We start from the raw sequence: 72,089 nt of genomic DNA on the forward strand, positions 1-72,089 counted from the left end.
TGACTGATGGGCTTAGAGCCCCTCCCTGCGAGGAGGAACCAGACCTTCAGCTATTGCAGAAATGCGGTATAAATGCAGCACTCACTGCTATGGAGCCCGGCATTGCTTTCCGGCAGATCGCTCGCGGTGCACACATCCATTTTGGACGTTCTGTTTTTGAAGAAATGTATAAGGCACTGCCGCTCACTTAATGTCAGAACAAACCAAAGAAAAATAATACAATTAGATGGGGTAATACAGGCGAAGCCCCTGGAAGTGGAATGGTGTCATGTCAACATGGACACAGTCACAGTGTTGGTGAGACGCATGTTTTTTTTTTTGTTAGTTATTTATTTATTTTGGTATCTTAACTAAGGCCAACAATTCAAAGTAGAATGGTTTTCGGTTATTCTCACAAGAAATCACGATGTGATCAAATACCAGATATGCGCCTTCTCCGGGATAAATATTCCAGTTTAAATGGTTTTTAAATAATTTCTGTACATGGCTGTTACAACAATGGCATTTTTGTAGCTAGTCGGATGCTTGAACTAAGTCTTAATTTCTGTCATCTTTTCTCCTACTCATGTCTCTCCCTTGTCCCTTCCTTCTTTATGGAAAACAAGGCAGCGCTGGGAGGGGGGCTGGGCACGAAGGAAGGAGAAATGTGAGTCACGGCGGCCGTGAAGTGTGAAGCAGATCCCTTTGAAGCTCTCGGAGGCAGGAGCAAATGGTAAGGAGAGGAGAAATGCTGCTTGGGTGAATGCTTGAGGCCAAATCCGGATTGTAAAAGTCAGCTTTGTGGATGGACGGCATTAGGTCTCTCTCTACGAGACCTAAAAAACAAGGCAGCGCTGGGAGGGGGGCTGGGCACGAAGGAAGGAGAAATGTGAGTCACGGCGGCCATGAAGTGTGAAGCAGATCCCTCTGAAGCTCTCCGAGGCAGGAGCAAATGGTAAGGGGAGGAGAAATGCTGCTGGGGTGAATGCCTGAGGCCAAATCCGGATTGTAAAAGTCAGCTTTGTGGATGTACAGCATTAGGTCTCTCTCTACGAGACCTAAAAACCACAATATGCAGAGTTTTGCCCCGTAGAATAACTGTGTGCCATGACCTGTTAATCAATCACACAGCTGGCATTTGAAATAATAAACCAAGTTACATCTAAATAAACATATAAATATTAATAGCCCAGCAACAAAGATTCGAGTACGATTACAGAGGCCGTTGCAAATTCAAATTCAAATACAAAAGCAATCACCAATTCATCAGTCAAATTTCTGCCTGGTTTAAGAGTTATACCCCATATAATCTTCACTAAGAGTGACATCAATATATCTAAGTTAGGTTTAAAGGAGTTACCTATTATTATTACCTTGTATGTCACACCATTCCTGTAGCGGAGCCCAGATTTTCAGGCCAGCAGTGCGTTTCCTTCTACCTTTCCCTTTATAAATTGCAATTTCCAATTTAAATGCGGCTAGTATTCTAGCGAGCCATTGCTGGAATGAGGGGGCAAATTCGTCTAACCAAGCAGATGCGATACACATCCTAAAAACAGCCATTGAGATAAATATAAATTCCACCCCTTCTCCATTCCAGTTGGGGTCAGTCGCTCCTAGAAGCATCATTTCAATGATCAAAATGATGGGGTTTTTCACCACCGCTGAGACAAACCTCTCAATATCAAGTTTCAGTTGGGATAGGCCGTCGCAAGTTGCGAAGATATGTACCCAGTCTGCATTCGGAAAATGGCACCGGGCACAATATGTTCCTTTACCGGAGCCCCATTTTGCAATTTTGTCAGGAGTATAATACAGCATAAAGAGGGTTTTATAAAATTGCGTCTGTAATTTGGTGGATAGCAGATAAGTTTATGACATAGCCATTGTTCTTTCAAATTCCTCAGGAGGTATACCAATTTTGTTTTCCCATTTCAAGGCTATCTTTCCTATATCATCAGGTGCCAAATTACGTAGTAGCATATATATTTCACTAATGGTGTTAGCTTTTAAGGACGACAGTGCCTCAAATATCTCACATTTAATGCAAATGATTTCACTAAGATTTCTTTTTGTTATATAATCCCGGATTTGTAGGTATTTGAAGAAGTCTCTGTTATTAATTTGATATTTCATTCTTAGTTCCTCAAATGTGTGAAGCCCCGTAGAAAAACAGAGATTGCCGAAATGTGTGATTCCGGCTGCTTCCCAATTCTTCATACAGCTATCCCTAAAGGTTACGGGCAGATCTGGATTATCTTTAAAAAGTGTATAGTATGAGACTCGCCCAACGTCCATAATTTTTCTTATTTTTTGCACTATTTTAAATGAGTGTAGAAGCGGCTTAAATTTTACTTTTTTGTGATAGCTGTCGTGAAGATGACGCCATAAGTATCCTAAGCTTTTTTCACCTAACATTAGGTTATAGATAGTTGGTTGTACACCCCATAATACTTCACTCGCTAATTCAATTTGAAGAAGCTCTTGACTGTTAATCAGGGTTGGAGCCCAATAATACAAACGCAAATTTGGTAAGGCTAAACCCCCGTTCCTTTGGTAAAGTGAGGAATTTTAATGCGCGTCGTGGTTGGGAATATGACCATATAAAGCTTGAAAAAGTGCGTTCCATAGATTTTAAACAGGAATCAGGAATTCTAGGCAGATTGCTCTAAATAAATACAACAGTTTAGGGAAGAAAGCCATTTTTATGGCGTTAACTCTACCTATCAGGGAAAGGTGCAGATTATCAAGTCTGTGGAGATCTTTTTGCAGTGTCCTTAAAACCGGTTTTACATTGATATCGACCAGATATTCTAGTTTGGCGGTGATAGAAATCCCCAAGTAAGTTGCGTTTGGTGTTACTCTAGAATCAACAAAAACCACATTATTATTAATCACAATTTGGGTTTTACCTTGATTTAGGGCGTATCCGGAAATAGTTCCAAATTTGGTGGCCTCATCAATGATAGCAAGCATAGTTGATGCTGGATTCCTAGTGACAATTGCTATGTCATCAGCATAGGCTAAAGTTTTAGTAGAGAGATCGCGTGATATAATAGGCTCTATCTCCCTATTCTTTTCCAGTCTTTGTATAAAGGGATCTAAATAGAGGGCAAATAACAGATGCGAGCAGGGGCAACCTTGTCTCGTTCCTCTAGATATCTTGAACGGTTTAGTAAGACTGCCATTGACAGAAACCATAGCGGCCGGGTTGACATATAGTTGTTGTATGGCCTTATTGAAGCTTGGGGGAATCCCAACCCTTTTCAAAGCTGCCCAAAGGAACTTCCAGGAGACCCTATCAAATGCCTTTTCCGCATCTAAAAGTATGAGGGCCATAGGGTCTCCTGTAATTCGTGACTGGTCAAACAGTGTAATAACTCTATGGACGTGATCAGTAGTAGATCTTCCTGGGACAAAGCCATGTTGGTAATTGGCTATAACTTTATGAATGATTGGGGCCAAGCGATTTGCTAATAATTTGGAATATATTTTAGAATCCGCATTAATCAAGGTAATTGGTCTATATGAGCCTAGTTGTTCAGGAGGTTTGTTTTTTTTAGGAAATATTATGATTTTTGCACTGGACCATAATTTAGGGGTAGTCCCCCCTCCGAAAATATAACCAAATAAAGTCACCATTATATGTTGAAGTTCGGTTAGGAAAGTTAGAAAAAATTCCGACGGTAGGCTATCTAAGCCTGTCGCCTTACCCTTCGGTAAATTCTTAATTATTTGTTGAATTTCCTCCAAATTTGGATCATCCATTAGTACCGATTAATCTGATTCACAAAAACTATAAGGGTTTAGCAGATCTAGATAATCCTTTGTCATTTCTTCAATATTATCTTGACTTCCCTCAGTGTATATAATGAGCTATAAAATTGAAAGAAGGCTTCCTTAATGTCTTCGAGGTCAGTAACTACACCTTTTATTGGATCTGATATCTCCTGAATAGTATTGGTAGTCTCTAGTTGACTCATACGAACAGCAAGTTGATGCCCAACAAGTTTGTTTACCTCATATACCATCTCCCGATTAGCTGTGGCTCTTTTTACTGCTTTAGCTGTAATATCATCAATAATTGCTGCCCTGGCTATTGCAACTTGAGTTTGGTTTCTTTCGATTATTTCTGTCCCGATATGCACTTTGATAGCCTGAATTAAACCGTCTTCCACCTGTCGGAGTTCTTCTTGTTGAATCTGAGACTTAATTTGACTAAAACGGTTTGATCTTAAGGAGTATTGTAATGTTTCCCCCGAATCCCTGCCTTTAACGCATCCCAGACCACATCTATTCCTATACTACCCATGTTATCCTGTATAAAGTTAGGGATCCAATCTTGCATGTGTGAGCAATAGTTTGGGTCATGTAACAAAGTTTTTTCAAAGGTCCAAGTTCTTACCCCCTTTTCGATTGGACCTATATTCACCATACACATTAAAGGGTTGTGATCGGAAAGGATTTTTGTAAGTTTGTTAATTTTACTTATTGTTTTTAAAGAGTTGGAAAGAAAAAAAATCTATTCTGGCATATGTGTGATGTGGATATGAGTAGAATGTATAGCCAATGTTGTGGGGTGGGTTGCCATCCATCTACCAATCCATGCATAGAGCAAAGATCTTTTACTGCCTTGAAAACCTTTGGTTTGCGACCCTTATATACCCAGGCGACTTTAGACGACCAATCATAAGGCAAATGTAAATTAAAAACACCACACAATACAACAGGTAATGGCCAATGTGCAAGTTCATTGGAGATTTCATTGATACTGGAAGGATCCTCTTCGTTGCTACCATAAAGAGTACAGATCGTCATTTTCCTCCCTTCAGTATCTTTTCGCACTGTGATTGCCCACCGCCCATTTTTATCAACTTTGCTTTTCGGGAATGTATGTCCCTGGCCCTTGACCAAAATAGCCACCCCCTTTGTCCTAACACCTTGAGTGGTAGCACATACAAGCCTAAACCGGAGTGATTTTAAAAGGTGGGTTTGAGAAGCCTCAATATGGGTTTCTTGTAAGCATATTATGCTTGCCCCTGTTGATTGAAGCCAGATGGCTACATTTTGACGTTTGTTTACATCATTCAAGCCGAGAATCAACAAGAGAGAGAGGGCTAGAGTAAGCACTCCTGTACCCCAAGTAAGATTTCGCAAACAACTAAGGAGTGACTCAGTGAAGAATAATAAAGTAACAAAAACCACCTATATTTGTATGGTAATTAATAACCCCCATTAACCAAAAAGTGAAACCAATAAGGAAACACTGGCTACTGAAGGCAGCCTATGCCCAGTTGTGCCTATAAAGGAAAGAGAAAGAACTCTTACCTTATAAAAGGACCCTCACTCACCACTAGTTGGTGACATGCTTCATCATTGGGTCCCCGCTGGGGTGGCCGAATGCCTCCCCAGCGTGCTACAACGCCTGAGTTACAGCGGAGCAGGATAGTGTTGAGTGTAACAGTGCTCAAACTAAAGATGTGCAATTAAATGTGAGTGGCAATTAAAAAATACAAGGTTGAAACCTAACATTTTTTTTAATCAAGGTCAACCCGTATTGGTTAAAAACAATGTGAACGGACCAAATAGGTTCTGTATTAGGAAACCTGTGTCCTTTAGTAAAGATAAACGGTCAACATGTTTCTGCTGTTATAAATGCTATTTCGCTCAGCTTTCGTCAGGACCAAATATTGAATAAAAGACAGGCCTCCGGTGGTGTGCGCACGCTAAGGCGCACCCTATCGTGGGGCACTAAATGTGAAAAATTAAATTAACTCATGGTTACTGCCCGTGACAGCTCACTGAATATCACAGGAGCAGAAACACCTGTGGAAAATGGGAGAAAGAAAGAGAAAACACAGTAACATATAATGACATACGCATACATATAGTTGGTAATTACCAATGTTGCTATAGTCACACTTTTAATCGTAGTCAGTTAATATGTAATACTGGTCTTTTTCCAGAACTCCAATATAACATAAATGGAGAAGTAAGTATATTTGCTATATGGAAATCATTGTCTCCACCCATAGGAAAGTTGGTCCCATGATGTTTAGTCCCAAAAATTGGAATATTTTGCCTAGGCAGTATATCATACGGCAAAGCCACACTGATCACATTATGTAACTGCCTTCTTTTAAATAAAATTAAATAAGTAGCAGAAGCATTAGGTCTGTGAAATAGTTGTGCATTCCTTAAAGCGTTTAAAACACCAATGGCGTCTTATGTTCAGGAGCTATAATCATTAAGAGTAGTAGACACACTCACATTGCAAGAGGGAGATAATTTCTCCTTCGGATCTGACGATGCGGGAAACCTTCACGCGGCGTCAGGTCTAATCAGAAGGAAAGAAGGTGCTGTCAAACTCTCACCTCGTAAGATGCATCAAGAGGACAGCGCGGTCATGTGCGCAGCAGTTGTTAACTTACTCGAACACACGCGACTCCCCGCCTGGTACCTACACTCTCGGTTACCGTCAGTCCGGAAGTGTTTACCAGAGGTAGGGTCGCGTATTTCAATTGGTTGACGTGCCGGTCACGTGTTCGACTTAGACTCCGTTATTGTCAAGCTCTTAAAGAGCTTGACAAGCTTCTTCAGCCCGGCATGCTTGAATCCATCACCACCCCCTTTTGTACCACTTTTGGCCGCCATAAGTGTGGCAGGGTATGCTCAGACGTGAGTCCCTTGCTCACTTTGCCACTGGATTCAAGCAAGCCGGGCTGAAGACGGCTGGAATGCCAGAAACCGGTCCTCGGAAGCTTGTGTCAGCTCCAGGGAAGACATGGCTTGGCAGTTCGGGCTGGACTGTTCCCATGGGGCACAGGGTCAGACTGATTTGCATATAGCCATGTCTGAACTGGGGTGGCAGAGTGGGCTAAAGAACGGTGATGGATTAAACCCAGATCTTTTGACTGGGTGTGAGTGTTTGATTGATTCAGATGCTCCGTCCATCACTACCCCCTTTTGTACCGCTTTTGGCTGCCATAAGTGTGGCAGGGTATGCTCAGACGTGAGTCTCTTGCTCACTTTGCCACTGGATTCAAGCAAGCCGGGCTGAAGACGGCTGGAATGCCAGAAACCGGTCCTCGGAAGCTTGTTTCCGGTCCAGGGAAGACATGGCTTGGCAGTTCGGGCTGGACTGTTCCCATGAGGCACAGGGTCAGACTGATTTGCATATAGCCATGTTTGAACTGGGGTGGCAGAGTGAGCTAAAGAACTGTGATGGATTAAACCCAGATCTTTTGACTGGGTGTGAGTGTTTGATTGATTCAGATGCTCCGTCCATCACCACCCACTTTTGTACCACTTTGAACGAGAACATCAAAGGGGCGCTGATAAAGTGATTGCGGGCAAAAGTGATCTCGGGCGCTTAATGATTATGACGAGGTTTGCCATTTGCCACCTCTGCTCCTAAGCGCGAGCCCGTGCACATGCACTGTAGCTCTAGGCTGGCCATGGTAGCATTTTTTGAGCCCTCACTAAATGTCTCGCTGGGCAGCGCATGCGCTGGGTCAGGCGAGACCTAAAAAGAAAAACAATCTTATCATAGTCGAGAAACAGTACAGGATATGACCGCTCACACGAGGAGGGCAGTCTCACCTCAATGTTACAAAAGATAGGTAAAAACAATTGTTCAACAAGCGAACAGTGTCAAGAGAGAAGTTGACTAGACCTGATATGTTCGGAAAGAAGAGGTCCTAGAACTTAGGGCAGAAATATGTTCATAAGTAACATTTTCTCTTCTTTCTTAAAGGATGCTGTAGAGGGTTTAGTCTAGTTTCAGAAGGGAGGGAGTATCAAATCTTTAGGCAAAGGTTGACAAGGCTCCATTGTAAGTTTTCTTTTTATAGAATCTCTGGTTTCAGCAGCCAGTGCTTTAAATGGACAGGTACTGTCCGGTGCTGAGTATCTGCACTTCTTTGATTTAAAAGAAGAGTATTGGCACTTTTCAGCACAGCTGCAATACATTTAATGGGAGTGTACCAGCAATTCTGAGAAGCAAACAGGTGCTTTAAATAGTGAGTACCTGCACTTCTATATTTCGATTTAAAGCACTGCACTGATAACAGCATCCATATCTGTTTTCCCCTTGGACAAAGTACAAATGAAATGAAAGACAGGTCAAATTGTAATTCCACATTAAGCCTGCGTCCGCCCACTTGGGCTAAAAAGTTTAAACAAAGCAGGGTCATGAGCTGTGAAGTCACTTGAGACCCCTCGCAGCTCGCAAGTCTCGCGGGTGCGGGGTGAGGGGTGCGGGCGGGGGTCGTGTGGGGATTACCGAGATGGGAGGTGGGGGGTAAAATAAAATAAGACTTACCTGATCTGTTGCGCGCCGCCTCTGCTCCTGGGCCGGGTCCCACGTTTTCCTGCTCCTGAACAGGAACAGACTTGCTCCCTCCCCTCCTGTAAGCCAAGGTTCTGATTGGTGCGGAGGCCGGGCACCTGTAGAGAGGCCATTTTCTCTATGTAAGCTGCATGCAGCCTACATAGAGAAAATGTAGAATCCGCATGAATGCTTTGGTCGGCCACAGATAGCAGTGAGCCTGCCATGAAAAGGGTGGCAGAGAGGCAACTAGCAGGACCCCCTTTCGCTCCTGGGCCTGGGCAAGGGCTTGCGGGGGCACAGGTAGTTCCCCCCAGGATATGCACCCCCAGTTCCTGCACAGTGTGGCATGTATACCGTGTAGGAAAGTGCAGTCGGCGCTCTGACCGCCACGGTCTGCAAGTTTGCCTAACAGCAACCGCCCGCAAGACCAGGATTTAACTCCTAATCTGGCGGGCAGTCGCACTACTGCTTTGGGGGTCCTACAGCAGACGGCTTGTTGCCACCCTGCAAAGTTATAATCAGGCCCTACCGGCCACATGTACATAGCATTTTCTCTGTGGGAAGTGGCTAATTTCACAAAATCAGGCCATTTGCGACAGAAAAAAGCATTTTCCTATGTACAAAACCCTATTTTGCAATTCGACAACCTATTTCCGAATCATAAAATGGGTAAGTGATTCGGTATTAAGAAGGGGCTTGGTAAGTATGTCCCTTACTAATAGCGACTCGCAGTGCTATGTACGAATGTTGTGGGGCCGAAATGCGGTCACAAAACATTTGCTTTTAAACACCAATTTTAATTTAGTGCGAATGAATTTGCAAACAGGAAGGGTCCCTGTTAGAACTGGAGGTCTCTAGTTGGCAGAGGTAAGTACCTTAGACCAAGTAGGGACCCTTGCTTCTAGTCAGGGTGAAGGAATAACCCTCTGAGATAACCCTTGCTCACCCTCTAGGTAGCATGGCGCGAGCAGTCTAGGCTAAACAGAGGCAATGTGGATAACATTTGCACTTAACACAACAATAATCCCCAATCCACCACAAACTGAGACCACACAGGTAAGTATATTTTATAAAAATATATAACTTTATCTAGTTTCAGAAAGGTAAATCAAGCAGTTGCACGATAATTACTTCATTATAAAAATGTTGCACTTCTTCTTAATGGTTGCAGTTAAATTGTTAGGAAGTTCTTTATGGAAAATAATGTCTCAAGTCTCTTTAATCAGTCACAAAAAGTAATGCCACTGATTTCCACTTAAGTAGCTCTCAAAACGAGCAATGCCAAAAGGTGCCACTGATTTTCTCGCTACTAATCAGCCCCCTGAGCTATGGGCCCCAAGCGCTGCAAATGCGCTCCTTCGCGAGGCCCGGGGACTCTTTCTTCCCCCAGGTGCGAGCTTGCTCCTCCCTGGGCCTCAGGCACACCGGGCCGTGCAGATCGCACGCGTCCCCGCCCCGGCCGGTCCCCTTTCCTCTCCCGCCCGCTCTCGACAATCCAACGAGCGGCGGGGGAGGCGGTGCTGCTCACCTTGTGGGGGACGGCAGGCCAGGGGTGCGGGATGCTCCGAAATCTCTCAGCGAGGTCGGGTCGATCTTCCCCGGTCCCGGCGGTGATCCCGGCAATTCCTCTGCACCTTCCGCAGCTTCAGCGAAGGCAGCCAATCCCGTTGCGGCAAATGGGGCGAGCCTCCAGCAGCACCCGGGAGTCAGCCAATGGCAGTGCGGCTCCCGGGGCAGGCCAGCAATGACGCTCCGCTCCTTCGGCCAATCACGGCCCACCACCACTGATGACGCTGCGCCGCATGGGCCTATCCCGTCGCGGCGTTAGTGAGGGGGCTCGGCTCTCTCGACCAATGGGAGCGCGGCGGCTTCGTTCTTCGCCGCTTCAGCTCCCCAACGATCGGCAATCTTCTGGGGGTATTCCTGGCCCTGGGCCGCGATGGTGATTTGGCGGCAAAGGGTTTTTGAGGGCGCAGGTCACGAATAGACCCCCCCTCTAGGCCTCACAACCCCTTGGGAGCGTATTTCACGAGGGGAGGCACCACAAGCCTCCGACCCTCGCTGGGAATGTGCCGATGAGCACACCGATCCCTTCCTCACGCTCCCCAGTCGAGTACCACACGTCCCAGGTCACCACCGCACAATCTGGCAGCTGCTTTTGGCAAAGCTTTAGGAACCTTTAACCCTGGGTTCCCAACAGGAGGCCAGCTCTTCTCAGGCCCTTGGAGATTCAAGTTGCAGACACAGCACACAGCAAAGTCTTGGCAGTTTCAAGCAGGCAGGGTCCCAGCACACAGCGAAGTCCCTTTCTCCTCCTCAGCTTTCAGTTAGACAGCAGAACAGGTCAGCCCTTAGAGCACACAGCAAGGCAATCTTCCTTCAGTTCTCCAGCAGTCCCTTCTAGCCGAGGTTCCCTCTTGCTTGTAGGATCTTAGAATCTAAACTTCTGTAGTCAGGGGTCCTTCCCTTATACCCCAAAAAGTCTTTGAAGTCCTTTGAAGTCTTTGTGCAAGGGGGCCCTGAACCCGGTCTAAACCAGTTCTGGGGTTGCTGGAGCACTGGAGGGTTTCTGGTTTCCTTCAGCCTGTCAGTATCAGGGTCAGAGGTGGCAGTTGGTCCGCAGGAGGGGGAGCCAGCAGGGTGGTCAGGCAGGCACAGCCCGGCACTATCAGAGGCCATCTCCTCCCACTCCCCTGGCAGCAGATGCGGCCTTTCCTCCACGGGCTAACCCCTTGGAGGCTCTGCAGACCCTGTCATCCTTAACCCAGGCAGTCAATCCACAACCAGTCCCAGGCACACAGAAAGGTTAGACAAGAGAACAGCCACTTTCTAAAAGTACTATTCTCGAACACAGAATTCAAAAACAACCTTTCCTAAAAGATGTGTTATTAAATTCTGAGTTCAGGGATATCAATCACTTATATTCCATCTTGTTCCTATGGGAAGATAGGCTGGGCTCCAATGGGACCAGCCTCCCCCATGTTACTCTATGGAGCAAGACAGCCTAACAGCAGTGAGCACACAACATGGCTGCTGCTCACTACCAGAGCATGTTACCTGCACTAGTACATGCTCTACCTTATCCATACACTGCACCCTGCCCAGGGGGGAACCTTGAGCCTTCCATAGGGGTGACTGATGTGCACAGACAAGGAAGGGTTAGGCCCAGCCAGTGGGGACACTGGCCAGGCGGACATGGCAGTCCACTGACTGCACACAGGCCCTGCGCTGGCAGGCCTGAGACACCATTTTAGGGCTACTCATGTGGGTGGCGCAATCTGCGCTGCAGGTCCACTAGTAGCATCTGTCATCACCAGCCCTGGCACACACAGTGCACTTTACTAGGGACTTCATGGTGATACAAATATGCCAATCAGGTATACCCAATCAATATGACAATTTACAGAGGGAGCACTTACACTCTGACACTGATCAGCAGTGGCAGAGTGTCCCAAGCATCTAAACCAGCAAAAACGAAATCCAGCACAGCATCAAAAATACATGAGTCAGAGGCAAAAAGATGGGGGAATAACCACGCCAAGGGTGTCAGGTCTAACAGTCCCCAAGGAACCCCTCCCCCTTGTAAATGCATACAATTTTTTTTAAGAACAGGTAGTGGTCCCCCAGACCACTGCCTACTCTTAACAAGCATTTGCAATGCAATAGGTCTCGCATTAGGAAAGTTTGAGCTATTGGTATTGTAAATGACAAATTTTTTATTTATGTTTTGTTTTTGAAAATAGCGAAATTAATAGCTTTGTCATTTACAATGCCAATAGTTATAACTTTTGCAAATGTGATATCTATAGCATTTGTAATGTAATATGTGTTGTATTTACGTGACTTACATGTATTTATATTACAAATAACAAAGACTTAAAATTTTTTTCAATAATTAATACTTAAATAAAAGTTATTGTAATTTATAATGGCAATAGCATAAAGTTTTGTTAATAGCTTTTGTGAAGATTATGTTCAGTGTATTCTATTGTGACGAAAATCCAAGAACAGAAGTGAAATATTAGCATCTTTTTGTTACCTTTGTAATAAAGCTTGAAACATTGAGAGAACATATTTGAACCAGGTGTTGTTGAATGGTTGCACAAATTGTATAAGCAGTGCAACTCAAAAACTATGTCACAATAAAAAGGGGAAAATATTCTCTTTATCAATGACATAATATACAAAGTGCCAGAAGGAATGAGGGAAGGCCGTTTTTAGACTGCAGTGGACCTGGGGATTTTTTAGGAGGCTGGAGGCTGATCAAAGTGTTTTCAGGGCTGGAGAGACTGCCTGCCTCACAGCAGCCTTGTAGCAGTAGGTGTCTCTGCCTATGAACCCCTGCCAGCAACCCTACCTCTCAATGAGATGCAGTTCTCCATCCCCAAAGAGGCGTCCCCCATGGCTAAAGATCCAATGGTTTAAGAGGAACAGGTAAGAGGGACAGGAGCATAGGCAGATGGTGCGCGGCACAAGGCTGTAATAATATCTTTCCTCCCGTTTCTATTGCAATTCTCTAACGAGTGCACCTTGGACAGAGCTCTGCACAAGCTCAAATGCAGATGTTCTAAAAGATCATTCTTGCTGTACTTGTCAGTTTTTCTGTACCCATGCAGGCCAAGAGGGAAAAGGGAAAACCGGAGCGATGAGGCCCCAACAGCCCGGGAGCTAGCACCATTAGCTACGACTCGACGCTTTCAGGTCCCCCCCCATGGTAAGGTTGCGGGAATTCCCCCCCATTCCAGAGACCGAGTTCGAAAGACTGGCGCTCGGAATCACCTCGGGCTCCCCTCTTGACCCTCTACCTCCAAAAATTTGGAAAAGCTTTGGAACCGAACTCTTCGGCACTCTGCGCAGAATCTGCAACCAATCTTTGCATTGCGGATATGTTCCAACTCTATGGAAGCAGGCTCTTGTTACCCCGCTTCTGAAAAAGCCCTCCTTAAGTCCTGACTGTTTGTCAAACTATCGGCCTATCTCCCTCCTGCCATTCCCAGCAAAAGTCACCGAACGATGGGTCAGCTCCTGTCTCTCCACTCACCTGGAGCAGAACCACATCCTGGGTGACCTCCAATTCGGTTTTCGCCCAGCCCACGGCACCGAAACAGCTGTCTTGACAGCCATGGAGGATCTTCGTATGCGCACAGACAGGGGCCAGGCAGTAGCTTTGATACTGCTGGACCTGTCTGCCGCATTCGACACGGTCAACCACAGGACCCTGTTGGAGAGACTCGGTGAGGCCGGTGTGGATAGCACGGCTCTGCTATGGTTTCACTCCTACCTGCGGGACAGGAGACAGGAGGTATCCCTCCCCCCATTCCAATCCGCATTTGCATCCGTGCCCCAGGGAGTTCCCCAGGGCTCCTCCATCAGTCCCATTCTTTTTAACGTGTATCTTAAGCCCTTGATCACGTTAATAAAGTCCCACAGGATAAAAACGATCAACTATGCTGACGACACCCAGCTCATTCTTTCTTGGGAGGGAGAAGACTCTATCCCCTTAACATCCTTCCACGACTGCCTAAAAGAGACGGCTGGGTGGTTGCACAAAAATTCCTTACAATTTAACTCCTCCAAAACTGAGGTTCTGTTTTACGCTGGAAATAGAATACCTCACCCGTTCCCGAGCGATTTCTGGCCTCCGGAAACACCGGATAAACCACAGCCAGTAACCTCGGTCCGCAACCTGGGGGCCATGCTCAATAACAAGCTGAGCATGGAAACCCAGGTTGCAAAAACAGTGGGGACTTGCTCAGCCCTTTTGCGTTCCCTGCGCAAAATTATGCCACTCCTCCCCGCACAATCTCGGGCATTGATAGTCAGGTGCACTATTCTTAGTCGCCTCGACTACTGTAAAGCGTTGTTACTTGAGTCTCCAGTTGTGCTGCTGGATCGGCTTCAAAGAATTCAGTCGGCCGCTGCCAAGCTAGCTCTCGGCTGGACCAGGAGATCCTCGGCCACAGCGGCCCTAGCCGAGCTACATTGGCTACCTCTGAAGCAGCGTGTGGCATTCAAGGCCCTTTGCCTTGTCTTTAAGACTCTGCATGGAGTCGGGCCCAGACCTCTGCAAGCCTTGTTCTCTTGGTACACTCCGAACAGAACCCTGCGCTCTGCCTCAGCCTGTCTGGTAAAAGTGCCTAGATACAACAAAGTCAGAACTGGGGGCAGATCCTTCAGGGTCGCAGCGGCTAAATTATGGAACAGTCTGCCCATTGACATCCGCCAAATTTCACAACTCCTCCCCTTTAGGAAACGTATCAAGACCTGGCTATTTCCCTAACTCTATCCGCCTGCCACTCGTTCTTGTTCTCCTCAGTTAAGAGTATTCTCCAGCGCCAGGAAACCTGCAAGGTGTCAGCTGCGCTATATAAATACTTTAAATAAAATAAAATAAATAAAAAGTACAGAGTATGAAAGTGACAAAGGAGAAAGGGGTAAGAGAAAGCAATAGCAGGAAAACAAAACAGGATAAAAAAGAACGAAGAATTAAGCTAGAAATGGGGCTGGAAAATCAGGTAAAAGTAGAGGGCAGACAAAACAACAAGAAAAATAAAACAAAAAACACACAAGGTTGAAAATTGAAAGGAAATACTGCAGAGAACAGAGCACTTACATGACATGTAGAACATAAAATAAGAGTAAAAGAATGACGGGAGAAAAGAACAGAGCACTTACATGACATGTATAACATAAAATAAGAGTAAAAGAATGACGGGAGAAAAGAACAGAGCACTTACATGACATGTATAACATAAAATAAGAGTAAAAGAATGACGGGAGAAATCAGATGAACAAAAAACAGCTGAACATGAACACAGGACAGAAAAAAGAACAAGAGTTTGAAAAGAGGAACTAAGGAAAATGAAGTGGAAAAACACAAATATGAACTATAGCGAGTCACTATATGTTGTGAGCTAGAATGTGATATTACCAAACTGAAACCAAACCATTATTATAGCATAATCTTTCTCTGTCCACTCAGCACTCCCTTTCCATGACAACTAAGTTAAAGGACGTGTGTTATGGGCAAAGACGAGAGCTGATGTGGAAAGAAGATATCCGAGTCTTTAGACAGGTAGGTAATCTAGGCAGATCTACAGATAATGAAATCTTTCTTGAGACATAAGCAGTTGCTGGCAATGGCATTCAGGCTTGTTCAGGTTACATTCATGGATGGCTAAATGTTGTACATTCTGGGGTGATCTGTACATTTAACTTCTATTACAAACTGCTTTTTGTCTGTCTCTCAGAAGTTGACCATAGTACCTAACGTGCCTGAAGCACTATGTGAACACACAATTCATGTATCCATTTTGTCAAATCAAGCGCACGGATGCGCGTCGAAGTTAAAGGTTCATAAACTGGCCGGGGACAGCCAATAAACACATTCAGCCTTGAATGTGACACGGACATAAACGGCGACAGGAAAACAATATGTCTGTTTATTGTCACAAAACTGCTTCGCCGGTCCTATGGGAAATTGGGTTTTTTAGTCTGTGTTCAGAAAATCTGTATCAAACATTTCTTCCTGTGCATCGTGTCTGTAAAACTATTAGCACAAGTGTAAGCCAGATGAAAGCCAATCAATTGGCGGAGAGGATTTGGCATAACGGCTAGGGCGGTCGACCTCAAATCTGTGGAGCCGGGTTCCAGGCTCGGCAAGGACGCGCAACATCCTGTGATTCTGGGCAAATCACGTAATCTCCACGTGCCTAAAAAAAGTAATGTGTCCTCATGTAAAGCAACTGGTGCTCGTGTAAAGTGTTCTGATCCTTCGAGTCAAGTTTGCGGTATATAAAAAAACTGTAAAAAAAAAAAACTTGGAAGCAACATATTTTAACAGCTGTGATCAATGGTGCATGTTGAGGATCACAAGACAACGCTGTACGAAGTATGGTGGCTTAGCAGACTAATGTTGGACTTCATGGGAACAGGTAGATAAAATGAGCGGCATTTAGTTGGCTAACAATAAACATCGTAAATTTCACTTGCAAGAAATCCAAAGGTGAACGTACCCTGTATTAGTAAAGGTAATGTTGACATAGTATAAAATCGTTGAGTTTTCACGACAATACTAAACAAGCAAACTCACCGCCGCAGCCCGGCTTCAACATGAAGCCAGGCAACCTTTGTTGGGACGTGGGCGGGGCCGGACACGCGACCGGAGCTTCCCAGGAGGCAGGCTACAGTGGCTGGCGCAAGGCTCCGGTGCAGAGAGAGGAGAGCCCTGCGTGCAGCCGGCGTCCGCCCGGGAAGCCAAGGAGCAGAGTGCCGGTGTCCCTGTGCCCGTTGACGCCGGAGGGAGCAGCCCCGGAGCGGGACCTGACTGGGCATGTTGTCTCCCCGGAAGAGTCCTGCAGAGTAGAAGTCCCGGTGAGTGGGGCTCCGTGCTTGCGTTTCTGGGGACAGGAGGTACTCGGAGCATGTTGCAGGCTGCGGGGGCCATGGTATTTGGAGTCCCCAGTGTGGGACTCCAACGATAGTGCCGGCATCTCTCCAGAGCCAGAGGGCTGCGGCGGCGTGTGTATGCGTGCGTGTCTGTGTGTGTGCAGGGGGGTGGGGGGCGGCAGCGTGTGTATGTGTGCGCGCGCCTGTGTGTGTGTGTGTGTGTGTGCATGCATGCAGAGGGGTGGGGGCTGGCTGTGTCTGTGTGTGAGCCGGGGCTGTGAGTTACTCTGCGCAAGCGCGGCTCAGACGCGCGCTCCCGCGGTCAAAACTGAGACTGCAAAAGCGCGCGTCTGAGTCGTGTCTTCATTCCTAAATACGGGTGACAATAGGTCTAAAGCAGACACCTTCAATGCTTACACATTGAATGTAGGTCTGCTCAACCTAAAAAATGAAAAGAATACTTTTCATTTTTTTCTGAAATACATTCTGTTTTCCTTTATCATTTTTATACTATTCCACAGTGCCCGCTGAGTTAGCAAATTACCATCTTGTTATTGGTAATATCCTTCATATCTAACTCAGAAGATGATTTCAAAACCCATAGCTTTAATGAAGATTCACCTTTAGTAAATACAATTTAGGAAATCCCTCGGGCACTTTTTAATATTATCTTTGGTGGTCCGCCTACATTTTGAGCCTTTGTCCATCCTTTTGACAATAGGTACCTGGTTACATGGTACATCATCTCTGACTGGACTTAGCAACAACTTCAATTTATATTTCTGTTAATTATGTATTGGTTTTAGGATTTTGGATGCCAGTGCATGTCTCGGACACATTTATTCTGATTTTGAAAGAACTAATCTGGTTTTGCTGGGAGGATGCTAAACATGTAGCAGAGTGTGACTAGAAGATGCTCAATGAGATCTCTTTAACATGATCAAGCTCATAGGTGCCAGGACTGGACCAGCAGCATTGTGAAGGAAGTGTAGGTTAGAAATGTTTGGCTGCCCTTGTTACTGGCATTGAGTTCATCAAAGCTGCACTGCTAGATGCTTATGCAATAGTAAGTGATAGCAGTAATGAGGAGGCTGTCAGGGGAGACAAAGACGCGTCATGACATTCATGATGGTGGTAGTTGTCCTATTGTTGGCAGCACCTGTAGATATGGACCATCATAAAGGGGATTAGCATTATATAGCCATGCTTCAGAAAGATTACTGGCTTTTGTAGCAGTAATTTCTAGCTCGTATTAGGTCTATTGCTGTAGTAGTAATAGCAATGTACCAGCAGTAGTAGTCGTGGTAGGATTACCAGCTAGCCAATGGCATAATATTTGGTAGTATTGCCTCACCTTTACTAACTTCTGCGTCCTTGTTGGTTATTTTTTCAGAAAGGTTGTGGCATAGCTGGTGGGTAATGTCATGCACATCCTAGATAAGGGAGATTCCTTCTCACTTGTGATCTTGGATCTCTCACTGGCCTATGACACGTCAAACCCTGGGATGCTGTTATTCCTTCTACCCACACGCATTGTTAAGGGTGGAGGTGCCAAGATGTATTCTCTTCCTTTCGCTCTAAGCACACCTGGTTACTGAAGAACAGGCCTGTGAGTTAATTCCTTTGCCCAAAAGATGTGGAGTACCTAGGGACCATCAAGCCACCGACATTATTCACCAGTGGGGGTACCTCAAGCAATCTCTAACCCTAAGTGTCTTTCCTGCATGGACAGGTAGGACCCCAAGCCACAAGTGAGGCACCAGTGTCTTCCCATGGCATCTGCTTCTTTGCATCTAGTCTTCAAACAGAACCCCCCTTCAGTGATGCCTACACTGGTGGGTTCAGCCTTCTTGGCACCTACTCATCCCAAACCTGCTTATGCTTCTATAATCTCAAAATAAACTCTTTCTGGACCCTTCCCTCTTCTTTCCCTTCACTGCCCTTTTCAATCCAACTAACAGGCTCACATGCTCACCACTCAAATTAATTTCATATTTCCCTATACTAATTCAACACTAATCATTTTTGGGTTCCGGAGTAGCATACTGCACACAGAAAAGTGCTTCGATGCCTCATCAGGGGTAGTAAGCGCTATGTAAATGCAATTACAGTTACGATATAGAGCCACTGAAAAACATAGTGCTGTCCTTTGGCACCTCCATGAACAAACATGCTGACGCCACTCAGCACTATCTAAAACTGTCACTTCAGGCTTTGCCCCCTCCCGGCGGAGCTGTATCAGCCTTCGAAGATATTGGATGTCCAGATATTTGCTGGAATTCATTCCTGCGATTATGGAGTTTTTTTAATATATATTTTCATCCTTATGCTCTTCTGTTCAGGTTGGACTGTCCAGTCTCATCAGTTGGTATCAATCTGACGTTGGCACTTGTGGCTCACTCTTCTGGCTTTTTATTGACTCTACTTCTATATAAACTCTTATTTCAAAACTTTGAAGGCCTTGCTGAGGCCTGTGATTTTCCATTTTCCTTGTTACGAAAGATCAATCAAGCCTCTTCTATCTTCCTCTGACTCTTAGGTCCACTATCCAGACTCTCATGATTTCAAGACTGAGCGATGGCAATGCTCTTCTCATAGGTCTTCCTTTGTGTGCTTTGGTGTCCGTGAAAGCTATTTTTTCACAGCATGTTACATTTTATCGCATTACTCCTATTGTAAATAAACTTCACTGGCTAACCATATATTTTAGTAGAAGTGTACGAAGATGTGTAAATTCTGTATCACGTTGTGATGGTGTCCATGGAAGGGTGTAAACTAAACTATGTAAAATGCAAAAGGGATTTTTTTCAGGTGGAGATTAAAATCAGTAAATATTGAAGGGCTTTTCCTGTTAAAGGGGAGAAACTCTGTCACAAGACAAAAATAAACGAAGTTCAAATATCTGGATCGTCGTGAAGTTCAAATAACATGAAATTCACCCAATTCTACCAGCATTATGAAAGGTTTCCGCATCCTCTCATGCCACGTTTTATTATAAGAACTACTTCACCGCCTTCTAGGACCTTGATGTGTTGCACCGCATGTATCTGTGCAGAAGATTCAAATTTCTGGGGGTACTAGGCTCAAAAGAAGACAGGAGTTACTCTCAGTTTGCGCTCCATCTTTGTATGTGGATGTGGCGTTAAGTATAGTATATCTTACCCAAATGTACACATTTATCTCCTTGATATCTTGCCCTCTATATTTTGCCGAGGACTTTCTGGTAAATTGATATTCCCTACTCGATATTCCAGACTACAACCCAAACTCAGAATGTATAAAATTGTAACATAAAAAGCCCTGAGACTACCATGCTTTGGAGTATGCTGGCCACTCTAGCGACACCTGTGAGACCAATGTCCTTCACACCGATCACTAGCACATTTGATTAGGGATGTTTTCCATCATATATTTCATTACTAAGCACCAGCAGGTAGGTTGGGTGCCAGTAGTAGTGGTACCTTTTGTATCTGCACCATTGGTCATAGTTGCAAAGTATAATGACCAACTCTCTCCTCATAATAAAAACTATGTCTTAATGTACCTATTAAAAAGGAGGAAATTCTGAAAGTCATCCAGTCTTGAAACGAGAGAGGCCCCAGGACCTGACGGTTATTTGGGTAAATACTATAAATCTTCTGCAGATCTCGTGGTAGACCCTCTGAGCGCTATTTTTCACCATAATGCATATTCCGAGACTATCTCGGGTTCTGCCACCGAAGCCAATACAGTTATCATTCCAAAGCAGTGGAAAGATCATCTGGTTGTGAAGAACTTTAGAGCCATATCACTAATAAATCTTGACTATAAGCTGTATGAGAAAATTATGGCATTCAGATTTGAGAGGGTTACACTAAAACGAATTCCCTTCCCCCAAACAACAACAATAATGAACAGGACCTCTGGGTAAAACTCTTGCACAACATCAAGCACAACGCCAGTGATAGATTCTGGAAAACAGTAAATAAGATAACAAACCCGAACCGTGTGGGCCCGCCTCCTATATATTAGAAGAAACATGGGCAACCTATCTAAAATCACACTTCAGTGCCCAAAGTTTCACTGCCTCAACGCCGGGGAAGACCAAAACAGCGGAGCATGTAGTTGACACCATCGATTGTAGTAGGGAAAGTGCTAGCTTCCCCCCCCGCAAACCCTGTAGCAGGTTCATGTGTAAAGGCAATCAGCATACCCGCTGGAGTTAAACTACACAGCAAAAAAAGCACACCCGTCACGGAACAGCTCTTAATTAAAAAACAGATCAAGAAGGGAAAAAAGGAGGGAGCACCAGGGCCGAATGGTATTCCACCAGCAGTGTTCAAAGAAAAACCGGAGGACTGGGCAAAAATACTGCACTCACTATTTCTTGAAGTACGACATCTGGGCATAATTCCAGACTCTTGGAAAGGGTCGATAATTGTGCCAATCCATAAAACGGGCAGCAAGAAACAACCAGCCAATTATCGATTAGTAGCCCTGATCGACAATGAAGCTAAATACTTTGCGGGTACATTGCTGGAGGAATTGACAACTTGGGCGGAAAACAAAGAAATAATTCCGCTGAACCAGACAGGATTTCGAAAAAGCACCGGCACAATAACGAACATCATGGCAATGTCAATGCTAATGGACATGGCAAAAACCAAGCACATGCAGCTTCATGCTTGTTTCATTGATTATAGTGCCGCGTTTGATAATGTGGATAGGCCCAAACTATGGTCGAAGCTAGCCAGATGGGGTATTTCCAACAATCTTCTATCACTGATTATGCTCATACATTCCAACACCTGGGTTCAAGTAAAATTGGGCTCAGGAACGCATCTCTCAAGGAAAATACAAACAACGAAAGGGCTGAAACAGGGCTGCGTGCTGGCCCCCATGCTATTCAACGTATTCATGGCAGACTTAACCCTGGCACTTAACAACTGCAACTCGCACCCACCCAGGTTAGGGGGTTCCCCAATATCTAATCTACTCTATGCGGACGACGTTGTTCTACTCAGCTACACGGCAGTGGGCCTGCAACATCTCTTGAATTGTTTAGAGGTCTATGCAAAAGAAAACTGTCTCTCAATAAACTTAAATAAAACAAGGACCATGACAAAAACAAGAAACGAAAAAATCCCTACCAGTGGCGCCTGGGTAATAAACACGTCGAGTCAGCAGAGGCTTACAAATATCTGGGTATATATATAGACAAAGATGGTCCAGCCAACAGCCAGCAACAGGAGATCAAAAGGAAAGGGATGATTCTTGCACTCTCTCTGAAGGGAGTCTCAGCCAAATTACTGGGCCCTACTCTGAAACCACTTTTGATGGTAGCCCGGGCCAAAATATTACCTTCTATTACTTACGGCACTGAGGCACTGTGTGGGAGAGCCGGCAATCTGCTGGACAGAACAGTTGTTAAAGCATATAGAACATTGTTCAGCCTCCCGACCTACACTTCACCGGCACAAATTCGTCTGGAATTTGGCCTTATAAAGCAAACTTGGGCTAGCTACGGCGCTTTCATTAACTGCTGGCACAAGATTAGGTCAGCAAACCCTAACACATTAAACTACCTCCTCTGGCAAGAGATTCAACAGAGGCCGAAATCACCCGCAGGCCAATATCTTGAGGAGGCTTTGACGATCACAGGCCTCTCCCCCTTATGGGACACACACTGCCTTCATTCGGCGTTCAAAAAAACGGTGCGGAAGACGCTGAAGGCACTTTCCTTGCTAGAGGATAAGGCGACCTTCTCGCTTAGAGCGCATGCCTGGATGACCTTGGCCACATATAAGCACTTAGCCCCACAGCATTACTTTAATCTGGGATATTTAAAAATACTAAAACAAAAATTTTTAAAGTTCAGACTTGGAGTGTTACCAACTACGCAGCAGCTCCCACCTTGGAAAAGGGAGCAGGCTTTTACTCTCTGTAGTCTGTGCAACAAGGATCTGGGCGACATCATTCATACAATCTGCACCTGCACGGAGCTGTGTCAAGAAAGGAGACAGCTGCTAAAAACTCCCCTCAATCAAAGAGGTATCAGGACAAGGAGACAAGCTGTCGTGGCATGCTTTGATCCCTCATCACCACAACTGAACACTAGGTTAGTTAAATTTCTCGAAGCAGCTCGCTTAAAAATGCCAAACTGATCGTCACTTTGTAGACAATTGCGCTATGGGGGAAATTTCACTAAGTGGCTGGATAAATCTTACAGCGGACTGCACCCTTTCACAGGCAGTAAAGATAAAAACATCTGGGACATTGTTATGTTATGTTATGTTAAATGATTCTTATTAAGCGCACTAACACCCGGAGGTTTCATGGCGCTGGCTGAAGGAACATGTAAGTGAGCAGAAAAAAAGTTTATTCAGAAAGGGTAAATAAAAAAGTCTTGAGAAGTTTCCTGAACTGAAGGAGGGATTTACTGGATTTGATAATCAGAGGGAGGGAATTCCAAAATTTGGGGGCAAGGAGAGCAAAGCGACGGCCGCCAAATTTGTGGAGTTTAAACTTGGGGGTAACAACCAAGTGATGGGAGGCTGAGCGAAGAGAGCGGGCAGGTTGATACATTAAAACTGTATTGACATTGAAACGTCTTTTGCAGCTCATGTTGCGACGCTCATGAGGGAGCATGCACTTTTAAATATGGAACATTTTAATATGGTTGTATTAATTGTATGCATTGCAATGGTTTTAAGTAACTATGCAAATAAAGTTTTACCTTACCTTACCTTACCTTCCCCCAAACTGGATTCCTCAAGGTAGCTTGGCCCCCGACAACATAAGATTGTTTTGCAATGCACTTCACAAGGCTAAATCCATCTTGTCCCCAGAAGCGGCAATGGCCCTCGAAGCAAAAAAAAGGCCTTTTATAAGGTCTTTGTACATTCACCTTTACACAAATGCGACCTGGGGGTTGATTTTATACACATTGTTATTGTCTCTATTCAAACCCAATAGCGAAGGTGTGAGTAAATGGTCACTTATCCCAATTATTTCTGTTATCCCAGGGCACACATCAAGGCTGCCTTTTGTCCCTACTCATCTTTTTGTTATTCATTGAACCACTGCTTTTGGTACTCCAGAATAATCAAGATATAAACGGAATCTCTTACCACTCTGATAGACAACAAGAGGCTGCCTCTGCAGATGATTTGCTATTATTCACAGAGGAGGCTGAACATGCCATTCCGAACTTCATGCACGAGATTGAAAGATACTAGATTGTCTCAGGTGACTTTCTTATTAGAGAAAAGACAGAGGATTTCCGACTCATTGTTCATTGCACAGCACCAGGGATTGGTAATTCGGGCTTCAAAAGGCAACCCGCTGCCTTTAAATATTTTAGGTATCTGGTTTGGCAAAAACTAAAAAAGCTCCCTAGCAATTAATTAAAATAAACTGCTATCAAAAAGTAAAGAATTGCTAGCTGCTTGGCCGCCTAAATGCATCACTTGGTGGAGAAGGACTGAAAAGGTAAAAATTATGGTAGCACACTTGTTGATTTGTTAATGAGTATGTTACCAATTTCACTTTTGCCCACCTTTTTTAAATCAGTGGCAAATATATCTCTGAATACTTATGGAAAGGTAAAAGAGACAGGATTCCCATGAATACATTAAAAATTGTGTTACCCCGGAACCGATCCCAGGATGCTTGTTTCCGGTCCAGGGGAGAATTGGCTTGGCAGTTCAGGCTGGACTGTTCAATAAGGAACAGCGTCAAGACTGATATGCATATGGCTGAGTCTGAACTGGGACGGCAAAGTAAGCTAAAGAACGATGATGGATTCACCACAGATCTGTGACTGGGGGTGAGTGTCTGAAAGGTTTCAGAGATCCGTCATCATCTCTTTGTGTTTACATTAGAAATTAACAGGACTAAAGGGGGCCTTAACCTCCCAGATTTTCCAATATACGAGTGTGCATTCCTGTCTTACCAAGGCATGTGGTGGCTCGTACTCCAGGAAAAATAGGGCGCCACCAGAGCTACAGATAGAATCTTAGTTACTACACCCTTTACCCCTTAACTCTACTCTCTCGCTTTGTCATGTATCAAAATTGGCATTAGAACACTCAAGGTCCATAATTCTAGATACAGCCTGTGCCTTCCTGCAAATAGATATGGTATTGGATAAGAGAGTGTGTACTCTTCACCGACCTCTTTGTAGCATAATAATAGAATCACGATAGAGGGGGAAACAATATATTGTGAACACTGGGAAAATGAAGGTATTGAAACTGTAGGGGAACACGAAATAACCCTATTCCTTTTTCCACTTTACGCATGAAATTGACTTTGCCTGATATAGAATTCTATAATTTTCTGAATTAGAAATGTGTAAATAGGAAATTACATCCCTATACTTCTGATTTTGCAGGTTGCTCAGTAACTTCAGGAAGATGGATCACTTAGCACCACATATCTGCAAAATGCTTGATCCCCCCCGTAAAAGCTACTTAATGAAAGGTGTGAAAAAGAAATGATCCATAGACAAGCAACCTACTCATTCTAACTCATTTAAGGACACAACATGGGGAAAGATCAGGCAGTCCCTATTTCTGGTCAAAATCGCCACGGCTTAATCCAGAATATGGTCCATTCATTAAATGTGTTGGACTCCTGCAAACTTTGCAAATTAGGCATATCTAGGACAGAAACCTGCTGGTAACGCATGTAGGGTGTGGGCTCTTTGGAACACATGTTTTATTCCTGTAAACTGGTCCAACCCTTTGTGATCAGAATACAGTCTCTGATCCAAGAGGTTTTTGAAAAATATTTTAAGATAGACCTTCTTGTATTGGGCATCTCTGCAATTGCAAATTCAAATTCACTGTACCTATGGGCGCAAAACTCATCTCTTCTTGACCTACATTTAAAAACGTTAGGCACTAAAGTGGTTTTGATGGAGTAGAAATCAACTTCTGCGATTTCATCAAAAAATATGTCAGAACATGCTTTGCGCAACTAGAATTGCAGATGACATAATGTACATGAAGTTACACATAGCTCAGAACACAAGACATCTGTGGCATACCATTGACAAATAGTTACAGAAATGCAAACACTGTAGGTAATACTATAATACACACTCTGTCAGATTATGGCTGCTGCTTTATGATAGGGGCCACTCTATCATTCTCAATGACTAGCCAATGAATATATATGGGTAAATTAAAGTTGAGGTAACAGGGCTAGAAAGCGGGCGCTCTGCAAGAATTTGGCTCAAGTAAAGAATTAACAAATCACAGCAGGTGCTTAAAAGCAAGACAGGGAAGGTCACCTCACTCCCCCAAATTCCCTTGAACAAAAAGCTCTAGGTATTCAAATTCAAAATTTCTCGCTGAGCACTCAATAAAGATAATATCCTTATGTCAAAGTTGATCCATCAGTAATAATAGTTACAAGTCCATTGCAAGTCCTTTTCAAGTCAGACACCAGAGCTCTTTAGTAATCGTGATGTAGATCCACTTTATTTATGGACTTCAGACTTCACAATTCTTAACACAATCTGCAGCCAACACGTGTTTCGTTGGGCATCAATCGCATGCCTAATCAACTTCCTCAGGGCTGCAAGCCAGAAAGATAATAGGAACATAATATAATATACCTCTTTTTATAAGCTGTCCAGAGTATATACCGTTGGCAAAAGATTTTTTAGATACTTAAATATAAAATCACCACCTAAGTGAAAAAGACATAGTTCCCTCATGATTGTGACGAAATGATCCTAGTAATTATCCATAATATGACTCCCGGTGTCTCATTTTAGTTTACAAAACATTCGGATTTTAAGCCAAATTAACAATTCATATATAATCAATAAAATTTACCTATATTCAATAAATCTTCATTCCAACATTTTCTTTATAGTGAAAGTTCTAAAGGTAGAACCTGAAATGATATAAGGGTACTCTTAGTCCCGACCCAAATGCTCATGTCCGATGTTGAGAAAGATCACCAAATAATTCTACTTACTATCACTTATATCTGTTCTTAATCTCCAATGTTAATATGCAATTCTGGTTTTCTGCAAGCTCAATGTATACCTTAAAATCTGTCAATATTAAGGAAACAGCCATTAAAAATCTATTAGCTTTATTCGTTAGACTATTGCAGACTTATTCATTCTGCTAACCACTCACGGTAAATATCAAATGGTAGGCTTCTAACTCCTCAGCTTCTAGCACCAAAATATATTAGGCTTCTTTGGTAGCTGCCGCTCTCTATTTAAACTGCAATGAGAGTGTAACATTCAGTAATACAAACATAAATCTAATGTCGCTCTCTATTTAGCAATGTATTCAGTAATGCTCACCCTATTATGGGTCAGAGAACCTCTATTGGTAACAGACACGTAAATCCCTTATAGTAAATCCAAAATCCAAAATCCACTAGTTTGCATGAAGTTAACTTCGTAGCCTTTATAGCCTAATATATTTGGTGGTGTCAGAATTGCTGATGATTTGCCAATGACCATACTTGACATTCTATTTCTCTCCTGTTCAGTAGTGTGCCCACGAAGGTGGTGGTGCCACGAGGCACTCGTCCATGCGGCAAGCTGCAAGGCGACCATGGCAGGGGCGAGTGCTATGGCCGGAAGGCCTGAAGGGAACAGGTTTCCTGTGTCGGGGCAGCCGGCCCTGGGAAGAAGTCGAGAGCCTGGAATGTCTCGGTGAGGCGGCTCAAGTAGGAATTGCCCAAGTAGCGCTCAGTGTAGGGCCGCTTGGGTAACATTCCACCCGAATGGTTTCCAGTCTCCGGAGAGGTGAGGTATCACAAGGTTGGAGGTGACCAGGTGGGCTCAGTGAAGGGCTGCTGGTGTCACATTCCGCACTGGATGGTTTTTTCCGGTAAGGTGATGTATCACAATGATGGGGTGCAGTTATCGGGCATCGGTACATAGAGCCGGGTTAGAACATTAGGGTCTTTCACGCAGAGCGCAGGTGGGGAAGGTGACGGACCTGGGGGCCCTGGTCACCTTTGTGGCGGTAGAAAGACCTTGGAACAGTACAATTGACCGACGGAATGGACGGGAGTCCGCCTTGCGTACTCCCTAGGCTAGCACTGAGGGGGGAGACGGTAAGCTCCCCGCTGTGAAATAGGGCCCCGGCTGGGGAGGCTAGGGCGACAGGTTACGAGCCTCCTGGGTTCCTGGTCAGCCTGGTGGTCGGAGGGTGGGCCCCTGGAGAAGGCGGACAAGGATCAGAGGTTGGGGGCCCTCTCCTCATGAGTCGCAGGTGGGTTGCACCTCGCGTGGATGCACGGCATGGAAGAGGGGAGCCGGAAGCCCCCCCCCTTAGTGTTGGAGGATTAGAAGCTTTATCTGGCGAAAGAAGATCAGGAAGTCAAGAATAAAATTGTGTTGATAACTGCATTTAATGAATTTTTGAAATGCCTTGTCATGTTTATGAAATGTCAAAAATATTAAACATGGCCGTTTTTACACCCACACAAATCTCTGTTGTTGATTCTCATGTGGGTTGTCAAGTTATAAGTAGGGAGCGGGGAGCATGCTGGGGGATCCGGGTCCTATGCCAAGCGCGAGCTGAGTATCGGCAAGCACGCACTTAGGGCCCGGCCCCCCGGCCCCCGCCCCCTACCTGATCCAGATAGGGGCGACCGGTCTGCCCCAATGGGCGACCGGCCGCTTATCACTTCCAGGGGCAGGAGGACGCACTTCCGGTGCGACAGAGGGCGGAGCCTGGTGACCTATTTAGGGACTGGGGGCAGGGACCCCGGCCTCTGCTTCCTCTGTTGCACCGGATCGTGGCGGCCTCCCTGAAGCGTCCTCCCTCCTACAGCCCTTAGTATAATTTAAACTCCCACCCACCCGTCCCTTTAGCTCTGTGGATTGGAGGGGCGTGTTGCGGTAGAAAGACCTTGGAACAGTACAATTGACCGACGGAATGGACGGGAGTCCGCCTTGCGTACTCCCTAGGCTAGCACTGAGGGGGGAGACGGTAAGCTCCCCGCTGTGAAATAGGGCCCCGGCTGGGGAGGCTAGGGCGACAGGTTACGAGCCTCCTGGGTTCCTGGTCAGCCTGGTGGTCGGAGGGTGGGCCCCTGGAGAAGGCGGACAAGGATCAGAGGTTGGGGGCCCTCTCCTCATGAGTCGCAGGTGGGTTGCACCTTGCGTGGATGCGGCATGGAAGAGGGGAGCCGGAAGCCCCGCCCTTAGTGTTGGAGGATTAGAAGCTTTATCTGGCGAAAGAAGATCAGGAAGTCAAGAATAAAATTGTGTTGATAACTGCATTTAATGAATTTTTGAAATGCCTTGTCATGTTTATGAAATGTCAAAAATATTAAACATGGCCGTTTTTACACCCACACAGATCTCTGTTGTTGATTCTCATGTGGGTTGTCAAGTTATAAGGAGGGAGCGGGAGCATGCTGGGGGATCCGGGTCCTATGACATACTCATAGGTGTGTTTTTGTATTTGCACGCCCCTTTCTGTATCCCTGCTTAATTTGGCCTTTGCTCCTCCCATGTTACTTTAAGGGCCAAAATATTGACAAAATAGGTATAACTATATATAAAAGAATAGGTTTACTTCGTTTCCCATTTTTCAGCCACTCCTTCTTAACCCCCAATATGTACAACTAAAACATGGAACAATGTATGAAGAGTTTTCCAGTGCTTGGCTTTTAACTTACAATTCATTGCTATCAGGTGTGCTAGTCTTATTAGTTCCATGTAAGCAAACTAGGACTATAACATCCAGAATGCTTTGTTACGGAATATTTGCATTAAGCGTGCCACTCCATATGACACGTTCTACTAAACCTACCTTTTTTATAGTCAATTGCAAATTGCATTTTGGAATTTGGATTTTTTTTTCTTTTAAAATTGTATGTATGAGAACGCAACCCCCAAACTGCAAAACGAGGTTTACTAAATACAGCTTAGTGACGGGAGGTGTTTTACTTAACACGCAGCCAGCTGGCAGATAGGAACACTTCATGTGGCAGGCCGTCTCGTTACTGCCTCTCGGTGTGTGCACTGGCAGCTTTTCTAGCCGCATGGTGGATTCTAGTGAGTTGTGCCCGTGATGATACTGCTGCTGCTCCTTGCCATTAGAAAGAATCATATTGTGTTACTGTCATGTAATCTTGGATGTTACTGATTCTGCATCTGACATTTCCACTTTAAACACAGAACGTGCACAAGCAGCCCAACCCATCTGTTTTCTTCTCAGCAACACCTCGATCAGTCAAACCATTCACACTGCTGACGGGTTGCCTGTGCTTGCTTGTGCAGTAGTCGCCCTGAGCGGGTGTCCCGCCTCCCCGGCGTTGCCCTTTTAAGAACCCTCCTCCCCCCCCTCTGTCTGGCGGGCCTGGGAGGGTGTGATGGATTGAGCTGCGGCTGCATACATTGAGAGGCGGCGGGAGGCAGCGACTGGGCGCTACGGCGTGATCAGACCTCGGAGCGACCCAGGGGCCCCTCTGAAGATGCCGCCTTCCAACCCCCTCAGCCTGGAGTAGAGACACACAGTCGGGACCGCCGAGCCTGAGCCCCAGCAAGGACAGGACTGGGGAGCAGCCGGTGTCCGGCTCTGATCCGCCGCAGGTGCCACCACTGCAGTCTACTGGAAGAGACAGACACCGATCACCGGAGGACCCTGGAGACACCCAGAGGAACCGAGAGAGGCTTGGCGGCGTCTGGAGCAGTGACCTTCCAGGAAGCATAGGGGGAATATAAAGAGGCTGGCAACATTTTCAGCTGGGGTCTGGGAAGGACAACATTTTCAGCTGGGGTCTGGGAAGGACCCCCCTCCCGTGCATCTGTCTGCCTTCTTGCTGACCACTGTCTTCCTCATTCCCGGCTGAGACGGACACTGCCTGCCTCCTGGACCCCAGGACGGGCTGCGTTTTTCACACCTGTCGCGCCCGCTGCTCCGCCAGCCCTGGGTGGGCGTCAGCCGGTTGAACCGCAGGACCACAGCCCCGGGCAGCTGCACCAAGTCAGTGGTTGCACCGTGGCCAGGGCAGGAAGGGGTTAATGATTGCTGAGCGTTGCCGAACCCAGCAGCGCCTGGCGAGGGAAACCAATCGATTTTCTGGTCGCTGCATTTTTCAGATGGTGGCGGGGGAGCGGTGTCTCCGTCCCTGATGGATCATGCAGGCCCGTTCTTGCCTGGGTTTCTGACGTCGGACGGCCACCAGTAATGCCGCAGCGCTTCTGTGCCTGGGTCTGCTGCGGAGAGCCGAGGTCTCCCCCTTGGCTGCCTGCCACCCTCCCCTTACTACTGGGTGCTTTGGAGGAGCGCGGCTGCCCCCTGTGAGGAGGAAGGGACGTCCAAGGATAGCTGCAGGACCCGCTGGAAGAGCGCGCAGCGTTGACGCGCGCAAGGGGAACCCATTGGACAGCTGGATTGGCGCCCCACTGGAGCTATGGGGAACCTCTCGTCCAACATGTCAGCCTTCCAGTCCTTGCACATCGTCATGCTTGGCCTAGACTCGGCTGGGAAGACCACTGTGCTCTACAGACTCAAATTCAACGAGTTCGTCAACACTGTGCCCACCATTGGCTTCAACACCGAGAAGATCAAGTTGAGCAATGGCACCGCCAAGGGCATCAGTTGCCACTTTTGGGACGTGGGGGGACAGGAGAAGTTGCGCCCCCTCTGGAAGTCCTACAGTCGCTGCACAGATGGCATCATCTATGTGGTGGACTCTGTGGACGCAGACCGGCTGGAGGAGGCCAGGACAGAGCTGCACAAGGTGACCAAATTTGCTGAGAACCAGGGCACACCGTTGCTGGTCATTGCAAACAAGCAGGATCTGCCCCGCTCGTTGCCCGTGCCGGAGATCGAGAGGCAGCTGGCCTTGCAGGAGCTGGCAGCCTCCACTGCTTACCACGTTCAGCCAGCCTGCGCCATCATCGGCGAGGGCCTGACCGAAGGCATGGACAAACTCTACGAGATGATCCTCAAGAGAAGGAAGTCGCTAAAACAGAAGAAGAAGCGGTAGCGACTTAGGTGCTTTAAAGACCGGAGAGAACTGTGACACAAACAAGCCCACCAGCCAACCCAATTTAGGGCCCTTCTTCCATATCCTTCTTTCTGTTGGACCTGCACAAGTGGTGGTTTGAGCATGGCAGGACTGTATGCATGCCTGGGGGGTTTTACTGTGGACCTGTTACATTCCCCATATGAGGACTACAACTGAAACCACACGTCAATGGAAGTGTCTGTCCATTGGGACATCCCTCAATGGAAGGCTCTCTCTAAACATGTCTACCCTTTTACAATCCGGCTGGGAATATTATGTTGGTCACTGCTATCTTCCATAGTTTGGACTCTAGGTACAGATGAACTACTTTTGGTGAGGCTACCCAGTGGAAGTTGTTTGTTGGGGGGCAGAAGGGTTGGTAGATGTCATTATCAGCACCAGCTCCTTTTGTGGATAAACGTTCGGGAAGAGATGAACTAATTGTTGGTGGTGGGTGGTCTTTACCAGTTTTGTTAGCACCAAACCTCCATTTTGTGGGCAACTAAAACACATTGCAAATAATGAGCTTTCGGCCATAACTTTATTTAAGTGTATTGAGCTTTCGGGCCATAACTTTATTTAAGTGTATGGGTTGGAGCTCAGCGTAGGGGATTTGGGCATATCCCCAAGGATTGGACTATGTGTTGGGAGATGGTGAGAATTGGACGCTCCGAATCTACAAGTCTGTTTTGCTGGGAGTCGGCCACAGTACATGTTGTTAAACCTCATCTGTGATAGCAGATTGTCTAAAGCCCATCCATCCACATTTCTGAAGGCAACAGTGCTCTCCTCCCCTTGGGCCAAGACTGGAAGCTTGGAGCTGCTCTTGCAGGGCAGGACCCTGCAGGGCTGCTTTTGGGGAACTGGCCGGGGTAAATAACTAGCAAAGCTGGGGAGGACCAACAAAGTGAAGACTGGTAACATCATTTATTGCCTCTTTGGCGTGGGTTTAAACCCTTCTCGCTGAACCAGAGATGGGGATCCATGGATCTCTTAGAGGGACTACTACTTAAGCTTCACCATCAAACCACTCTTAATTTGGACTATTTCGTGCTGCGTGACGTAGCAGATTTTAGTACTTTTTCCCCCACCAGGAAGGAGACTGGCTTTGGGTGGGAAGTTAAAGTACTGCGTACTGTGTGTGGAAGGGGCAGTGCCCCCCATTTTTCCCAGCTTTAAAACAAACAGGGAATCCCTGTGCGGAGTAGTAATATGATTCAAACGTTGTGTACTGGCGACGAGGATAAGAAATGTGTGTATGGGGGGGATTAACATATAGATTTTATGTGTTACAAGTAGCCCAATTTGGGCGATTCCAGTGGAAAATAAAACACAAATCTGAAATGTTAGTGATGTCACTGAACTAAAAACCGGGGAATGGGAGTTTTCAAGAGGTCTATTGTTGGGGGGTGGGGGGAAAGTTGTAATTGCTTTCACACTGTTTCCTTTCTGCGGATTGGATGTAGGGAAGGGGGTAAAGCAGCAAACCCAGAAATGTCTAACCAGCGCGCTCTTAGCCTAAGCATAAGCTAATCCAGGGACATACAATTGAAGACATTTCTTAATACAAAGCTTGACGATATGGCCGTTTTGTGCATTATATTACATTAGGATACACACTTATCTTTTGTAGCATGTCTAAATAACTTTAGTGTCTTATCACACCGAGCAAGCTGGCTTGGATATGACAGTTTCTACAATTAGTAGCAGATAGTCAAACCTAAGGTTTGCTGAAGACACCATTCATTTGCCCCCTTCTTGAAAAATACCAGTGAGTATTAGGACTGTGCCCCTTAAAGCAGTCAGTGACACGACCCTTGTTTATTTCAGTTGGCCATTCTGCATCTTGTCTGTGGCAGAGCGCTGGTCGCTGGTATGTGAAAACATAGACGTTGATAATATATATCTCACAAAAACATTGACAACTAACATCTCAAACATACATAATTACCCCAGGCCAAATATCTCGCCCTGCAGTGTTCAAATTATTAATACTTGACACCACGTGTGCTAGGCAGGTGAAGTAGAATTGAATACTGTCAAACTGGATAATAGTAACATCTGTTGGAAACAATAGAAGTGATGTATTAAGCTCCATATTAAAAATGTTATATTTAAAAGCCTATAATTTTACAAAATATGTTTTTTCAGTGTTTGTTTTCACATGGAACCCTTTTGGGAACACGGGAAATCTTCTGGGCGCGATGCCAATAAGCTCTTCCTTCTGCAGCTTTTTTTGAAATCTCAAACAGCACGAGTCTCACTCACGTCTGCAGTGGTGGCCCTCATTGGAATAGCATCGCCCATTGGCATTTTACTACCTCCGCTTCGGCGAACTCGATATTATTTATATCACTTTGACCCGAATAAAATAGCTACCTCTAAGGTCCACGAGGAGTCGATAAAGTAAACCCCGAATTAGATTTCATTTTTGAAAATAAGCAATGCATTTCAGATTGATTTAAACTAACCGACGTTCATTTCCAAATTTGATATCTGATTATTGTGCTACGTAGTAGCGTCGAGTTCCGATGGAAGGCCATGTAAAAAGAAAACAGCCGCTCCTGGAGCACGTTGAAGCACGTTGCTTTGCGAGAGATAGCTGTGACATCGCAGGAAGCTGGACCGTAAACATTCTTCTGTGCAGTGTCGCAGCCATGTTGGTTGGGGTGGTGGCAGGGCTTTAATTGGATGAAAAAAATGGGGTGGTAGATGAGGGTCTCTCAAAGGGCTGTGGCCAATGTAAACAAGCATTGGCATAGCCAATAGGTCTTGCCTTTGGGACCTTATACGTGTTTAGCCATAAAACAGTTGATGTTGCACCAAGGATAGTGTGCTGGATAACTGTCTAAACACATATAAGGTCCCAAAGGGGAGACCTATTGGCTATGCCAATGCTTGTTTACATTGTGTGATACCAGGAGTGATTCCCTATTAGTCGCTGTAGAGCAAGTGGTTAGCATATTTGACCTGTTAATTGAAAGGTTGGTAATGTAAGCCTACCGAAGAAAACAGTTTTTGCTTTACCTTAACTTCTTATATAAATATGTTTCCTTTACATTGCCAAGTCACATTTAAGACTACATTTATCACTAAAGCAGAGAGGAATGTGAAAGGGAAAGGAAAATTTCACGCCATCAGGAATAAATAGAAAATTAATAATTCATGTTATTTACTATGACCGAGTGGGACTTGCACGAGGAACAATTATCCAGAAAAAATTTAAGTGGGGTGAATGGTCCTGGTTGATTATAAGGCATCAGTGACCGCAGGAGCAGTCTCCAAAAAAGGTTAAGTAGAATGTCAAATGTGTAGTTGTGTGTTTGCTAGCTGATTTTACCTGGTGGTGTCCTTTGCCTGCAGCTGGCCGAGTGGACCAGGAAATTAGATTTCAAGACACTGGATTCTTGGAATATCACTGTGACACCTCAAGGGCACTTACTAAATTTTGCACCAGCGTGACAGATTGCTAATTAAGTGCAATAGCAGAAAGCACAGTTACAAAAAGTAAGCATTCTAGTTGAAAAGTACTGCAGGGATGAGGGCAACAGAGAAGTGGGCAGGTAAGAGAAGGAAAGGGGATGGGGAGAGCAGCACATGAGGGAGAGCAAAACAGGGGACCGGCAAAAAAGCACACAAGTGAGAGAAAGCAACATTAAGCATGGCGAGGCCTATTGGCTAGGCCAATGCTTGTGATTCTGGTCATTTGAATAAAAAACAAGGTTGGCGAGACGAGTTGCCATGGAAATACAAGCAAGGAAGCCAGGGACCTCATAATGCGTCGTGAAATAAAAATTGATATTTAGGGGAGGGGGCTTCCTCAGGAGAATTCCAGTGTCCGGCTACTGCTTGCCTTTATTAATCCACTTGTTTATTGTTCTGACTGCACCTCTGCGTTAATCACACCAAAAAACATATAAAGCTGCGAGGCCTCGCGTCCTTTCACACAAAAGCTGTGAGTACAGCGAGACTGCGAATTGAGAGGCGGGTGAAGAGACACTGATATCCAATGTATGCCCCAAAGATATATAGGCAAGAGACTGCACGCGCAAGGCCCATTGAAAACCAGCATGACGCGATCTGTGGTGGGGGAGAAGCAGGTGTGCGCACGCAAAAGGGAGGAACAAAGCCCAGGAGATGTATGTGTACGCTCGTGCTAAAAGAAAATTTAAAAAAGGCACGCGAGTGGCAAAGCTGGCGGCACGTAATCTCATGCTTGAGGCCAGCAAAAGCCTTTGGCAGCACTTTTAAAACTCCACTCTTAAATGTCTCGCCAGATCAACGCATGCGCTGGCTTAGGTGAGACCTAAAAAGACGTGGCTTAGAAACACATAAACTGAAAATCTGTGCTTAGCATAGTGAGAGGCCTGACTGGTATTTTGCTGCTTCTGTCGCTGCATCCAGATATATCATAAACAAGTAGCAATACACCTACAACAAGCAAGGGCTATTGGCTTTGTCAATGGTTGTTTGTTGCATAAGATAATTAAAAAACAACTATGGCTTGGTGTGTATACTATTGAAAATGCTTCAGTTCTGAAACGATGAGGCTGAAAAAAGTATAACAAGTCTCTTTGAAGTTACATTAAAGGCAGTTAACCCGTTTGCGGCTGCTGTCGGCCAACGGCAGTCGCGAGCACTACCTCAGTAGTGCTGCGCACGTCCGTTGGCCGACGCAGCCCCGCCCGCTTAATAGAACATTTCACACTGACGCTGAACGTTCAAAGCAGTAAACGGGTTAAGGGTGGTACTGCTGTAGAGTGACGATTTTTTATTTATTTTTTCTCCCATTTTTTTTTTTCCACTGAGGGTGAAGACGAAAATGGAGAGCCTGATATGGACCCTACTGGGCACTTGCTTTTTAGAAGTGCCACTGCTCAGCACCCGCAGGACCCAGCCCACTTAAAAGCCCTGGGTTGCATGTTGTCTATGAGGTCACTTGACTGAGCCCTGGTGCTCTGCTTTGTGATGTTTCGCCTTCGTGGGAGGCGTGTTTGTGACTTTACAGATTAGCTCTGTGGAGGCCACTTTTGAAGTACCATCCCTTTTCCGTATATCTGCTTGTGAAGTCATGTGATGCCTTGAGCATTGCGCTTCCTGACATTACACCCCTTGTGCAAACTGTGTTTAAGACTACTGACTTGTTGGAACGGGTTGGCTCCATACAGTGGCTTTAAGTGGGCCAGGTCTCCCCTGTGCTGAGCACCGGCAGTTTTTTAAAGTGGGCCTTAAAACGGGTCTCTATCTGGCTCTGTTTTGTGCCCTGGCACAGGCGGTCCTGTTATTTTCTGGACTGCAGTGACAGTAGGCACATCGATGTGCGCATGCTCACACTGCTCACTTCTAACTAGTGGAGAAGTTGCGGCATAACGTCATGCAAGGTGAGTGCAGTAGGGGAAGGGAAATCCATTAAAGAGAGTAATTTTCTCTCTGTATTGCCCTCTTTTTGAAACTCCGGAGCAGCAACATTGTCGTGGTGTCAACAGGGCTTTAAGTGGAAGCTTTTTCAATATTATACACAAGCCATAGTTGCTGCTTATTTATCTTACGCAACTAACAACCATTGACAAAGCCAGTAGTCCTGACTTGTAGGTATGATGCTGCTTGTTGTATTATATATCTGGGTGCAAGGACAGAAACAGCAAACTACAAGTCGGGCAGCACACTATGCTAAGCAGATTTTCAGCTTATGTGTTTTTAAGCCACACCCTTAATTATATTGACCACGCCCCTTTGAGAGACCCCCAGTTTTTTCATCCCACTTAAAGCCCTGGCTCCATATTATTTCCTGGGAGTCCTTCTGAGATGAGCACCTGTGAGATTGAACCCAGCCCTGTCCTATGGGTTTCACTGCGTGACTTATAAACTCTTTGGAGAGGCGTCTATGACCTCACGCTTACACCCCTGTGGTTGTCTTAATACTAAGAGTTCAGCTAGTGCAAACGTTAAGCTTGCGACACGTTGCGTTCTTGTATATGAAGTGTCACTTCTCTCTTGATTATAAAATGTGGACATTGTGTGAGCTCTGGCTGGTCATGACTGTGCTTGAAGGAAGTGGGATGGTCTGTTGAAATTCTGCACTAGTTGCATTCCCCTAAGTCAGACTTCTTCAAACTGTGGGGCGCGCCCCCCTGGGGGGGGGCGCCGTCATCCCAGGGGGGGCGCGCACTTCACTTGAAACTTCACCTTTGTTTTCGAAAATACCACGTCGACTCGAACGTATGTAGGTTTACTTCCTGCATTTCTTCCCCATTTTAAATGGGGATTTTGGATTGGCTAGCTCCTGCACCGCAGCCAATCAGCACTTAGTAACGCCATCACTGATCAAGTTACACAAATGAAGAGACAGCATTTTAGAAGGCAGGAAGTGCCGCGAGACCAGGAGCATAAATCTCATGAATTCTTTAACTTTTTGGGTAGTGTGGCGTTTCTTCACTCCTCCGTTTGCTGACTTTTACTTCCTTAGGTTGCTGTATTATTTGGATGCAAACAATTTTTCGATGTTTTTTAAGTCAGGGCAGAGGTGGATGGGGGAGGAGGCTGGGGTGGGGTTGGCAGGGCCGTTTCTACCATTAGACAGGACTAGGCAGCCGCCTAGGGCGGCAAAAGGGCTAGGGCGGCAAAAGGGGGGATTTTTTTTAAATTTGAAGGCAGTGAGTGCAAGCGCACCTGCTTGTACATCCATGCTGCGCAGTGCACCCTAGCATAGTGGTGTGTGGAGCGGCCAGCGGTACCAGTGTACACACAGATTCTCACTCTGCTCTCTGCTAGTCACAACTTTCCCAATGTTCACGCATAATCTGCTGCTCACTCCTCTCACTTCTCCCCACACTTTCACACACTTGCAGCCCTCGCCCTCGCCCTCCCCCTCCACCTCCACCAGAAGCGCCTGCATCTACTATTCCGCTGGTCCCCCACTTAACACGGCGCCACCATGGCCTGCCATTCCTGTGACCCACCTGACCCGCCCTGCCTTTCTCTGCCCCGGCAGTCCATGAGGCGACAGGCCTACCGCTCCAGCCCTTCCAACCACGGAGCTCCTTTCCCCTAGGAGGCCGAGAAGGCAGAGAAAGCACAGCGTTGCAGTGACAGAGGGAGAGGGGAGGGGTGCTGAAATGGGCAGCAGAGGCCTAGCTGTTAATTGTGCAGTGGGCGCAGTGGCAACGAGACACAGAAGGGTCCAAATATAGCTTCTGTTTTTTACTCCACGGGGATGTTTTCCTTGCTCACAGTAGGGCCCTTGGCACCCTTGCTAAGGCATTGGTAGGCAGGAGGGGGTGTGTGGGGTCTAAATGAACTGAGTAGGGCAGCAGCAAGAGGTGAGCAGGAACCACTGAAGGGAGGGATGACATGCACAGAAGCAGGGAGAGGAGAAGCTAGTGGGGGATGGCAGGCAAGAAAGAAAGGGTGAGCAGGACCTGGTGAATGGAGGGCAGGGGTGCTAAAGGAAGGGACACAAGTGAGTATCCAGAAAATTAAAAGACCCCTCACTTGTAACTTATCTCTAATCACACCGAGCTCGCAAAGCCTGCTAATCCAACCCTGCTTAAAAGCGTTCCTTTCAGCTTTTCATCTTCCTTCGGAGGGTCAATCCATTCCCTCTGCCTTCTACTCATCCATCCACCCTCTTCACCTTTCCATACACTAACCTCTTGCCCATTCAACCATACTGTTGCCATCCATCCATCTGTCATTGCATGTGTGCATCCGTCCTTTCACACATCCACCTTCTTTCCACCTTCTTTCCTGATATTCCCTAACGCTGGTATTTTTACTTGCAGGAAGAAGAGGCCCCAAACGACCTTTTCACTTTTAAGTAGGTACAAGTTTGCCATGGGGTCAGTGCTGCCTCTGCTTAAGCTGCTGAAGTGGTGGGTTCCCAATGCCACCGGGGGCACAGCTGAGAGAATGGGTGAGCTCTGCAGAAAGGAGTATATTAGAGAAGCGGGGAGAGGGGTAAGTGTTGAATTAAGGCGAAAGGTGAGGACCACTGATATCAGGAAGTGATGAAAGGTGACGGGGAGGCATGGGTTAAAAAAGGGGGAATATTGGGTACTCTAAGTTCAGTGGAGATAAAAAACACCAAGAGCAGAGATGAAAGAGGCGATGAGGGAATCATTGAGGGAGAAGGTGGTATGATAAGTATCAGGAGTGCAGGGGCTGTGAACAGATGGGAGCTGGTGAAACAGGAAGGAAAGGACCTTTTGAATAGGGCCAGGGCGGGGGGGTTGCAAGGGAACAAGGAACACTGGAAAAATAGGTGATAGACTCAGGGAGAGTTAATGAACCAGTGGAGGGGTGAGGGGTGCAGAGTAGGGAGCTCTAAAGGGAGGGCTGGATATGAACTTCAGAAGAGAGAGATGCGGAGTGATGGTAGTAAATGGGGGGGGGCGGCATTTTTCAATTCTCGCCTAGGGTGGCAAAATACCTAGAAACGGCCCTGGGGGTTGGGGAAAGAGGGAACTCGAAGACACACGATGTTAGTTTTAACTATTGCGCTGGGACACGACGTGCTTATACTTTTGAAATGTAAAGAAACCTCCCTGGGGGTTTCAGCAAGGCCTATCAGCAGCAGAGGCTTACTTCTTCTCTGGGAGGCTTGCAAATGTCTTTTCTGTATCCCGTTTTTTCTAGGTATTGTGAGCAGAAACTGCAATATTTGTCTGTTTCTGTACACATGTTATTTTTTTCTCGATGGTGTAGGATGCATCAAGTAAAATTGATGTGAGGGGAGTGAAGCTTGGAGCGAATGTCTGCCCACGTTAGTAAGGTTACCAGGAAAATCTAGTGCTCCTGTCTTCAGCAGTTTTTTTTTTAATCAAATCTATTTAGGAAAGGCATGTGGCACTTCAGACCTCGTCCCTTCCTCGCTCTCACACACGTCTGCCATGGACTTTTCTTTTACAAATCAGCAATGTGTTATCTTCAGTTGGAATAACTAATCCGGGCCCAGTCTGCACTACAGCTCCCAGAATACATCATGCGGTTAATTAAAGTGAGCTGAGCAGCGCTGGTCACACCGAGTCACCTGGCAGGAAATATTGAAATGCTTCTTGTTAAGGCCTAACTATAGTAATTTGATTTATCCAACCTCAGTGTATTGTGCAGTGCCCTGGCTACCCGAGTGTGTTTGTGTTAATCAGCAAATGCCTTCTTGGCAGCGCACGATCAGGCAACTGCCTACAGTCCGTGGGTGCTAGGTGTAAAGTGTGTCACATTACAGCACATTCAGTTACTCACTGCAAAAGGGACACAGAACAGACCTCCATTGCCCCGGTGCAGGAACAGAGTGTAAATCATGATCTACTGTTACACTGACTTGCTATGCTATGAAAATATGCTTTTGCTGGCAAAGTCCTGTTGCTCAAATGGGTGCAATTCCAGATATTTATGTTCCCCTCATCTTCATTGCTTGAGTTTGCTCGTGAGAAAGTGTCAATCATAGTCATTGAAAAGTCACTCACAATTACACTGAAATTATAAAAATGTCACACATAGCAATCTGAAACCTTTACACACCCATACCTCTGTAGTGTAAAGAAACATGTTTGGGGGTTTCGGCAAGGCCTGTAGGAACTGTGTGCATAAATATAGACAACAAAAACCAGGAGCACAGCGCCTTCTCCTGTTCAAAGAGATTCTAATTTTTACATTATTACAAAAACTCATATCCAAATGGGAATCACCAATTCAACCTTGGACAGCCACTTATTACCAAACAAAAGAACAACACAAGAGAGCAAAGACATTTTATTTTTAGGAAGTAAAGCAAGAGAGCCTCATCCTCACGGAATCTGTACGCACAGCACAATTGCTATCAAAACTCTCTTGCATTTTAGCTCTTCCTATTTATGTGAGATTGGGTTATCCGTGCTTGCTATATTAAAGAATAAGTACAGTTCAAAACTGGATGTGGAACACAACCTGAGGATGGCTGTCGCGAAAATCCATCCACAGATTGACCGTCTCTGTGGCAAAAAACAGGCACACCCGTCACATTAATGTTGATGGTGTTATAATCAATCTATGTCGTGTAAAACGAAGCATCCTAGTAAAAACAATTTCCGCACATTTTATCTTGGAAAATTGTGTTTTGAGCTGTGTAATAAGCCTTTGTCATTTAACCACACTCACTAAACACTCTTATTGTATTGAACATTATTTGCCGATATGGCCAGGTTATGCGGGTGGCAGTCGAATATGTAGTGTACCACATTCCCGAAATTTCTGTCAGGTGGTGGGGGGGCCCGACATTTAAAAAAATTCAGCTGGGGGGCTCAACCTACAAAAGTTTGAAGACCTCTGCCCTAAGTGCTTCCCTGCTGACAGTTCCGCGTGGTTCCAAGGGGCCATCCAGTGAATGACATCTCACCTATACACACACATGCCCTTTAAATAGTAATGGATAATAGTGCCATTGCATGAGTCCGTTATTTTTTTCAGTCTCTGTAGTCGTGCATGAGTCTATGTCGTCAATGAAGAGTTAAGAAATACTGAACAACCAATGTGTAGCGATTTGGTTGAACATGCTACATGATCTCATTAGCAGAGCTTATGGTTGGACCTGGGAGCACAGTCATGTGTTACGGGTGCTACTTTTCTTTTTACACCAGATTCTGTAGGTAGTGGGCACTTGGCCACGATGCAGAGGAGCACAGACGTCCAACCACCTGCTTCTAATTGGTTATAAATAATAAGGGTATGTGGAAGTGATCTGGTGTTGCCCATCTGCTTCATGTGTATTCCTATGCCTTGCAGTGTGCTAGCTCCACAGCGCTTGCATTCCGAACAGCATATCTGCACTGGCACCGTACCACTCATTGTAGATGTATTCACAGCCGCCTTCGGGGTAAATCATGGAATGTGAACCGGATAGCTGTACACAGCCCCTGTCACTCATTTTAGTTTGATTGACAGCTTGTATAAGTCTTGGATTGGGAACAGAATAGCTGTACCATCACCTTCTGCCTATTTCAGGTTTATTTAGGGCTTGAATACATCTTGGATTGAGAACCAGATAGTTGCCTCAGCCTCCATCCCTCATTCTAGGTTTATCCACTGCCCCCTTCAGAGTGCTTGCATAAACCTTGGATTGGGAACAGTAGAGCTGTACCATCGCCGTTTGCTGGTGCTAACTTTATTCACAGCCCTCTCCGAGCTACTAGCATAGTTTCTGTACTGGGAACAGTAGAGCTGCCTCAAACACACAAAAGGTGATGAGAGGGATGCTAGTGATGGACCACTGGCAATCACTCAGTGTAACGTTCAAATCCATCGTTATTTTTGGCACCATGCCACCCCAATTTGGACCCAGCTATTTGCAAAACAGTCTTGACCCTGCTCTTATAGGAACAGTTCAGCCAGAACTGCGAAACCAAGTTCTCCTTGAACCAGAGTAAAAGCAACCGAAGACAGTTTTTTGCCCTGATTGAGGGCTCTTCAGTTGGGTGTAGCTTGTTGCCGGTGGCATAGTGAGCGTGGGACCCATGTCTGGGCATACCAGTATATCAAACACAAATGGTGACATGCGGAATGCTTGCTATTTTTCGAACCACTGACAATTACTCTGGGTAGCATTCCAACCCATTGTTCTTTTGCCCACCATGCTGCCGCAGTTTGACCCGTCATATGTAAACACTCTTGACCCCTGGAGCAGGACTAAGACTCATTTGCATACGACTGTTTCCAAACTGAGGTGGCATGGTGGGTAAAAGAACGATGGGTTGGAATGCTACCCGAGCGATTGCCAGTGGTCAGACTTATTGCAAGCATTGCTCCCATCACATTTTTTTGTTTTTAACAGTGCAGCTGCACTAGCACATGTCACACAACCCAATTTTGTTTGTACGCCAGGCTGGGGTGAGTGCTTAGGTCTCTGGAGGGGAGTAGCAGAGCTGTGCCCGCCAATGGGGCACCATCCTGTTTTCATTTATTCAGATGCATTCAGGTGGTGTTAAGACAGGTCTCTGATTGTCTTCAGAATCCCAACAAAAAACACAGTGCTGGCTGATCCTTCTCAAGGCGGTACCTCCCAGTGGCATACTCGTGTGATCGGGACAGAGGGTCATATGGACCCCAGGTCCAGAAGACCGTTTTGTTCCACGCCTAGGGACTAGATCTGCAACTTTTATTTTTGTCATTAACTGTAGTGCCAAGAGGCCAAATGGATATCTGCGACTTTTACACACCAAAAAATAAGATCGTAGACGTTCCAGTCACCAATTCTACTTAATACATCCATTATCGTAGGGCCGGTATCTGATTATGAAACAACCCAGCAACACCAGATATGCACCTTGTGTTAATTTTAACAGAGCTAATTAGAAATCGCACAAACGCATGTTTTCTCCCGTACGCCTTGGCGTGTTAGGGGCATGAAAGGGTAAATGAATGCTTAGAAACAGTGCAGCAGCACCCGTACCGACCCTAACTATACTTTCACAGAGCGGCAGTGGGGTGAACATGCCTTGGCTCTGCAATAATACTGCAGCACCTTTCACCGGGCCCGTGTTCGCACAGGGTCATGGCGTGCAAGCACAGTTCTCTGATGGGAAACAGTTGCATGATTGTTGCCTGCCGCGTTAGCCCCTTAACAGGATCTTAAAAAACGTAAAACACCCTTTCTCAGAAATGAAGCGAAGACGCGGAAGGATGTGGTGAACATGAAATTATCGAGTGGGTTTGAACTGCCTGCGGAGTTATTGTCAACTTCCTGGGAGTGGCGTCTGCCGCTGCTCTGAGGGGAGCCCCGGCAGAAAGCATCCACATGATGTGCTCGCCAGCTACTCCACTATGTTAATTTTAGTTAAATGTGCGTGTATATTTATTCATGCCATATTGGTGATAATAAATGTAGTGTATATTTATTCATGCCATATTGGTGATAATAAATGTATCAGAAGCTATTGACCTATGACCTCTTATGAGCTTTTGTGGACAGGGGTGGGTGGGAGACAGCCAATGGCTATGTATTTTTGAATGTTGATCCACCGACGTGGTCGCAGCATCGTCTGTTCTGGCTCGCGAGAAGGAGCTCGCTGACGTCGAAGGTCCCACCTCTTCAGAACCGTTTCTTGTCAGTCAGAGCACCTGCTGTGCGCGCGCTGGCCTTGGCTTCTCATTTCCACTAATGACGTGTATCCCTTCACAAGTTTACTCTCAAAATCACGGAGTAGGACAGTGGGATGATTTTCAGCATGGCGCTGAGATTTGGAGTGCCCCCATTACTGCACCAGGCCGCCATGCTGTCTATGGTGCTACTTGCTTACTGGCATTGACTTGACTGGATGGTTTGCTACCGTTTGTCAATACCGATTTCTTGCTGTGGTGTTCTTGTGAGTGCTGGTTGCTTGTGTTGGTGCTTCTACGGTTTACTTTCTTGGGTGCTTGTGCCACTGTGGACGTTTATGTGACAGTGCTAACCAAGTTACCTTGTTGAGGACCTGGTACCCCCACTGGTCACTTGCTGACGAGTTGGAGCCTTCCTGGTGTACTTGCTGGATTGGTGGTTTTTCCAAAGTTTATTTAGTTAAGCTAACTCGCTTCAATATAGTATGTGTGCTGAAGTGCTCGTACAAGTGGAGTTTGCTTGTGGCATGGATTGCTTGATCTGGTTTTGTGGGTGCACTTTACGCTATGGTTCTGGTGCGAGAATGTTTCCTTGCATGGTGCTTGTGCCAATTTTGTATTGGTTTTCTGTCATCTGTGCAGTTTTCTTGCTAGTATACTGCAACTACGGCGTGGTAAGCTTACTGGGATATTGAGATGCTGTTTCAACTACAGTTTACTGTCGGGGTTACTCCTACTCAATCCAAATAACTGACTAACATATCCACCACTCAGACTACTTTCATATTTGACCATACTAATTCACCACTAATCCTTTATGGGATCCGGAGTAGCATGCTACTTGCCGAAAAAGCGCTTTGACGCCTCGTCGGGAGTAGTAGCTATATAACTGCAGTTACAATACAATACCTGTATTGTTTTCTGGCTGGGATCTTTCTGTTACAGTGAATAGCTTGATTGATACCTGCGCAGATTGCTCACTGATGCTGCTGTTGACTAACGTCTGATTGTTGGATCTGGTCAGCTTGCTGGTCATGGCATGGTTTGCCTGTGTGATGTTTTCAGGGGCCTGATTGGCGTGCCTTGTTTCTGGTGTCGTGCACTAGTTGCTGTTCTGGATATGATACATCTTCCTTACTTATAAAGGGTAGCAGCACCCTTGTTAGGGCGCTGGGGTGATAATTTTTTCTTAAGGAATTGGGTCCCTTTTCTCCTGTGCCCGGCCCTACTATTGCCCAGTGATGTAGCAAGATGACGGAATCCATAATGCAAGAAGGAAATGCCCCCTGTAGACTCTCGTTCGTAAGTAAAATACAGTAATAACTGCGGTGCCGTGCGTCCCATACAACACAGGGCTTCGGTGCCTCTGCACCTGCTGCACCATGAATAGCATCGCCTTTCCATTACACATTTCTCAATGTGCTGCCAGTGTCTGGTTTGCAACTCTCTGGCACGGCCACTGGAATCATATGATTGTGCGGCCGAGGCATTTTTAGCATAATTGGGATTCTGCCGTATTTACCACATAATCCATCTGCCGATCTAAAAAAAAAGAATGTAGTCCAAACTGTTGAAAAGCTACTAAAAACGCAGCAAAAAATGTTGCCCAGAGCAGTCGAAGGCCCTTTGGAAAGGTTGACTTTTCTGTTGCTTGTTGCTACGTTTGGATGTTAAACTGGTACTAATGAGATGCAACCTTTGCCAAACAGTGTTAACAAGTGTAAAAATAAAAAAAATAAAACGAACTGTATCAGAAAATATGACGCATACTTGTGCCCTCCTCTGCCGCATAATTCCAGTGGGCCTCCTATCTGGCTTTGTGTGCCCCTGTGGCATCAGTCTTCTATACCCAGCTGTTCTGGTTCAGCTTGTTATCACCTTAGTACGTTTCTGTCTCCCGCTCTCTTTCCCTGCTTCCCAGCGCCCCTCCTCCCCCCGCCTGTAATTATTATACCCATATCTCTAGCCCAGCTTGTACTCTGTTCGCCTTAGGCTTCTCTGCCCATCTCTCTGGCCGGCTTGCCCTTGTGCCCTCTGTCCTCCCGTGCCCTGCTCCACGCCCATGCCTGTGGTTGGATGAATCTTCTCTGACGCGTTCCTCGTCGGACCCCGTTCGCTGTTGCCGGAGTAATACCGTCTCCTCTGAGCCTCATTCGGCGGAGACTTGTGAGATGATGCGCAGACGCCCAACCAGCTCCCGCCGCGGGCTAGACGAGGCAGGGCTGGTGCGGAATATTAATGCCCCCTGGCAGCAGGCGGGCACGAAGTGCTGCCGCTCTGGCTTGGGAGCAGGGACTCTCCTCCTTCAGAGAGACGAAAACCTTAAATGTTCGGGGGTAAACCCATGTAACTGCTCTCCGACTTCATGCCACCCGTTCTCCGCCCACCCAAGCCCACCTTTACCCCATCCAGAATGCAAGTCACCTGCTGTACCCCCGCCCCACTAGTCCACTAGTTAGTCACCTAATCTAATCACCAACCCCGTTTTTGTACTGCGCGTCAGTGTTTTGTAGCTTAGTTGAAGCGCAGTAAATTCTTTACATGCACACTTATAAATAAGCTCCTGGTGGTAAAGGTTGCCAGGGCTTCAATATACAGAGGGCTCTGAAAGGGTAACAGGACAAGCGCCTTTGCAGCTGAATACAGTGTCTCTACCCGCAGAGCGTGACTGTCACGGTTCGCCTTGCACATTGTTTCACGTCATCCGGACCGAATTAACCAATCGGCAGGGGTTTGCTGTTATTGATTACTACGTTCCCACGAGGCTGGATGAAGCCATCTCATAGTTGGTACCGTCGGCTAAACTATTTTGCTGGCAACCACTTCACGGGCACCTCATGGACAGCCCTGCTTTCAGTGAGTTTCTCGGTGAACATTAGGGTCACTTAAACCATACAACTCGACATTCCAGCCCTAAGAAACACGATGTTTCTCCCCTGTAGGCTTTTTAGCCTCTGTTCAGTCTTTGGTCATATATAGCCACCACTCCTCTTTATTTCCCACAGTCGTTATAAATCTGTTCCGGGTTCCACTCACAGCCCTCCTGTTGCGACAGCCGTTTTATACATATACCACCCTCCACATAAAGAACCTCCCTACAAAAACGTCATTATGATTGGCACCGTCAATTGGTACTCTCATCCCAAGTCCCGGGAGTCCTTGGGCCTAATTTGCACTACTCTGTCAGCTGTTTTATTGTGCACCAGCGGCCTACAAAAGTACCTGGCACTAGTCGGTCAGGCAAGGCGCACTCCTGGGCATTGAGTGGAGACTGTACTGGTGAACTGTGTTATGTCTGCGCGAGTTGAGGGTGAGAGTAGCGTCACAGATGAGCAGCAAGGGTTTTAACTATGGGCAATGGAAGCAACTTGTATTGGTGCACAGTCTGAGTTGAGAGTAATTTGCGTTGATGAGCAGTGTCCGCTTACGCTGAAGGTTAGTGAAAGGAGCTTGCACTGGTGAGATGCGCTCGAACATACTGGTGGGAAATGAGACAAGCTAGCGTTGGTGAGCAGTGTGAGTTCACATTGGCGGACAGTGAAAGGAGCTTGCATTAGTAAGCAGTACGATTTTACACTGATGCGTGGTGAGGAGCGCGCATCAATGAGTCACTTGAGTTTGCACTGGTGGGCATAACCACCTCTGGTCTACTGGATTGAGCGGCCGCGTTAACTTTCTTACAAGACAATCAACAGGCAATGTAGTCATCAAATTACAAATAAAATTGCAGTTGGCAAAGAAAAAAAATATCTCTTTTAAGAGGGCCTTAAAAGGATTCTCACAGTACAAATCTTTTATTCTCATGGTTTGTCAGATGCGATAACTAGTACCAAAACCCTTGCCTACTGTGGTAATTTGAGATTCCATTTAACAAAATACCTCTTTGCGGGCTTATATACAGAGTAAAACCAATCTATTCTTGAATGCCAATTAAATTTAACAAAAACTTTTCACAATAAATGCATCACTCCTACTGCCTTTATACTAATTTTTCATGATAAACTGATCAGGCCTATAGCCCTGATTTTTGCTTTACCACCATAAACCACTCAATTCGGCTGGGTTGAGCATGAGCTTTCCAACAAGCCAAAAAGTGAAATGTGAGCACACTTTTCAACAGAAGTAGACAAAATCTGGGCAGACAAATGCTGCACTCAAGAAAACCAGCATGTAGGCAGCACCTAAGCCCTTCTCAGCAGTATTTCTGAAAGTCCCTTTTCTGGTGATCACACAAGGTCCTATTACCATTGCAAGGTTAAGCAATACCTAACAAATAGCCTGTGAATCACTGATTCCACTCACCAGAGTTTCCCTGAGCACAGGCGAATAGACCAAGCTACAGATTGAAGGCAAAGCACAAATGTATAAACTAATGCTGATAATATTTGAATAGGAGCATGATTCATTCATAAAAAATCAAGCAGGCGTCTACTCTGAACTCTGCAGAACAAGTGAAAGGACCTTTTGATAGTGACAATGATATGCAAGCCTTTCAGCTGACCAAGCTGGTCTCCATTTTCTCACCGTGGGAGCCAAAAGATGGGAACAGCTAACTATCAGTGATCAGCTTACCATCAGAGATCAGAGCTTCCTATGGACAATATTAGCATGAGCGAGAAAAGATGGTTCAAATATTCTATTCTGGGAAATTTGTATAGTGCACAGCTACCCAACTGGCCTCCGAGTGCTATAAACAATACATATGCCTCAAGACTCAGTGCTCGTCCAGAAGAGAGACCAAAAGAGAAAGGTCTTCAGGTGTTTCCGGAAACTGAGTACTGACTGGTTCATTGTGAGATCCACTGGGAGGGCGTTTCAGAGATTAGGAGCTAAATAGGCAAAGGAGCGCTGCCCACTCCTTGTCTTCTGAATCCAATCTTAAACAAACAGCAGCCTTTCAACCCCACAGTGTAGTACATTTACCATAGTGCATTTTTCTGTATATTCCACAGCCAGATCACAGAGAGGGAAGATATGGTTTTGTTGATGGGCACAGTAAATTTACTCTAGTAGGTGTGAGAGGAATTTGAAATTAATTTCAAGCAACAGTGTTTTCACTCCAGAATCTTCACCATCGCCAAATTGAAACCCAACATTCCAAGCCAGGCATGCTGTTAGAATTAGGAAATGAAAGTTGTTTTTTAAGCCTACCAACAAACAATATATTGGAGGACTATTCAAGCAAAAAAAAAACAGAGCAGTAATCTGCAACATTAGAGACGCAGAACGTGAACTGAAATTTACGTGGCTGGACAGAGGAGGGACTACCACAAAAAGTCCTAGGGACCCATAAACATACTTCTGTAACTACATTAACAGGGCATCAAATCATACAATGGAGTCCTTCAGGGCATGCCAGACAAGGGAGACATTTGGGACATTCCAGCAACAGTAACCCAGAAGCCATAAATAAAACCCTGTATGATCAGGCAATACTGTGAGGACCTCTTGACTTTTTGGGGTGTAAACTTGCAATATCTTGTGTGTATGTTCTATACAAGCCTGAACCTTAGCCAAGCCCATCATCATGTGTCTCATCTACACTCACGATTCACCTCAGTCTTCTTTTTGGAATATGAGGAGATGATGAGGCTGGCTTTTCTAACCCTGCTTCCTACCTTCATGGAAAACCAGGGTTAACCTACAACATGAAGCAATTTCTTGCACATCTAAATCATTTAAAGCAGGCATGGTAAATGTTCCGTTCCAAAGGGATTGCGCTACATTTGCCTAAAACATGTCACCCACAAACGTTTCCTAAAAAAACTGTTGGTAGGTCGAAAGATACTTGCCAACTATTAGCTATATCCATCTTTTGTGTCCCACCACACACTTGTGAAGCTGGTGATACGAGAGATGGAGATCCATATTGTTTTTCTTACCTGCTCCACATCATTCATTAGCAAAGCTTCTCCGACATGAGAGGGCAGGCGTTGCACTGGCGAACTCTGGAAGGGTACTGCCCATCAACTTGGGTAATGATCAGAGAGCAACCTTGAAAGTCGTCAATTCTTCATAGCTCACAACAGTTTCAGGCTCGAGTTTTCAGTGTCTCACCCACCTCTAATGGTATGGATGGTGTATTCAGTCGAATAGGTGTTGTGGCCCCATTGTGTTTTCAAAATCAGGATATCCTTCTTGTTTTTTAGGCCTGGCCTAATAGAAGATCTGTGTATTTATGTATTCTTATAATTTCTTTAACTATACATAGAGTGGCCTTTGGATCCACCCAGACTATCACTCTTTCACCTCACGCCATTGGATATTTGCTATACCATTCTGGCTTCCAGGAGGTACATCCATTGGAATGCATGGAGGGGTTATTTTACATTTGGGAACTACGCTCAATTTTCATGCTGTTTATCATATTCACATTTTTATATTCTTAAATGCATTCTATCTAGAAAGCATCCTTTATGCTATTTTTCCCAGAACTGGCAAACCCAATAGCGCAAGCTTTAAATGTTATTAAAAGTATTTGTGGATGTAACACATGTAAACAGCTTTTGTGAATGCGATGTTTACGTGTGTTGGCAGTGCACGTTAAAGCCAGACCTATTGGCTTTACCAATGCTTGTCGATTCTTGTAGTGAGACCATGGTTCATGAACAGATACAAAATGGAAAACTCCGGTTGTTTTCTATAAAAATGCATTCTCTTTGTTGCAGCCTGCTGTATGGGCCCCCGAGATACACTCCGCGCCATCGGGTGTATTTTCTGCTTTTGAAGACGACCTGCAATAAAGTAATATAAAACGTGAAGAGATTGTATATTCTGTGAGTTGTGTGAGCCGCGCAGATCCGGCCTCAGGTGGGAGTCAGCAATCAGAGGTGTTCGAGGCAAGCGCAGAGGAAATGGAAGCTGATTTGCAAGTGAAGGGATTGCAGATGAGGCCCGGGCGCAGTCTGCAGCAGCGAGGAGTCTGGGCTTGGAAATCACAGAGAGGTGATGGGATCTGTCTGTGATGTGTATTGGGGCTGCGTTGCAACGCCTACCACCTGGGATTGTAAGCCTCCCTCATCACGGAGGCGAGGGGCGCACTGAAAGAGGGAAACAGAATCTATTCTGTTTAACATTTAGCGCGCGCAGTCTTTATTCCGATTGAGAGTGGGATGCTGTACATAACAGGCAGGCTTCAGAAAAAATAATAAGAAAGCAGACTGAAATATAATAATATATGAAATAAAGAAACAGAAAGCAATTGATTAAAGAAACGACCAGCACCGAAATAACCATTAAAGACACTACAGGGGTAGGTGCACAGGAAACACCAAAGGCGGACATGCTAGTCCTCGACCTCTGAGCAGACCACAGCTCTCTTCACTGAATGCCGGGCCCCGGGGGAAGCACAGTCGCAGACTAGTCTTCCCCCGGGGTCATTCACGCAGGATAGGCCAGGTAGGGAAAGGGGAGGAGTTAGGGGGTGGGTATATAGGCGCAGGGGAGGTAGGGAACTTCCTCTTCCTGTGCCTGGCACCATCTGGAGGGTTCAAGAAAGGGATAGTGTGATCAGGTCAGGGTCAGTGTAGAGTAGGCCGAGGGTGATTTTCGGGAGTTGCACATCGTCGCGTGGCTGTCCAACGGCAGCAGGCTTAGCTCTTCTTACGCCGGTCGCGTGAGGAAGCAGGATGTCGGGAGTTTCGGCGGAACAGGTACGGGAGGCCCTATTGTTGCTTGCGCGGGCCGGGCGGGAGGATCTCATCCAGCCAGAAGTGTTGGAGCAGGCGTGGGTGGGGGCCACCAGGGGCACACGCGCTGCCTCGGCGGGGGTGAAGGCTGCGGTCGTGGCCTGTCAGGAGGACGAACCTGACGCGCGAGGGCCTGGTAGTGAGCGGAGGGGGGGCGGAGCGCCCAAGGACCCGGCGAGGGGCGGGAAGCGCAGGCCCCCCCCTGCCCCCGCGGGCCTTCCCTCCGCTCGAGTTTTTGCCTGGGGCCTCGGGGGCTGCTGTGGGGGCCGCGCCTCCCGCGCCTCAGCTCCTAGGGCCTGAGCATGTGCCGGCCGGTGCTGTGCAGGGTGAGGGGCAGGCAGACAGCCTCACAGGGCATGCTCTGGGATCGGAGGGGGCCTCAGGTGGACCTGTGATCCCAGATTTAGATGGGCAGGCTGACCCCTCCTCCCTTGGGATTAACTTGACGGGGGACACTGGGAGGGAGGATGTGGGGCAGAATGTTGAGGCCCCCATCGACCTGTCCACCAGCTCCAGGGCAGGCACCCCTGCCCCGGCAAGACAGGCAGTGGTGGGGGACCTGGGGGGCCGGGGCGAGTCCTCCGCTCTGGTCTCCGCGGGAGGTGGGCCTGGTTGGGTCCCCGGTTTGCCACAGGTGGGTTTCTTCCCCCCGGGGGCTGAATTCTTCGGCTACTGCCCGCCCCGCCCCCTCAGATCTGGGGCGCCACTTCGTGGGAAGACAGGGGAGAGAGGATCCTGGAACAGATCCAGGAGGTCAGGTGGGCCGAGCAGACTAGGGCCAGAGTGGGTGCTGTGTGGGGCCATGAGATAGAGGGCCCGCCCACCCCGACTTCTGAGGAGGAAAGGGAAGCAGAGCTGGAGGAAGAGCTGAGGAGAGTCAGGGCCAGGAAGTCAGTGCAGGTCCACCCCCCGCAGAGGGTGATGGCAGGAGTAGGGACGGCTGGGACGGCTTTGAGGCCCGATGGTGCTGGGGCCCACTCAGGCTGGAGCGACCTGAGGGGCGGGAGGGGATCCAAGCCGGCGGCTGCCGGCAGAGCCCGGGGGTGCCTGGCGGGGCGTAAGACGGCTCCGAGACGCAGGACAGAAGCAGTAGGGCAGTCTGCGACGGCTGTCCCTCCACCGAGGGCTCGGGCTCCTGCGGCACGTGTGGAGACTGGCATGCGTGTGCGTGGGGGTGTGCAGAAGGGTGTGAAGAGAGCTGTAAAGGAGGTGGAGAGTGTGCGGGTGGATCTGGAACCGGTGCGTGAACTGGATTATGGTGCGGAGAGTGATGAGCTGGAGGACGGGGAGGTGCGGGATGACTTGGAAGGCTTAGGGGGCGCGGCGGACAACAGCGACCTTGGTGTTTTGCAGGCCCCGGCGGCGACGAGGACAAAGGCCAGGACGGCGGCGGTCCAGGTGACGGTGCCCAGAGGACGGCCCAGGGAACGGACAGAGACACTCACAGGTGAGGGAGCCTGGTGGGAAGCCTGGGATGACGGTCCCCGGGGTGGGGAGGGGCGTAAGAGGACTTGCAGGTCGGTGGGAGTGGGCGATGGTTCAGTGAGGGAGAAGGCGAAGCCATCGGGCGGTCCACCTGCGGATGGTGAGAAGGTGGACGGTAAGTCAGTGACTTTGGGGGTGCAGACGGACAAAAGTGAGGGGAAGGAGGAGAAGGGAGTGAAGGTGCCTAAAAAACTGCCATATATGGGGCTGGCTATGCCATTGGGTTCGCATCTATCGGAGAAACTCAAGGACCGGATCTGGAAGCATGAATTTGTGGATGTTTTTAAGTTGCTACACAGAGAAGTGCAGGCGAAGGAGGGGTCCAAGGAGGAGGAGTGGGAGCTGACGAGGCGCCCCAGGGTGCCGGTGACTATGGAGAACTGGACGTCAGCGCTCCTTATTTATGCTAGTGTTTACTGCCAGAAGTATTTGGACAGGGCGATAGTGCTTTTCAAACACATGGACATCATTCGTAAGGCCCAGATGCAGTTCGGGGGTTTTGCCTGGCTGAGCTATGATGAGGAGTTTAGAGCCAGGGTCAGCGCGAATCCAGAAAAGTGTTGGGGGGAGGTTGATCAGGAACTGTGGGTTCAGTGGATGGCGTCTACGCACTCCACTGCGTCCACGCACACGGCCAGTGGGCTGCTGGTTGTGTATCGGTCTTTTCTGCCGCGTCCCGCCCAAAGCAGGGCGGGGGGTGAAACAGTGCCCAACTCCATCGTCTCGGGGCAGCAGTCCAAGCCAAGGGGATATGCCACAGGGGCCTGTTGGAGCTACAACAAGGGGTATTGTTCCCGGTATCCCTGTAAGTTCAAGCACGAGTGCTCAAAATGCGGCGGAAAGCATGCCCTTACTCAGTGCCTCACCCTCACCACGCCCTCGGAGCAGTGAAGGAACGCTAGAGGGCGGGGCAACCCTGGACCGAAGGGCGCCTACACCGGTTACGGTGGAGGCGATGGCCCCGTGGCTCTCGTGCTACCCGGACCAGGAGGCGGCGGCGCGTCTTTTTTGGGGTTTCACGGAGGGCTTTCGAGTGGGCTATCAAGGTCCCAGGGAGCGCCGTTGGGCCGACAACTTGAGATCTGCGAAGGAATTGCCGAGTGTAGTGTCTGCTAAGTTGAAGAAGGAGGTTGAGGAAGGAAGGGTGACTGGCCCGTTTACTGACTGGCCTTTGGAGGATTTGATCGTCTCTCCGTTGGGGGTGGTGCCGAAGAAGGAGGAAGGGGAGTTCAGGATGATACACCATCTATCATGGCCGGAGGGCCAGTCGGTAAACGACTTTATTGCAGAAGAAGATTCTAGAGTGCTCTATGCGTCGGTGGACGATGCGATCCGTCTGGTGAGGGTGTGTGGGACGGGGGCTGAATTGGCGAAATGCGACATCAAGTCAGCCTTCCGTTTACTGCCTATCCACCCGGCGGATTTCTCGCTCTTGGGCATGCAGTTTGGGGGGGCCATCTACGTGGACAAGGTTTTGCCCATGGGGTGCGCCATCTCCTGTGCTCTTTTCGAGCTCTTCAGCACTTTCCTGCAGTGGGTCATGGTGCGAGTCAGTGGGTGCCATGAGGTTACTCACTACTTGGATGATTTCCTCTTCCTGGGGAGGGCTGGTTCCGGGGATTGCGGCAGGGCCCTGTCGCGATTCCAGGAGATGGCCCTCCAGGAGAAGACGGCTGGTCCCAGCTGTTGCCTCACGTTCCTGGGGATCGAACTGGACTCGGTGCAGTGGCTGGCACGCCTCCCTGCGGCCAAAGTGGCGGAGATACTGGCTTGTCTGGACTGGGCGGTTGGGGAGAAACTGATTCCTTTGCGCGCGGTTTCCTTAACTTTGCATGTAGGGTAGTGCGCGCAGGGCGGACGTTCTGCAGGCGGCTCGGCATGGCCATGTCGGGGGCAGTGCTTCCACATCACAGGGTCAGGATTTCCATGGGTGTGAGGGCAGACTTGAGGACATGGATTACATTCTTGCAGGACTTTAACGGTGTGTCCCTGGACTTGAGGAGGAGAGGAGAGAGCGGTCTGGCAATGCCAAATTTACTCTGATGCAGCTGGATCAGCGGGGTTTGGTGTTTTCTGGGACGGAAGGTGGTGTGCGGAGAGCTGGCCGGCTCCGTGGCTCAAGCAAGGGAGGAGCATTGCTTTCCTGGAATTCTTCCCTTTACTGGTGGCTCTGGAGGTGTTGGGGGAGGAATTTCGAAACAGGTCTGTGCTCTTCCACGTGGATAACATGTAAGAAGGGACCCCCTCAGACAGGTAAGTTGTGGCCCAGGAACAGAGGGGAACAAGCAACAATTCTAATGATTCTAAGCTCATTGAGCTTTACCCCTAATGTTGATCTAAGATAAAATATGAGAAATCTCTTCCCTGCAGTTACTTACTGGCGGCATAGGACGTCCTGTCCCCTTATATGCACTGAAGACGTTTTTGGTGATGCTATTGCTGTGTGATGCGACTGGTAAGCTCAAGGGCTATGTCCTATGGTTGAACTAAGGTGATTAATTGAGGGCAAAGTTTGAGGTTCGAGACTCTCTCTTCTTACTTTTACTGTATGATAATTTAGGACCATTGACTTACCTCCTTGATTAACATAACAATTAGTATTGTACCAAATGCTCAGTCCTAGATATACCAACACTTCTAGGACTTTAGGTAAATGTATTAGGCTTGGTCTTATTCTCTAGTAGACTCAGGTCTTGTTGAATTTAGATCCCTTCCCGCTGTGGTCATGTTGTTGAGCTCCTGTTGTTTTGCTACAAAATTAACTTGTCTAAACGTTTTGGTGGTGACAATATGGTTATTATTTTTTGTAAATATATATATATTTTTTTCAGATCCCTTGGTATCTGCACAGTCATGATGAAAAAGGTCCTGATGAAGGCGGCTTAAAGCGGCCGAAACGCGCGTAGACCTGCTGCGGGAGCCTTAAGTCACATCTTGGCCCATTTTTTAGCATTGTCATCTTGCTAAATATTAATTCAGTTCCTTTCACCATCCTAGTTTGTAGTTTGAGTGTGGTATGATTGTTAGCACGTGAGTGTGTTGAGAGATATGGGTGTTACCAAGGGGTATTACTAAATAATTCTGTATGTTGTATGTTTTATATTTTTTTGTTGCAGATATTTATGACTCAACTGTACCTGTCTTGAAATTTTTGATATGAATTGAAAAATGTTTGTCTTGTGATTTCTGATTGATAACAGAACTTATATGAACTAAAAGATAAAAAGAGAAAAAATAAATTTGTATATGTTTTGAATAATTTCAGTATTTTATCTATCTTTTGTCACCTGGTTTGGATATTTATAAACATAATTGTGTAATTGAATTAGAAGGCCACTGCAGGAACGTCTTTACATTAGAACTCTTCCACGTGGACAACATGACGGTGGTGGAGCTGGTGAATCATCAGAGGGCAAGGGACCTGAAAGTGCTGCGGCTGTTGCGGAGGTTCGTGTTGGCTTGTTTGCGGTTGAATGTGGTGTTTCGGGCGAAGCATGTCCCTGGAGCGAATAATGACATTGCGGATGCTTTGTCTCGTTCGCAGTGGCAGCGGTTCCGGCACCTGGCACCGGGAGCGGACACATGCAAGACCGAGCTGCCGGCCGGCATCTGGGCCTTGGGGGAGTGAGGATGATTGGACTGGTGGAAGGTTCACTTGCAGAGACCACAAGGAGGACATATCGTTTGGCATGGTCTGAAGTTAGTGCTTTCATGGGCTGGAATCTGGATAGCGTAGTGGGTGCTGAGTCTGATGTGGGACAAGGGCTGAGACGTTTTGTGTTGGTTTGTATTGACAAGGGTTTGACTGCGGCTACAATTTCTGATAAATTGGCAGGGATATCCTTTTACTGTGTCCTGTTTCTGGGGTTTGATCCGACCAAAGATGTGATTGTGAGCAGGATGTTGCGGGGTTGGGGCAGGGAGCGAGGGAGTGGGGGGGGGGCAGGCTGCGGGAGGCAGTGACTTTTGAGCTCTTGGTCCGGCTAGTTGGGGTGTTGCCGTAATGTTGTTACGACCTGGTTGAGGTTGGCCTTTTCCGTTTGTGTATGGTGTGGATGTTTTTCGGGGCGTTCCGGGTGTCTGAGTTGTTGGGTACAAGGAGACTGGCTGGCAGGTTGTTTGAAGAGATTCGGATGGATGGAGGTCGCCTGGGTATTTGGTTGCGGTGCTCGAAGACTGATCAGTTAGGTAGGGGTAAGTGGGTATGGCTGAATGAGACGGAGGGCGGGGCTGTATGCCCGGTGGTTGAATGGCAAACTTTCCTGGGGACGGTGAGTGTGGCGCGTGGGGAGATTTTTTGTCATGCATCTGGCGCGAGAATGACGGCAGGCCAGCTATTGGCGGTGTTGCGCAAGGCTTTGCGAAGATTGGGCCTGGATGCATCTGGTTTCGGGACTCACTCTTTCAGAATTGGGGCTGCGACAGCTGCGGCCAGGTTGGGGTGGTCCTGGGACAGGATTAGGAGGATTGGGCGGTGGAAGTCACGCTGTTGCGAGAGGTATGTGAGGAAGTGAGGTGGTCCCAGGCAGGGTGTTGGTTGATTCTGGTTGTTGTTCCCGTTTTCTAACATCTTTTTCTTCGTAGGTTGCGTGGGTGGACCGGGCAGTAAGACGGTGACATGGATTGTTGGGCACTCCTTCGTGCATTGGGCATCCAAATACGCGGAGCAACAGGTTTACGGCCGTAACCTGGGACTGAAAGGACACTTGCACGAGGTACAATGGTGGGGCAAAGGTGGCATGCGATGGGGGGCACTACTGCCCTGGCTTGCGAAGATGATCCCACAGAGGGGATGCCCTGATTTGTTGATAATACATCTGGGGGAAAATGACCTGGTGCAGCTGTCCGGATTGGCACTTTTGCAACTCATGCAACAGGACCTGGATGTGTTGAAAGGCAGGCTTGCAGGCACCTGCATTGCCTGGACAGAGTTGGTCCCCAGAAAAGTGTGGAGAGGGGCAATGAAGCATGGGGCGATCGAAAAGGCACGAAGGAAGCTCAACAGGGCTATGAGACTTTACTGTGGTGACAAGGACATTAAAGTAATTGCACATGGAGGGATTCGACTTGAGGAACCGTTAGTTTTTAGGGACGACGGGGTGCACTTGTCCCAGCTGGGCAATGCCTATTACATGATGGAGATGAGAGATGTGGTGAGCAAGCTGTGGAATGAGGCTATCTGGTGTCGCAGGGAATGAATGCTGGCGTGTGTGGTGTGGACTGGAGGCCCTTTGAGGGGGGTGGGGCAGTGAACCGCCCTACAGGAGGTTCACTGGTTGGCGGTACTTGAAGGGACAGGGGGATCAAGAGCGGGCACACCCATCCCTTGGGGGGGAGTTCGTATGGTGGATAGAAGCATGAATGGCAGGACGCAAGGAGTGGGCTGGATGACAAGTGATTGAGGGGCAGGAAGAAAGCATGGTATAGAGCTTCTAGGGCTTTGTGATGAGGTGGAACGAGTGAAACGAGTGAGAGGGGAGTGTGAGTGGGGGTTTGATTTTATTACCTGTTATGTTTACTGTTATGTACAGATTACGCAGTTCTGGTCTAATAAAATGGCCTTTTACGCTGACACTGCGTGGTCTGTTTATTGCGCGATGCCGGGCCCCGGGGGAAGCACAGTCGCAGACTAGTTTTCCCCCGGGGTCATTCGCGCAGGATAGGCCAGGTAGGGGAAGGGGAGGAGTTAGGGGGTGGGTATATAGGCGCAGGGGAGGAAGGGAACTTCCTCTTCCTGCGCCTGGCACCATCGGGAGGGTTCAAGAAAGGCCACCCACCCGGCAGTTAGAGGTGTGGTTTTGGGTCGGTCTGTAGCGTTGCCAGTTTAGGCCAGAGCTGCTTTAGGCGGTACTTGAAGGGACAATGGGGTCAAGAGCGGGCACACCCATCCCTTGGGGGGGGGGAGTTCGTATGGTGGATAGAAGCATGAATGGCAGGACGCAAGGAGTGGGCTGGATGACAAGTGATTGAGGGGCAGGAAGAAAGCATGGTATGGAGCTTCTAGGGCTTTGTGATGAGGTGGAACGAGTGAAACTAGTGAGAGGGGAGTGTGAGTGGGGGTTTGATGTTATTACCTGTTATGTTTACTGTTATGTACAGATTACGCAGTTCTGGTCTAATAAAATGGCCTTTTACGCTGACACTGCGTGGTCTGTTTATTGCGCGAATGTGGGTGGTGCCAGGAACGGCCTCGGCTGTAAACCATTGCTTCTCGCAAAAATATGCATCGGGTCTGTGAGGCCCTAGGGCAGAACTTTCCAAACTCTGTGTCGCGACACAGTACTGTGTCACCTGCAAATGGTGGGTGTGTCGCAGGATGATGCCGGTACTGTGCAGTACGTTTGTGCAGAAAGGAGAAGGAGACCGTTAGGCGAGAGTGTGCACGCACGGCACAAGCGCAATTCGGTCCGCAGAGCCATTCATGGCAGGAGTGTTAGGTCGGGGACGAGGAGGAAATGACGGGCCCGGAGAACAAGCAGGTAGCCACCAGGCTCTGCAGTCTGTAAGCCCCGCACCATGCGCATCGAGCCTCTGGCTGGCCTGACTGACCTGCTGCACACTTCCTTCTGACACAGTGTGTAGTACTTCAGCAGCAGGTTGGCGGCTGCGGGCACAAAATTCATGCCATCTTCGTGGCGTAGGGGCCCATACAGTCAAACGGCAGGGAAGATGAGGACGCCGACTCGGACTACAAGTAAGGACGCGCCGGGGCCGGGTGTGCGGACTGCGAGAGAATCCTTGCTCCCATGCAGCATGTCAGAGCCTCGCTGACACATCCGGCTCTGCCTGCACGCCTCTGTGTGCCTGTCATTACTCCTGCAAGACTGCCCCTCATCAGAATCTACTTCTCCTGCCCATCACTCCGACCCACCCCTGTCTATACATTTTATGCTAGTATTCTTTTTCTTATCCTCAACCTTTGAACTTACACTGTGGGGGAAGGGCCGTACCCGACTAGGGCTTGCATTTGCATACTTTAATATTACAATTTCTAATTACAGAGGCAGTTCCCTGGTCCCACCTCCACGTGGTTAAGAAATCATATGCAAGCAGAAAAGGAAAAAAGATTTTACAATAGGTGGGGGGCAGTCGAGGTGCAATGGCCAGAGGACGAAAGGTGGGGTGTTCAATATGCTCTATATGGCCATAGGAAACAGGATTACACATGCTTTTTTATTAATATAGAGCGTATACATCAGAATACAATATGGAACTGCATGAGCCAGTATACAAAAGTGGTAGTACACCCAAAGATTAATATAGGAAAGCCTGGAGCTGCACGAAACAGCGGCAAAGGAAGTTAAATGAATTGGCCTACAAACATGAGTGGCAGAGGCAAACTGTCTCATGGCGAGGGAAGGGAAATCATGGACTGAGGGATGGATGCCATGTGACTAAATTGCACTCTGGGAAGGCAGGGTTAAGGTCTGTACATGTGAGCACAAGGATATAGACCTCGATGGGGTTAAGAACAACAATTTTACAGGGGCTAAATTCTGCTCGCATATTAAAGAGCACAATGTTGTGTAGTAGCAAAGGGGGTTAAAAAATACGTTCATGCCGGTACAGACGTGTACACAAGAGCATAGTTTAGTAAGGGCAAAAAGCCTTTATATTGGTTGGGTAAGTAAATGTATGGGGAGAAGAACGAATGGCTAGATGGGGCAAAGTTTAAGGGTGCCGGCTGCCTCCATTAGAAGAACTAGGCCTATAGGAGGAGGTCAGTATGCCAGTTGGTGCCGGTCAGGACAGCGCCCACAGCCCATCCTTCCCATACTCACCCTCCTCCTTCGGGGTGGTGACAGGGGGCGTGGTGCCGGTCTGACGTCAGGCTCAGCGGGGGAGGAGATTCTGGGGGAGGCATTCTGACCCCCCCACCCCTCCTGTCACTGCCCCTGACAGTTCCTGTCTGCCTCTCCTGTCAGTCACATTCCTGACCCCCTCATGTCAGTCAGCCTCCTCGTGTCAGTCCCTCCTGCCTTTAAAATCCCTCACCCCCTCCTGTCATTCCTTCATGCTACATCCCTGATTCCTCCCCTTCTGTCAATGCTCCTGCCTGACAGCCTCCTCCTGTCATTGCCTCCTGTCTGCCGAATCCCTGACCCCCTCTCCTGTCAGTACTCCTGCCTGACAGACTGCCCCTATCCTTGCCTGACAGGATCTGCTTCCCTTTCATCAAGTCATGACAGGCATACTTCCTTCCGTCCCCTGCTCTCTTTCTAAAAGGGGCTCATGCTCTGCAGTTTTCCAAAATCAAACAATATTGGTTATAGTTGACTATACAGAAATTAAATAATATCTGCCCTACCTGCACCTGTGAAAGCAATGCTTGGTTATATATTTGCTGTTCTGATTAGGGCTGAACAAACGTGAAACACACACATATAATTAAATGAAATGTCTCTACTACTTTGTGCACATAATGAGCTTTGTTTGCGTCTCCAAGATAGTTTCCAGCAACTGTTGCAGATTTTCCAAAAAGAAAGAACAGTGCTTACACGAGATATCAAAGATCGTGGAATAGCATTATATAGGTCAGGAGCAGTCCGCCAGTTTTACTGTTAAGAAAATTTTGCACAGATCCATGTATCTTGAGCTACTTATATTCAGCAAGGCAGCAGGTGGACTTTGTGCAGGGTTGAAAGGGTTGGCAGTGCGTACACCCGCACTTTTTGTTCATTAAAATCACTGGGGCATGTGTCAATGTGTACATGATTATATTCTTGTTTCAGCCACAAACCTAACCTTACACTCAATAAATTGTTTTCTTTTTGCATGCATAGGATATCAGCAGAACAAGTGATAGACAGTTTTACCAGTCACTTTCTTTGTTAGAACAGATTCACAATTGCTTTATTAACCTTCCTGTTTTCTCAAATTTGCTTAAAAATGCACCATTTTCTCACTCTTTTTTCAAAATGTTCACAGGGGATACCCCCCTACGCTCGCTCACTACACTGCATTACCGTGTCGCGAAGTGCTGCATGGCTAAAAAGTGTGTCACCAACATGAAAAGTTTGGAAAGCTGTTCCCTAGGGGAAGCCACCTAACCAGCCCCTGCTGTTGAGGATCAATCATGCTGCCTTCTAGCACAGGTGCATAGCTAGAGGTATGTACCCACACTCCTGTATGCAAATATGTGTATCCACACCCATGTATCTCAACATGCGCACCCACCAGAGGCGCAACTAGAGCCAAATTTGGTGGTGGTGGTGGTGGGGGGGGGGGGGGGGCGGGGGGTAATCTAAGGCGCACCCACCAGAGGCGCAACTAGAGGCAAATTTGGTGGTGGGGGGCGGGGGTAATCTAAGAAAAAATTTCGGGGGGGGGGGGCTGAACCTTTAATCAGTAGGCAGAGTGGAGCTGCAGGGCCTCCAATAAGGGGTGAAACAACAGCAAGGCCTAATTAACATTCAAATGGTCTTTTAAAGACCTGTAAAACGTTCGGGTGTGGCTGTGTGTGTCCGGGATCTGTCTCATCCCGGGCTGCCACACACGAGGGGGGGCGGAATCTGAAGCCCGGTGATTCCAATGGGTGTTGCGCGCCTGGCACCCACACTCCTGTATGCGAATATGTGCACCCACACCCATGCATGCAAGTGTGTGCGTCCACACCCATGTATGCAAATATGTGCATCCACACTCCTGTATCTCAACGTGCGCACCCACCTCCTGTATGCAAATATGTGCATCCACACCTATGTATGCAAGTGTGTGCATCTACACCCATGTATCTAAGTGTATGCACCCACTCCCATGTATGCAAGTGTGTGCATCTACACCCACTTATCTCAAAGTGCGCACCCAAACTCCATTATGCAAATATGTGCATACACACCCATGTATCTCAACGTGCGCACCCACACTCTTGTATGCAAATATGTGCACCCACACCCATGTATGCAAGTGTGTGCGTCCACGGTAAACAACGTTAATGACAAATTTTTCTTCCTGCATGGAATTACAACGTGGTCGTTACCACGACCGCGTTGTGATTCCGCATACCATTACTCCGCAAGTCGGAACAACGACTTGCGGGGGGGGGGGGGGGGGGTTGGATTTAAAATCCAACACCTTCCCTAGTGTCCGCACAGACTGGAGTTGGAATAGTAAATTATACTATTCCAACATCCAGCGCCCCCTCCTCAAGTCGTTGTTCAGACTTGCGGAGTAATGGTATGCGGAAACGACCGCGTTGTGATTCCATGCGGTAAGAAAGACTGGGACAAAGAGGTATATTATGCATCCACACCCATGTATGCAAACATGTGCATCCACACTCCTGTGTCTCAACGTGCGCACCCACCTCTTGTATGCAAATATGTGCATCCACACCTATGTATGCAAGTGTGTGCATCTACACCCATGTATCTAGGTGTATGCACCCACTCCCATGCATGCAAGTGTGTGTATCCACACCCATGTATGTAAATGTATGCATCCACACCGATGTATGTATACGTGTTCACACCCATTTATGTAAACGTGCGCATCCACACCCATCTATGTAAATGTGCATCCACAACTATGTATGTAAATGTGTGCCCCTACACCCATGTATGCAAATGTGTGCACCCAGTCATACATTTCAACATGTGCATCCACAACCATGTATGCAAGTGTGTGCATATAAACCCATGTATCTAAGTGTATGCACCCACTCCCTTGTATGAAAATGTGTGCATTCACACCATATAAAAATGTGTGCATCCATTGCCCTTGTTTGCAGTGGTTGTCAGACTTTTGTCATGAGGAGACCTCCCCTCACGTAAAATAATTACTGGTGGCGCTCGAGGGTAGTGATTTGAAATGGATACGTGTGGTACTTAGCACACCAGAGCACCTGATTGCTGTAGAAAAGTGCTTATACTCTCCCATTAAAAGTATTGAAACTCATCTGAGAAGTGCAGGCACTCTGCCTTTCAAACCATACAAGTGCGGGTACTCAGTACTTGACAGTAAGTGCCCATTTAAATTAGTGCTTGAGGACAGCACCTGCAAAAGAAACCGCAACTAAGATATTGTGTAAGAGATATGAGGCTGGACGGGGACATTTTGAAATAAAAGTGTCAAAACTACATTCTGTGTTGTTTTACGTCCTGGCTGCAACAAATTCACTACACGCTCAAATATATTGGGAGCCAAATTGTTGAAGGAGTTTGTAGGGTTTACATATCATCGAACTGACAATTTACGCAAAGTTAATGTTTATAATCATTATTTTCAAATGTCACACATTGCAATGATGTTCCATTTTCCATTTTAAAAGAATGTTCCCCTCAGTGCCTGGGCAGAACATGCTGCTATTATGTTCTATTTCGGAAACACGTGTCAGGCGGCGGATGAAGCTGCAACGGAGATCCCTGTGCTGAGACCAGGGTTGACAGCTGCTTGACCCACTCTAACCATGGGTCAGGCACACACAATAACATGGAGACAAGAAGTACCTGAAAACAGGAAACAATAAAGACGGTACACGCTTTGTTAATTGATACAACCATTGTTGAAACTTGCCACAACCCATGTTTGGAACAATTGACGTTAGCCAGTGCACGTGATTACACCAGATCCCAAGCCTGGTGTGAGACAAAATATTAGCCTGTGGAGTTTTAGGGCCTGACTATGAGCTCAAAACCCGTGGTGGCGGTCCACCCGCCGTATTATGAATACAGCAGTGGGACCGCCACAACCCGCCTCAACTGACAGGAATCATGGATCCCGCGGCGGTGTCGGGGCAGTGAGAGGTTCTAATATGCTGGTGGTGCCACTATGGCACGCCGAGCATTTTAGGAATTTCCTCACCGCCACAGTGTTTTCATGGCAGCGAGGCTGCCACGAAAAATGTGGCAGTGAGGAAACAAAGGGTCACTACAGGCCCCCCTGTTGCCTCAGGGCCCTGGTGTGCCTACAGGAGGGTATATGTTGTGCCCCCCTGTGTGCAGTCACTCCCTGTCCTGCACAGCATTGACTTTACAGTTCATGCCGTTCAGAAACGGGCTTTGGCTGTTCCCATTGCAGTGCCTTTTTAATAGGCACTGCTTTGGGAGCGCCAAAGGACAGCCCGACAGACCACGAGATTATTCATAATGTGGCGGGCAGGCGCCGGTCGAGTTTGCCGCTCCTGGAGTAGGGCGCTGGCGTGGTGGCGCTTCAGGACTGCCAAAGTCCTAATTGGGGCCTTAGCTCCATATTAGACCCTTTGACTTGTTTGGGATTCTCTCTTCTACACCCAGGGTGACATCCTCACCCCATGTTATTACAGACAATGTTTTCAATCCTGGGCTTTCATGAGACAAGCTATTGAATTCTGGGTATTGAAGTCTTGGTTTGTGTCCTTTGACCTAATTAGACAAACCCATCTGATACCATTTATTTGCAGGTAAAGGCGCAGGAATGGAAATGAAAGTCTGTGATGGCATGGAGTGAAGTGTTCACCCTACCCGCTCCCATCCCCAAGCTCCCTTGCGACCAGCTGACTACAGATAGCCATCACCTCGACAGCTGAAGGGGGATTCCTGAACCTTAATCTTTCAATTATGCAATGTGGTCAGTCTCTCACACGAATATTGGGCTAGTTGACGCAACCAGGGGACACTCAAGAACCGCTGACTTGTTCCTCATCTTGGTTGTGATCATGTTACCTGAGAGTCCTAGCTTATCTAACCAGGTGGTGGATCAAACAGGCCATGCTGTCCGGCGTGTTCACACCATTAGGCCCCTCTTATACCATCCATAAGAATATGGATAGCGTAATGCAATGACTTCATCGTAGCTATTCCATGCGTGAAAAGAGGGTTGCTTCTCTGCTGGGGGTATTTTGCAGGGCAGAGCAGACCCAGAAACTTTTTTTGAGGTTTTCAAAACTTGCAAAAATTCAACAGAGTGGAAATTGAATCTGTTGTCTGTTGGATAACCTAGCCAGTTATTTATTTGATCTCAGGTGTATGGACTCCTATGGCGACTGGTCACTTCTGTTTCCTGAAATAAGCCCTTCTTTATGTTCTAATATACATTTTTTGGCAAAGAATCAATGGACATATCTTATCATCTCACTGGCTGAAAGCAGAGCAGAGCTGAGAGCAAACCGGCTTAATATCATGATTGTGTTTTGTGGTAGGGGTCTCCCAATGCTAACACGCGCTGTGTCTTTGCCACTAGACTTCGTGAATAGACAAGGACCAGGAGGCAGCATTTGGCCCGATGGCCCTTCTCTGCCACTGTATATGCCACAGCGGGTCGTGTGGTAATTCATGCATTGCTGGGCGGGTGTAAAGTGTCCAACAAGGTAGATCCAAGAAGAGGATGAGTCGGTATGAAATGAAGTTTCAAGGATGTTTATGGTGGCACTGCAGCATATCACAGGAGTGCATCTGTCTTCAACAAAGCATAAACGGTCAATGAATGTTAAACCGTTAACATGCTTTGTTGAGAGACATCATCTCGAGTGACGCACCTTCAAACAGAAACATGTTTGCAGGTGCACACGCCAGAGAATGGAAAGGGGCGACCACTCGGTCCCCCCGAACGTATGGTGGAGTACCCCGATCTCCCCGGGAAACCATTTTTGGCGGGAGGCGTGACCCGGCTGGTATGCCCGAAGCGGCGTAGCTGGGGCACGCCTTTTTCCCGCCCAAGAAGGGGTTGTCCTAGACACCAACACCGCCAGCCACGCCCGGGGGGCGGATTGGAGGAGGGTCTACTCCCGCCCGAAGAAGGATAAAAGGAGCGACAAGCCAAGGAAGCATCCTCTTGTTCCTGTGCTCTGAAGCTGCACCCCCGCGTTGCACGTGAGCTCGAGACGGAACGAAGAGCCAATTTTGAAATTTGTAATTTCTCTTTTTTCTCTTCTAGCGCTACAAGTCTTGTCCAGGACCGTCATATATCCGTGAGGAGAATGCCGGGCAAAAGGGTCGCAAAGAAGGTTAGCACCGACCAAATGCTCCGGATGTTGGTGAAAGACATGGCGGAGATGAAGAAGAAAATGGCGGCCAGAGATGGTACAGGACGGCCAAAAAGAACCATCCCAGTGGCGGTCCCTGCCGGGAGAAAGAAGAGGGCCAGGAACGGGGCAATCGAGGACGAGGTCCCAGTTCCGGAGGCCCCCCCGGCGAGCCCTCCCAGACCGGTGGAGGCTCCCGTGCCGGTTCCCGTCGAGGGGCAGCCGATCCCTGTGGTGGTTACCCCGGTGAACGAGGGGGACATGCCCCCGGAGTTGGCCGCCCAGCTGGCGGCATGGTTGGGTAGTAACAACGTGGGTTCCGTTGCTCCAGGGGACACGGCCGAGGAGGCCAAGCAATTAATGAGGCAGTTGCGGCAATCACGGGAGGCCGCAAAACCACCTTGTCCTTTTGTTTCCCCGCAGGCGCCCGTGGGTCATCCAGGATCAGGCGTTGGTACGGCAGGGTCGACAGTTACAGCGGCAGCTTCAGGTAAGCCATTGCCGATGGTAGGGGAGGGATCGGTACCTTCGAGGAAGGAAAAAATTGTGCAGCATATCCCGAAGGAGGTGAAGGAGAGGATATGGGCAGATAAATATGTAAACATATTCTCCTTGTTGACCGATCACTACGAAATCGAGCATGTAAAAAACCAGAAAGAGTTTCTGCATCCAAGTGTGTGGCGAGCCAAGATGGCCGGTTTTAGAGTCGATGAATCGATAGGCAATTGGGGCAGAGCGTTCGGAATGTTCATTGCAATTATGGGGGAACGTAGGCCCGATTTGTTGGGGGAATTGGCTGTGTATCAGACACGTATCATGGGTTTTTATGAAACGTACGGAGGAAATCAATGGTTTGCCTATGATAATATATTTCGTAAATCCAAGGAACATGATTCATCCTTGACATGGGATTGTTTTGACTCCATTTCATGGCAAAATATGGAAGTGGGGAAGTCACCAGCACGCCAGAGAATGAGAACAGGTAGGTAAATAATACAGAAAGTTGATAACAGTGAAATTGCATTAAAAATAGACTACAACGAAGCCCAGATACCCAGATAAAGTAAACCAGTAAAACCCTTTACATCATCTCCCTTCCATACAACAATGAAAAAGAAACCTGCAAAAGAAAGATTATTTAAATCAAGACATGTCAAAATCTTTAAACCTAACAGGAATTGAACAATTGCGATGAGATCTGTGAAAACCTGAAAATGAAGGTGTGGAATGTGAATTGGTGGCTTGAGCACTTTGGAAATTGTTTAACGTGCTAGTGGATGTGTCAGATGATGCACTTAAAGGGAAAATGAGAAAAATCAGAATTATCCTCAATAACGTTTTGCTTAGAAGTGAGAATTTTAGTAGCCTGTTCAAGAGACAATTTGACTTAAACTCTATTGTTCCACCACCCTTTTTTATCTAAAAAGAGTGAATCTTTGGAAGTCTTGAGAACTTGAGTGGTCATAAAAAACTTAGAGGCACCTTTCTTAACCCTATTGGGATTTTTAATTAAAACCCAATCTTCAGTTTGAAAATTATGTGAGGCAAAAGAAGATGAAGAATCAAAATGTTTCTTTTGAACTTTTTGTTGTGCTAGAATTTTTTTTTGCATGTTGGGATTGTCTTGGCAAGCCAAACATAAATTGTGATTTTTCTTTAAAATCTTAATCCAACTGGGCCAAAAAATTCCGTTGGGATCGCTTTTTTGAGAAGTCTGAAAGGTGAAATACCAGTTGTGGTGTGAGGGGTAATAATATATGACCAGATTTTCTTCCTAAGAAAAGGTTCAACATAGAAGTTGCAAGCCAGTGCAGACTGTATGCCTTCCTCAATGAACCTGTTCATTCTTTCGATTAGACCATTCAATGAAGGGGAATATAAAGCAACTTTAAGATGCCTTATATCGTGCGCAATTAAAAAATCTTGCATTAAAGAAGAAGAAAAATGCAAGGCATTGTCAGTAACAATTTCTCTGGGTGAACCCTCAGATTGAAAAACTCTGCTAAGAAAATTAATAACTGACAAAGTATTGGGGGTCACAAAATTCGAAATTTTGAGTAGCAATCAATAAGAACAGTAATATATTGTTTATCATGAGGAAATAATTCAAAAGGGCCAGCAAAATCAATAGCGAGCTTAAACCAAGCTTCCTCAGGAACACAATGAAAAGGAAGTTTGGTAGTCTTCCAGTGTTTATCATAGAGTAAACACATCTGACAGTTGTCAATCCACTGAGAAACATCTCTATTTAATGCAGGGCATCAGAAATGTTATTTCAATGTGAGGAACACATTGATCACCCCGCACAATAATGTCATTGCCAATATAGAGATCATCAGAAACCTGAGCATATGATTTGAGTGAGGCAGGAAGAGAACGCTCTTTTGGCCAACCAGAAATAATCATATTTTTAACAGCCTGAAGAGTGAAGTCATCTCTAGTTGCCTGAATCCAATCTGTGTACATAAATGAGAAAGATGTAAAGAAAGAATCTTCAATAGATGCAACAACACTTGCAATATCATCAAATCTTGAGTCAGAGTGACTATCTTCCAATGGCAATCTAGAAAGACAATTAGCTCTGACATTGTGTCCCCCAGAAATATGCTTTAAGGTTGAAATTATACTCATGTAATCTTGACAAAATGCGAACAAGTCTGGCGGATGTCCTGCCAGTGCCATTGCCATTAAGTAAGTGTAAGAGGGGTTTGTGATCACTATAAATATCAAATTGAGTGCCCCAGATAAAACTTTTGAATTTTTCAACTGCCCAAGAACATGCAAGCGCTTCTCTTTCTATTGTGCTGTAATTGACTTCAGCACTAGAAAGGGCTCTGGACGGAAAACCTATTGTATGTTATTTCACACCAATTCACTGACAAACTACAGCACCTAAACCATGCTGACTTGCATTAACAGAAATGGAACATTTGAGGCCTGGTGTGAAAGAGGACAAAGTAGGGACTTCTGTGATCACCTTTTTGACAAGATCAAAAGCATCACTGATCTCTTAAGTCCACACACATTTGGAATTCTTTTTTAAAAGAACTCGTAACGATTGAACATTTATTTATTATTTATTTATTTAGTATATTTATAGAGCGCAAACCTGTCACCCAGAGGGCCTCCTGGCGCTTTGAGCTTAAGCGACAGCACTATTCACTTACACAGCATTTTTTGGAAATAAGTGCGTTTTTAGGGCTTTCCGGAACGGAAGATAGTTGCTGTGGCTTCTCAGAGAGAGAGGCAGGGAGTTCCAAAGCTTGGCCGCAGCCACACTGAATGAGCGGCCGCCCATCCTGACTCTCTGAAACCTCGGGACTACCAACAGCTGCGCAGAAGAGGATCGGAGAGGTCGCGAGGCAGAATACCAAGAGAACATATTCTGCAAAGGTATCGGGCCCTGATGGTGTACAGCTTTGAACACTAAACACGCGGCTTTGTACAGCACCCTCAGATGTACCGGGAGCCAGTGTAACTCTCTCAAAGCCAGGGTAGAAGAACTAGACCTAGGGCGTGAGAGGGCCAACTTGGCGGCCATGTTCTGCACACGTTCTGGGCATACCCTTGGATGAATCTTGTGTAGTTCTCAGTCATCCCTAAAAAACATTTCAAGGAATCTTGGTCCTTTGGAATGGCAACATTAGAAATGGCTTGAGTTAATGAAAATGTTGGTCTGATTCTACTAGATGAAATGGAGTGTCCTAAGTAGTCAATTTCCTTGGCGAATAATTTGTATTTGTCTCTGCCTAAAGTAATACCAGCTTCCTTAAATCTTGAAAGAACTTTCCTTAAAGTGTGAATATGTTCATTCCTATTTTTTGAGTAAATGAGAACATCATCCTGGTAAGGTTGTACCAAATTAATATCCTTTAACAAATAATCCATACATTTTTTAAAAAACGCTGGCCGCAGAGGCCAAACCAAATGGCATTATGAGATATTTAAATGCTCCAAAAGGTGTGATGAAAGTAGTAAGATCAGTTGAATGGGAAGAGAGAGGAATTTGATGATAAGCACTGCGAAGATCTAAAAGTGTGACAAATGTAGAGCCCCTATACCAGTTAACAGATCTTGTATCCGAGGGAGAGGGTGACAATCAACAATGATGTTTCTGTTGAGAGAGCGGAGATCAGCACACAAATGAATACTGGAGTCCTTTTTTTGACAATAACAATTGGGCTGACCCATTCAGAAGAGTCAGTAGGTTCAATAATTC

General features: G+C 46.9%; 1 protein-coding gene across 1 annotated transcript; it reads left to right on the forward strand.

Moving 5' to 3' along the window:
* Nucleotides 1-29,910: 29,910 nt before the first annotated feature.
* On the forward strand, nt 29,911-33,816 carry ARL4C (ARF like GTPase 4C). The gene has a single exon (XM_086956288.1). It carries the CDS (start codon nt 31,091-31,093, stop codon nt 31,667-31,669), a length of 579 nt encoding a protein of 192 aa, XP_086812414.1. The 5' UTR covers nt 29,911-31,090; the 3' UTR covers nt 31,670-33,816.
* Nucleotides 33,817-72,089: the final 38,273 nt, after the last annotated feature.

This window comes from Lissotriton vulgaris, chromosome 2_1 (genome assembly GCF_964263255.1).
Source record: "Lissotriton vulgaris chromosome 2_1, aLisVul1.2, whole genome shotgun sequence".
In the NCBI taxonomy this organism is placed as follows: Eukaryota; Metazoa; Chordata; class Amphibia; order Caudata; family Salamandridae; genus Lissotriton; species Lissotriton vulgaris.

Bases quoted from the DNA above. Each gene is read 5' to 3' on its own strand.
- ARL4C (XM_086956288.1), top strand. From the start codon at position 31,091: ATGGGGAACCTCTCGTCCAACATGTCAGCCTTCCAGTCCTTGCACATC.